The sequence below is a fragment of the Papio anubis genome, chromosome 13 (genome assembly GCF_008728515.1).
Source record: "Papio anubis isolate 15944 chromosome 13, Panubis1.0, whole genome shotgun sequence".
NCBI classification, from domain to species: Eukaryota; Metazoa; Chordata; class Mammalia; order Primates; family Cercopithecidae; genus Papio; species Papio anubis.
In genome coordinates, this window is record NC_044988.1 from 97611980 (window position 1) to 97679249 (window position 67270).

The 67270-nt window shown below is 54.6% G+C and overlaps 5 protein-coding genes and 1 pseudogene across 20 annotated transcripts in view; 3 read left to right on the top strand and 3 right to left on the bottom strand.

Annotated features, from left to right (window-relative positions):
* Positions 1-2070: 2070 nt before the first annotated feature.
* Positions 2071-10058, bottom strand: PTGES2 (prostaglandin E synthase 2). Of its 2 annotated transcripts, XM_009189097.2 has the most exons (8): positions 9036-9298; positions 6572-6769; positions 6108-6200; positions 5843-5901; positions 5056-5205; positions 4275-4475; positions 3703-3820; positions 2071-2649 (listed from the first exon to the last, which is right to left on the bottom strand). In XM_009189097.2, exons 5-8 carry the CDS (start codon positions 5166-5168, stop codon positions 2521-2523), a joined length of 561 nt encoding a protein of 186 aa, XP_009187361.1. In that variant the 5' UTR covers positions 5169-5205; positions 5843-5901; positions 6108-6200; positions 6572-6769; positions 9036-9298; the 3' UTR covers positions 2071-2520. The 2 variants fall into 2 exon arrangements, with proteins under 2 accessions (XP_009187361.1, XP_003911949.1); XM_003911900.4 differs by lacking the exon at positions 6108-6200 and having other exon boundaries at positions 9036-10058.
* LOC116270076 (putative uncharacterized protein FLJ37218) lies at positions 10035-11249 on the top strand. Its single transcript, XM_031654549.1, has one exon. The coding sequence runs from the start codon at positions 10035-10037 to the stop codon at positions 10443-10445; it is 411 nt and encodes a 136-aa protein (XP_031510409.1). The 3' UTR covers positions 10446-11249.
* Positions 11250-13427: 2178 nt separating this feature from the next.
* Positions 13428-13481, bottom strand: LOC116270143 (annotated as a pseudogene).
* A 14688-nt stretch (positions 13482-28169) lies between these two features.
* LCN2 (lipocalin 2) lies at positions 28170-32494 on the top strand. Of its 2 annotated transcripts, none has more exons than XM_009189096.3 (7): positions 28170-28389; positions 28981-29117; positions 30655-30734; positions 30923-31042; positions 31232-31333; positions 32141-32167; positions 32303-32494. In XM_009189096.3, exons 1-6 carry the CDS (start codon positions 28252-28254, stop codon positions 32158-32160), a joined length of 597 nt encoding a protein of 198 aa, XP_009187360.2. In that variant the 5' UTR covers positions 28170-28251; the 3' UTR covers positions 32161-32167; positions 32303-32494. The 2 variants fall into 2 exon arrangements, with proteins under 2 accessions (XP_009187360.2, XP_003911948.2); XM_003911899.4 differs by having other exon boundaries at positions 32351-32494.
* Positions 32495-39177: 6683 nt separating this feature from the next.
* C13H9orf16 (chromosome 13 C9orf16 homolog) lies at positions 39178-42999 on the top strand. The gene is made up of 2 exons (XM_003911898.3): positions 39178-39467; positions 42537-42999. The coding sequence occupies exons 1-2, from the start codon at positions 39389-39391 to the stop codon at positions 42707-42709; spliced, it is 252 nt and encodes an 83-aa protein (XP_003911947.1). The 5' UTR covers positions 39178-39388; the 3' UTR covers positions 42710-42999.
* The window catches only part of CIZ1 (CDKN1A interacting zinc finger protein 1), a 29873-nt gene continuing 3540 nt past the window's right edge, over positions 40938-67270 (bottom strand). For 4 of the 14 annotated variants that reach the window (XM_031654550.1, XM_031654552.1, XM_031654553.1 and 1 more), the window contains 14 exons: positions 65934-66005; positions 63604-63848; positions 59459-59552; positions 59155-59263; positions 57769-58463; positions 57419-57540; positions 56617-56814; positions 55386-55510; positions 49389-49476; positions 48777-48890; positions 48426-48572; positions 46137-46206; positions 45801-45922; positions 45105-45447 (listed from right to left, as the gene is read on the bottom strand). In XM_031654550.1, the coding sequence (XP_031510410.1) occupies positions 45238-45447; positions 45801-45922; positions 46137-46206; positions 48426-48572; positions 48777-48890; positions 49389-49476; positions 55386-55510; positions 56617-56814; positions 57419-57540; positions 57769-58463; positions 59155-59263; positions 59459-59552; positions 63604-63848; positions 65934-66005 (2411 nt within the window). In that variant the 3' untranslated portion in view covers positions 45105-45237. Of the gene's footprint in view, positions 42042-45104; positions 45448-45800; positions 45923-46136; positions 46207-48425; positions 48573-48776; positions 48891-48993; positions 49072-49388; positions 49477-55385; positions 55511-56616; positions 56815-57418; positions 57541-57768; positions 58464-59154; positions 59264-59458; positions 59553-63603; positions 63849-65933; positions 66006-67270 lie in introns of those variants that run through there. The other 10 variants (XM_031654556.1, XM_009189094.3, XM_031654551.1 and 7 more) reach the window with 8 other exon arrangements.

The window sequence follows — 67270 nt, forward strand, 5'->3', positions numbered from 1 at the left end:
ATCTCGAGATCGAGAAAGGTAAAAAGATCGGCGAAATCTCGAGATCGAAAAAGTCAAGAGATCGAAAATCTCGAGATCGAAAGTCGAGATCGAAAGTCTCGAGATCGAAAAGTCCGAGATCAGGATTCGAAGATCGAAAAAGTCTCGGGTCGAAGAATCCGGCAGGTCGAGATCGAAAAAGTCCGAATCAAGGATGGAGGGGTGCAGGGATAGAGAGAGGGTCCTCCCTCAGTGCCCCATGGTGTTCCTGGCCTAGTTCCTGCCCTGCTGAGGGAGACACCCTGGGTCCCTGGAGCAAAGGCCCCTCAGGACTTTAGGCCTGGCCAATGACGTGGAGATGCTGTTCTGGACACAGTGGTGGCTCTGGGTGCCCTGACACCTGCTGGCCTCTCAGAGGCGGCTGCTGTGACTAAGGCCACAGATGGGCACAGCCTCAGGCCTGGCTGCCTCCTCTCCCCTGCAGCCCAAGTACCTGGAGTTAACACTCACAGAGAGCACACAGTGGGGGCTGGCTGATGGACTGTGGTGCAGCCAGGTGGCAGGGCACTATGCAGCCATGAGAACAAGCCAGTGTGACACACATTGACAGGGAGACGCCCAGGATGGGGACGAGAACAGAGCCGGTGGCAGACCAGCCCCGTGGGAAAAACCGAGGTCACCAGCCGCACAGCCACCTGCTTCCAAATGTCACACTGGCTGCCTCAAGCGCTCACTTCTACCTTACTCAAATGTTCGCTTTTACAGGAAACTTGAGTTATTTTGTTTTTAAAATACTAATAAAGAAAACAAAACTTAAAAAGCTTCCTGGCTGGGCATGGGGGCTCACGCCTGTAATCCCAGCACTTTGGGAGGCTGAGGTGGGCAGTTCCCTTGAGCCCTAGAGTGCAAGGCCAGCCTGGGTAACACGGCAAAACCCAGGATCTACAAAATATAAAAAATTAGCTGGGCATGGCCGGGCGCGGTGGCTCACACCTGTAATCCCAGCACTTTGGGAGGCCGAGGTGGGCGGATCACAAGGTCAGGAGATCGAGACCACGGTGAAACCCCGTCTCTACTAGAAATACAAAAAATTAGCCAGGCGCGGTGGCGGGCGCCTGTAGTCCCAGCTACTCAGGAGGCTGAGGCAGGAGAACGGCGTGAACCCGGGAGGCGGAGCTTGCAATGAGCCGAGATCCGGCCACTGCACTCCAGCCTGGGGACAGAGCAAGACTCCGTCTCAAAAAAAAAAAAACAAAAAACAAAAAACAAACAAACAAAAAATTAGCTGGGCATGTTGGTGCGCACCTGTGGTTCCAGTTACTTGGAGGCTGAGGTGGGAGGATCACTTGAACCTGGGAGGTCGAAGTTGCAGTGAGCTATGACTGCGCCACTGCATCCCAGCCTGGGTGACAGAGCGAGACCCTGTCTCAAAAAAAAAAAGTTTCTCAAGAGGGTATGAGGACGCTGTCCAGTCCCCCCAATCGGAAGGACCCAGTGGGTGGAGTTGGGCTCACTGGCCTCTGGAGGGCCCCTGGCAGGCCAGCCCACCTCAGTTAAGGGAATTGGGGAGCCCCATCCTGGGTGCTCTGTGCAGGAAAGGGGGTCCCACCCGCAACCCACACTTACCCTGGAAGGCAGAGTCTCTATTCCCATAAAGCCTGGCCCAGCCTGGCACTGAAGCCCGGGGCAGCCACCTGAGAGGGCTTGGTCCTGTCTGGAGAGCAGGGTCTGAACAGCCTGGTGCCCTGGACCGGGTGCCCCTGCTCTGTGCACTGGACCTGCTCCTATCACTGAACTCCCCCACAAGGCAGGGACAGACGAAGAAACTGAGGCTTGAAGAGGGACCCCACTGCAGTGTCCCACCGTGGGTAGGCAGGCCCCGACCTGCACGCTGGCTGCTGGGCTCCATGGCCCGGCTGTGTGCCCTGAGTGGTATCCTGGGGACCATGGCATACAAAGTCTGCGGAGCCATACCATGCCTGCCACCTGGGAAGCACCAGGCTGGTGGTTAGTTACCACCAGGGCTGGCATAGCCCAAGCCTGATGCCTCCCTTGACCGCCAGCCCCACGCGGCACTCAGTCACGCACAGCTCCACGAGATGCCTGCCACGACAGGCGCCACAAACCTTTCCTTTATTGCAAACATGTCCCCATCCTGGGAGGCTTGGGAAGAGTGGGAACTAGGGGAACCCAGGGATGGGATTCCACCAAGAACGAACCGTCCTGCTGTCCTGTCGATGGCCCCCACCCACAGGATGTAGCCACGGGACAGCCACTGAGGCTCTGGGAGAGGGGCGGCAGAGCAGGGAGGCAGGGACACGGAGGGGTCGCCCCAGGGCAGGCGCAGGGCTGGAACTCGTCCCTAGCATCCCTGGGCCCCAACAGGTGCCCTGTGTTAGAAGCAAGAGGGCTGGTGGGGGTGGGTAGACAAGGGGCAGAATGATGCTGCCCCCGCCAGCATCGCCAGGCACTGGCCCAGGGACCCCAGGCCCTGGCAGCTGGCGTCTTCCTCTGCCTTTCCCCTGTTCTGGGCGGGGACATTCAGTGCGCTGGGGAGGCCTCGGTGATGGCCCTCTCCACCCGCAGGTACCAGGGCTGGATATGCGTGTGCTGCATCAGGTCATCGAAGGCATCCAACCCCTCCATCACGCGCAGCACTCCATACACTGCCTGGGGCATGAAACAGAAAGGCTGGTTTGACAGGCATCCAGACCTCCTTCACTCCCTGTCAGCTGTGTGCCCAGGTCCCATCCCCTCCCCGCTTGGAGCTCGTGACCTACTCAAGGGCCAAGAGCACAGGTGAGGGTTTGAACTTGGCGTGTGGGGTGGCTGCAGGTCTCGCCTGCTTCACGCCTGTACCCCCTTTTCTGGGCCACAGATCCCCACCAGCAAGTTTCCTTGGGATAAATGCCCTCCCCCCTTCTCAGGTCCTGAGACTGGGGAGAAGAGACCCCACCACCCAGTTTCAAGACCCAGGTCACCCAGGGGCAGGACAGTTTTAAAAATGAGCAGTGGGCCAGGCACGGTGGCTCACGCCTGTAGTCCCAGCACTTTGGGAGGTCGAAGTGGGTGGATCACCTGAGGTCGGAGTTCGAGACCAGCCTGGGCAACATATTGAAACCCTGTCTCTACTAAAAATGCAAAAATTAGCCAGGCATGGTGGCACAGGCCTGTAATCCCAGCTACTCGGGAGGCTGAGGCAGAAGAAGTGCTTGAACCTGGGAGGTGGAGGGTGCAGTGAGCTGAGATTGCACCACTGCACTCCATCCTGGGTGACAGCATAAGACTTGGTCTCAAAAACAAAAAAAAAAAGGAAAAACGGCAGCGAAGCCAGGCCAGTGAGACGCCATCTCACTGGGTTTTGCTGGGAGAAGCCTGGAGCACCGGACCCAGCCCGCCCGGGGCCGAAGCCCACGCCAGGGAGGGCCGTGTTGACGGCGACAGGTAGAGCCCGGGCCCTGTTACCACCACCCGGGCCTCTGGATCCAGCAGGGCCTGAAGCCAACCCGTTCCCTGAACTTGTCACTTATGTGAACCAAGGTGGTTCCTGGTCATCGGTTTCTCTCCTGGAGCCACTTCGAGGCGAGTTTCTGTCTGTGATGGCAGAGAGAGGCAGGCTCCTCTGGCAAGATGCAGGCACTGCCCGGGCTTTCCCTTACGAACCTCCCCCACTCTGAGGACAGAACCCTTGGTCCAGGCACCACCTGCCACCACCACACTCACCAAATCGGCGAGATTCGGCTTCTGGCCCCCCATGAAGGGCCGGTCCTTGCCCACAGCAGCCACCCACTTGTCGGCAGCCTCGTAGAGGTCCTCGCGCACGTTGTCCTGGAGACGGTGCCTGGGCGGGGAAGGGAAAAGCCCCTCAGGAGAGCCCCCACTCCCAGCCCAGCAGGGAAGAGGGGTCTCCTCTGGGGAGCAGGGGGGGAGGCGTGGAAGCCAGGGCAACACCCCAGGTGACAGCATCACATCTGCAGATGCCTCAGGGAGCATCTGTCCCAGATGGGGAGGCTGTGGCAAGGGCAAGAGACCAGGCCAGGGAGAAAGCCACAGAGAAGGTGCCAGTCAGGCCCCAGGCTTCCGGCTTCAAGGCCGGCCCTGCTGCCCCCGGGGAGGTGAGCAGGAGCTCTGGGTCCAAGTCCCAGCTTGGCCAAGGGACCCGTAATCCATAACGCTTTCCCACCTGCCCAGGCCTCAGCCTCCCGCTGGTCTCCTGAGGGGTGTGAAGGGATCACCAGTGCTCGTGGCACCGGAGGCTCAGGGACAGCAGGCCCCGGATGTGCACACACACTTGCCTGCTCTTGAGTCGCTTGCTGATGAGGTACATGGCCGCTGCACCCATGTACTTGGCCACGGCACCCTCCACAGCTCCGAACTTGCCCTCGCGGACAATGTAGTCAAAGGATGCCAGAGCCTCGGTGGGTGTGCGGTACACATTGGGGGAGATCAGGTGCACCAGCCAGTCGTCTGCCCACTGCCGCCACTTCATCTCCTCCCTGCAGGCACAGGAGGGACTTCCTAAGCCAGGACCTGGGCTGTGTTGGGAGCAGGCTGCGTTCTCTAGAACATACCCACTGCACGGGTGGGAAGCTGAAGCCTGAGCAGGAAGGTCTTTTTTTTTTTTTTTTTTTTTTTTTTGAGACGGAGTCTGGCTCTGTCGCCCAGGCTGGAGTGCAATGGCACGATCTCAGCTCACTGCATCCTCCGCCTCCTGGGTTCAAGTGATTCTCCTGCCTCAGCCTCCCTAGTAGCTGGGATTACAGGTGTGCACCTCCACACCTAGCTAATTTTTGTATTTTTAGTAGAGACGGGGTTTTGCCATGTTGGCCAGGCTGGTCTCGAACTCCTGACCTCAGGTGATCTGCCTGCCTCAGCCTCCCAACATGCTGGGATTACAGGAGTGAGCCAGCACGCGCAGCCACAGAAAGGTCTCTGCTGAAATCCGGCATGGCCCGGCCCCAGCCCCGCTGGTCTCCCACGCTGCTCCCTTCTCACGCCATCTTGCTCAGCTTGGTCCTACTCTACAGAAGACCCCTGAGGTCACCACCTTCCCCCGCCAGCCCCAGCCCCACTCACGTCCTGGCCTCCTTCCCGCTGTACACTTGCTGGGCCTCCTTCTCGTTTAGCATGAGCCAGTATTTATTGCCGAACTCGGTCACCTCCTTGCCCTGGTCGTTCACAGCCTTCATGGCTGGGTAGTAGGTGATGATCTCTTCCAGGGGCTGCCTTCGGAGAGAGCCACAGTCTCACCCCAACTCCTTCCCCGTCCTGTCCCGTGGCCGACCCACCCGGCTGCCCTAGCCCCAGAGTGGAGCCAGGACCGATAAACAAAGGCTCTCCGCACTCCTGCAGTAAGAGGGATGTGGAGGAGATGCCAGGGCTACCTCCCCAAGAGAGAGCTGTGGAGAGGACAAAGTGGAGGGCTTGGAGGAAGACGGCCACAGGCTGCTCTGAAAATCTTTTTTTTTTTGAGACGGAGTCTTGCTCTGTCACCCAGGCTGCAGTGCAGTGGCACGATCCTGGCTCACTGCAACCTCTGCCTCCCGGGTTCCAGTGATTCTCCTGCCTCAGCCTCCTGAGTAGCTGGGACTACAGGCACTCGCCACTATGCCTGGCTCATTTTTGTATTTTTAGTAGAGATGGGGTTTTGCCGTGTTGGCCAGGCTGGTCTGGAACTCCTGACCTCAGATGATCTGCCTGTGTTGGCCTCCCAAAGCGCTGAGATTACAGGTGTGAGCCACTGCGTACTCTGGAAATCTAAGCAGCAGCTCCACCTGCTCCCACAAGGGAACTCGGGCGAGGCCTCCCCGGAGGAAGAAGCCACCAAAAGCAATGGCCGCCTGGTCTCCGAGGGGCTCCTTACCCCGACACCAGGTAGGTCTTGAGGGCGCTGATGATGACAGAGGAGTCATTCAGTTGTTGCTGGAAGAGAAAACGGTGGTTTAATCAGAGATTACAACCCAGCCACTGGGAGTCCCCGGGGGCTCCTTAACACCACCACCTGAGGACATTGTTTATCCATTCCTGAGGACATGCCCAGAGTCCTCCCCACCCTGCCCTCAGGGCACCCATCCTAATGGGGAGGAAGGTGTGGGAAAGCCGTGGGGTCTAAGCCCCAGCCCACTCACCCATCTGGCCTCCCAGGTAGAGGGGTAGGGTGGGTTCTGGAAGCTACATACTAGACCCCAAGCACTGTGTCAGGCATTTCATATCTGCTGTCCCTGCAAGCCAGAATATGGCCCCTTGTTGACTCATGAAGCAAGCAAGCCCAGAGAGGATAAGTGACTTGCCCCAAGTCACACAACTAGTGAGTGGGTGAATCACACCTCAAACCCAGATCGCTCATTTCAGAATCTACGTTGTTCAGCTGTGGTGTTCTGCCTCTCTGAGACCCAAAGGTGTTTGGTTTTGGTAGGGAAGGAAAGAGCCTACATTTACTGAGCATCTACTGTATGCAGCTACTTCCCCCATAGTCCTTAGAGGCACAAAGATCCCAAGTTCCTTCCCAAGCTGCAGCGCCGGGCCAGGCGAGCGGGTGCTCCAGGACGATCCAGGATAGGAGGAAGGATGCATGGGGTTTCCTGGGGCTCACCGAGCTTTCTCCTTCCTGGGCCACCAGGATGGGCACCTTTCTGTACGAGGAGAACTTGATCTCAGCCCTGCGCACGGGGTTCACCTCCACCACCTGGTAGGGCAGGGCGTGGAAGTCGAGGAAGGCTCGGACCTTGCTGCAGAAGGGACACGTCTTGTACTGGTACAGGGTCAGCTGCAGGCGGCTGGACAGGGAGAGCTGTGGGCAGCAGATGGAAGGGGCTTCTAGACCTGGCACCCCCAGGTACAGACCCTGCTCCCAAGCAAGCATGTTTTCCAGAGGCGTCTTCTGAGACAACGCTAGAACATCGGGAAGAGGAACTAGGGATGGGAGGGAGTGGTAGGGGGAAGGGAGGCACCGGACGGCAGCCCTGGTTTAAGCCCCTGGCCAGCACGGTCCCCAGGCAGGAGTCCCACCCTTTGCTGTGAGGTTGTGTAGGAGGAATCTTCCAGTCTCTGTCCCATACTGGACAGACCTCTCTTTTCTCGCTCCAGTCCCAAGGGGACACCAGACAGCCCCAGGGTATACAGCCTGCTCCCACAGACACAGAACAACTGTTTCAACTTGGCTTTGCCCACTCCCACTCCTCTAACCCCAGGGACCTCTGGGGGCCAGAGCTGGCTACCACCCAGGCTGGTGTTTACCAGTGGGGTCTACCTCCAATCTCGTTCTTGTTTTTTTCTCTGGAGACAGAGTCTCACTCTGCCATGCAGGCTGGAGGGCAGTAGCTTGATCACAGCTCACTGCAGCCTTGAACTCCTGGGTTCATGCAATCCTCCAGCCTCAGTCTATCTCAAATCTCCGAAGGGGAGGGTGGTATCTGGGCTGTGGCCAGGAAAGCCCCCAGGGGAGCCTGCTGCACCTTCATGCCGGAAAGCCACAATCATAGACCACCTCCCTGTGTTCAGAGGGGAAGCTGGACCGTGGAGACAGGAAGGGAGACACGGGGTACTCCATGCCCCTTTCACCTACCTCTGTTCCCTCTGGTCCAGCAAAAAAGCATCTGTGGGCGGGTGGTGGGGGGTCAAGCAGAGAAGAGTTGGAAGGTGTGGGGTAGGTATAAAGTGTGGCAAGGCAGCTGGGCCACCACTTGGTGGGGGGACACCTTCCTGCCTCTTTCTGTTTCAGCCTGGAATCTAAGTCATCAGTTCCATAAAAGTGCCACCACTACTACTACTAAATAAATACACAGCCTTAGGATTTGGGGGCAGTGGGGAGAGAGGATGACGAACGTTTAGAAAGTGAAAAAGGCGCCGGGCGCGGTGGCTCAAGCCTGTAATCCCAGCACTTTGGGAGGCCGAGACGGGCGGATCACGAGGTCAGGAGATCGAGACTATCCTGGCTAACACGGTGAAACCCCGTCTCTACTAAAAACATCCAAAAAAACTAGCCGGGCGTGGTGGCGGGCACCTGTAGTCCCAGATACTCGGGAGGCTGAGGCAGGAGAATGGCGTGAACCCGGGAGGCGGAGCTTGCAGTGAGCTGAGATCCAGCCACTGCACTCCAGCCTGGGCGACAGAGCGAGACTCTGTCTAAAAAAAAAAAAAAAAAAAGAAAGTGAAAAAGGCTTTCCCTTTCCTGTGATCTCCCATCTCTTAGTCAAAAAAGTCTCCTTAAAACACAGTAGAGGCCGGGCTCCGTGGCTCACACCGTAATCCCAGCACTTTGGGAGCCCGAGGTGGGTGGCTCATTTGAGATCAGGAATTCGAGACCAGCTTGGCCAACATGATGAGATCCCGTCTCTACTAAAAACACAAAAATTAGCCGGGCGTGGTGGCAGGTGCCTGTAATCCCAGCTACTGGGGAGGCTGAGGCAGGAGAATCGCTTGAACCCAAGAGGCGGAGGTTGCGGTGAACCGAGATAGTGCCATTGCACTCCAGCGAGGGCAACAGAGCACTCCGTCTCCAAAAAAAAAAAAAAAGTCTTCTTAAAACATGGTAGAGGCTGGGGCGCAGTGGCTCACACCTGTAATCCCAGCACTTTCAGAGGCCAAGGTGGGCGGATCGCTTGAGACCGACCAGCCTGGGCAACATGGTGAAACCCTGTCTCTACAAAAAATACAAAAATTAGCAGGGCGCAGTAGGGTGAGCCTATAGTCCCAGCTACTCCGGAGGCTGAGGCAGGAGGATCCCTTGAACCCGGGAGGCGGAGGCTGCAGCGAGTCGCAATCGCACCACTGCACTCCAGCCTGGGCGATATTGAGAGACCCTGTCTCAAAATAAATAAATAAACAAAAAAACACGGTAGAAGAACGATTTTATGAGAACTCGAACAATTCCAGGTAGTAGGCATCAGGAGTGCCCCTATTTTACAGAAGAGAACACTGAGGGTTCGGAGACTTCAGACCAAGTCACTCGCCCAAGGTCACAAGCAGGCAGAGGCAACTCCTGACCCCACGGGTTCCCAGGAGTCCCGAGTTCGGGGCTGTTCAGCATCCCCATCCCCGGCCGGACCAGGCCTTACCTGCACGGCTGAGCGCTCCGCGTGGAGGTCCTGGGCGCGCAGGTGCCACCGCGCCGTGTGGTACAGTCCCAGGGCTCCCCCCAGGGCCAGCGCCGCTGCCCCTAGCAGCCGCGGGCTCCCCTTACGAGCGGCCGCCACGGGGCCCTGGCCGCCTGCCGCCCCCGCGAAGCCAGCACGGCTCTGCGTGGGGAGCAGCGGCTGGGGGCGGCCGCCCAGCCTCCAGGCCAAGGCGCACCCGCCAGTCCACAGCGCCCGCACCACCCGCGTAGCCGGGGCCATGTTCGCTCTGCCGGCGCCGCGGGCGGGCGCGCGAAACCAAGACGTCGAGGCGCCCTCGCTGCTTAAAGGGCCAGGACTCGGGCGCTCTGCGGGTTGCCCGGGGTGACGGCGACGCTAAGGGGACCCTCAGCGCTCTCGGGACTGGGCGTGTGCCCGGCGCCCAGGTTCGAAACACCCGCCAGAGCCGCAGAGGCACGCTCAGGAACGTTTGCAGACCGCTCTATGCTTCCGCTTCCAAAGGTCCCGGGGTGGTGACAGGCCGACTGCCGAGAGGCCCCCGCCTGCTCGCCCCGCTTGACCGCCTAAGGGGCGGCGTGGTAGTCTGTAATACGTGCCTGGCCACTTCTCCTGCAAGCGCCCATTCGAAACAAATCGAGCCCTTCGAGACGACAGGGGCTGCGGCTTCCAGCTACCGAAGACCCCACAAACGACCCGGCCCCAGTTGCGCGGTGATGCTGCGGTTCTCTCTGCCCTCCCGCCTCATTGTCTGCTTCCTACTGTGACCCGAACCATAAAATTTTCCTGAGCCCGAGGGGGCCTCGAAAACCACGTGTTTCTGATTTCGCCCACGCGGAGCGGCCGGCCCGCAGACCCCGAGGTTTCCAAGGACAGGATGGCAAAGTGGGGTGCTAGGCTGCCTGGTCCCTCTGCTGGTGTTCGCCCGCGCTAGTTGACGCCCGAAGCCTCCACCGCATAGGCGTCTCCGCGGACAGCCCCGGGATGGCCCCGCCCGGGGCCCGGGAGAGGGGCGGGACTCGTGAAGTGGGCGGGGCCCTGGGCGGGACTCGCAGAGTGGGGCGGGGGGCCGGGAGCGGGGCGGGGGAGGAGCTCCGAGTCCCGGCCCTGCTGCTCTGCAGTGTCCCACTCTTCTCGGCCCGCTTTCGCCCCGCATCTTCCATCTTCCTCCCAGTCCTTGCGGCGACCGAGCCCGCAGTGTCAGTCCCCAGCGGGGACTTGAGTATGCCGGTGAAGACGAGAGCGGAAGGCGAGGGCCACGGCTTCGGGAAAGCGGGTGATCCGAGGAGGCTGCTGGAGCGACCTTTGCTTTTCTGGGGGTGCCTTCCCGGGAAGGGGAATCGGGATGTCGGCTTGGAAGGGACTTTGGAGCCCACCTCGACCCGCCCCGAGTGAGTCTGGAGTTGTAGGTGCTGTCTGGAATGCAGGGCGAGCACCCGCGAGCGGGTCACCAGTCCCATGAGAGCTGCGGGTCCCCAGCCCCGTTTTACAGATGGGGAAACTGAGGCAGCTGCAGGGACATTCGCCCATATGGGTTTTGCTCCAGCCACTTCCATCAGCCACTTTACAGACCAGGAGTTCAAGGCCTGCTCGAGCTTAGAGTGTTTAGAAGTGGTTGAGGGTGAGCCCCCATGTTCTGTGCCCTACTCTATCCCTTATCAGTGCCTTCTCCCAGCGCCACTCTCACGCTCCTGCTTGCTAGACGGAATCCAGCTTCATCCTTCTCCTGCTTACATTAGTTGCTCCTGATCTTCCACACTCTTGATTTTCCGGATTCTAACTCCATCAAAATGTACATGATGTGTTCAGGCTCAGGGAAGACCGAGGCAATTGACGGGGGCGGGACCGAGTTTGGCCTGCTGGGCTTAGCAGCAGGAGGGGCTGGCCTGGGGCGGGGAGAGCGATGCTCTGCTGGGTCAGCATCCCCAGCCATCTGGCTTTGCTGGTGTGGCCTCGCAGCCTCACCAAATGTGAGCAGCTTACAGAGCAACCTGTTGCACGTGCTTAAGCTGCGGAGGTGACACAGGACATGGTGGCTTACGCCTGTAATCCCAGCATTTTGGGAGGATCACTTGAGGACAGAAGTTTGAGACCGCCCTAGGCAAGAGACCCTGCCTCTACAAAAAATAGAAAAATTAGCTGGGTGTGGTAGCAAATGTCTGTGGTCCCAGCTACTGGGAGGCTGAGGCGGGAGGACGGCTTGACGGTAGGAGTTGAAGACTGCAGTGAACTTGTGATCATAACACTGTACTCCAGCCTGGGCCACAGAGCAAGACCCTGTCTCACAAAAATAAGTCCAGGGGTGGGGTGTGGTGAGAGAACCATCAGCTTCCTTCTTACCTTCTCCAGTCTCAGTTTCCCCACCTATAAAATAGGAATAATGATTCCTGTCAGGATTAAATGGAAAAATGAGTGGGGAGAGGCTGGAAACTAGTGAAGCTGGTGCCTGGGAGGGCCTACCTGGGGGCTGCTCCACCCCAGCACGAGAGGATTCATCTCTTGCCAAATATAGAAAGGAAATTCAGTGACCAACCCCTCAGCCAAAATATTTAACAAAGTTCTCCTTTTTTTTTTGAGACAGAGTCTCACTCTGTCGCCCAGGCTGGAGTGCAGCAGCGCAATCTCGGCTCACTGCAACCTCCGCCTCCCAGGTTCAAGTGATTCTCCTGTCTCAGCCTCCCGAGTAGCTGGGACTACAGGCGTGCACCACCACAGCCAGCTAATTTTTGTATTTTTAGTAGAGACAGGGTTTCACCATGTTGGCCAGGCTGGTCTCAAACTCCTGACTTCAAATGACCTGCCTGCCTTGGCCTCCCAAAATGCTGGGATTGCAGGCATGAGCCACCGTGCCCAGCCCAAAGTTCTTTTTCTTTTGTCTAGGCCATGACACTGCTTGGCTTGCTGTGCAGTGTTCCTTCTGCTTTACTGCCCTTGGTCCCTGCACTGCCTCTTCCTTGATTCCCTCCACCAGAGACCTCCAGTCTGTGGGCAGCAGTGAGCACAGCCCTGCTGAATGCCCAGGGGAACCTCAGGGCTGAGCAGCCAGCTGTGGCAGAGCTAGATGGAGCTCTAGGCCCAAGTCTGAGCAAATCTCAGAGGCTCATATGGGAGTGGGGGCACTGAGCCGGCCTGGGCTGTGAGGCCCCTGTTCCTACCAGTCTCAGCCCCAGCCTGTCTCTGATCAGTCCCAACCCCATCCTCTATCCCAGCCTTGCCACGTCTCACCCCTTCCCTCTGCCTCTGCCTCCCTGTGCTTGTGGTCTCCTCCCTGACCTTGCCCTGATCCTAGTCCAGCCCTTCCTCATCTGAGGGCTGAGCAAGTGGGCACAGTCTTCTTCCCTTGCAGCCTGGTGGACGGGCAAAGTGTCCCATCCTAGGCGTGGCTGTTGCTGTGGTTTGAATGTATGTGTTCATATGTAGGAACTCAAGACTCAGCATAGTCGTATTAACAGATGAGGCTTTTAGGAGGCGATTAAGTCATGAGGGCTCTGCCCTCCTGAATGGGATTAGTGTCTTACGAAAGGGCTTAAAAGAACTAGCTAGGTCCTTTTTGCCCTTCCATCTCTCCTGCCATGTGAGGACACCTAGACAGCACCATCTGTGAGAAACAGGCCCGTACCAGACCCCGAACCCGCTGGTGACTAGATCTTGGACTTCCCATCCTCCAGAGCTGTGAGCAATAGATTTCTTTTCCTTTCATTTCCTTTTCTTTCTTTTTTTAATGTTTATTTTTATTTGAAACGAAGTCTTACTTCTTCGCCCAGGATGGAGTACAGTAGTGCAATCTCGATCTCAGCTCGCTGTAACCTCGGCCTCTGAGTACAAGCAATTCTTCTACCTCAGACTCCCCAGTAGCTGGGATTACAGGGACGCACCACCACACCTGGCTCATTTTTTTTTTTTCTTTTTCTGAGACAGAGTCTCTCTCTGTCACCCAGACTGGAGTACAGTGGTGCGATCTCGGCTTACTGCAACATCTGCCTCCTGGGTTCAAGCAAATCTCTGCCTCAGCTTCCTGAGTAGCTGGGATTACAGGTGCCTGCCACCACGCCAGGCTGGTTTTTTTGTATTTTTAGTAGAGACAGGGTTTCGCCATCTTGGCCAGGCTGGTCTTGAACCCCTGACCTCGTGATCCACCCTCCTCGGCCTCCCAAAGCGCTGGAAATACAGGTGTGAGCCATGTGCCCGGCCATGCCTGGCTCATTTTTGTATTTTTTGGTAGAGACAGGGTTTCACCATTTCAGCCAAGCTGGTCTCGAACTCCTGACCTCAAGTGATCCGCCCACCTTGGCCTCCCAAAGTGTTGGGATTACAGGTATGAGGCATCGTGCCCAGCCCTTTTCTTTTTTCTTTTCTTTTCTTTCTTTTCTTTCTTTTTGGGGTTAAAACTGGAAAACCTGCTGGACAAATTCTAAAAGAGCTGTAACACTTCTATTATTTTATAAATTACCCAGCCTGTGATATTTGTTATGGCAACGGGAACACACTAAGGCAACCATACTCTTCCCTGGCCAGGTGGCCAGGACCCAGGGGTCTCACACACAGGAGAGAAGGGAACCTCCATCCAGGCAGAACCCAGATCCTGCCAGCCTACAAGCCCCATTCTGGGCCATAACTTCTGTGACCTGCACTTGGTGTCTGAACCAGTGGCCAGTCTCATGGACATGTGCCCCTCTGCAGCTGTGTGACCTTAGTGTCCCTGGGTTTCCTTCAGCCTCTCTGGACACACTTCCCTATCTCCCTTGCCCTTGCCTCTTCTGCAGCCTGCCTCTTTTTTTTTTTTTTTTGAGACGGAGTCTCGCTCTGTCGTCCAGACTGGAGTGCAGTGGCCGGATCTCAGCTCACTGCAAGCTCCGCCTCCCGGGTTCACGCCATTCTCCTGCCTCAGCCTCCTGAGTAGCTGGGACTATAGGCGCCCGCCACCTCGCCCAGCTAGTTTTTTGTATTTTTTAGTAGAGACGGGGTTTCACCGTGTTAGCCAGGATGGTCTCGATCTCCTGACCTCATGATCCGCCCGTCTCGGCCTCCCAAAGTGCTGGGATTACAGGCGTGAGCCACCGCGCCCAGCCTGCAGCCTGCCTCTTAAGAATTAGGTTCCAAGCCGGGCATCGTGGCTCACGCCTATAATCCCAGCACTTTGGGAGGCTAAAGCGGGCGAATCACCTGAGGTCAGGAGTTCGAGACTAGCCTGGCCAACGTGGTGAAACCCATCTCTACTAAAAATACAAAAATTAGCTGGGCATGGTGGCACGCACCTGTAATCCCAGCTACTTGGGAGGCTGAGGCAGGAGAATCGCTTGAACCCGGGAGGCAGATGTTGCAGTGAGCCAAGATCATGCCACTGCACTCCAGCCTGGGTGACAGAGACTTTATCTCAAAAAAAAAAAAAAAAAAAAAAGGATTTTCAGGGCCAGATGCAGTGGCTCATGCCTGTAATCCTAGCACTTTGGGAGGCTGAGGTGGGAGAATTGCTTGAGCCCAGGAGGTCGAGGCTGCAGTGAGCTAAGATCATGCCACTGTACTCCAGTCTGGGCAACAGAGTGAGACTCAGTCTCTTAAAAAAAAAAAAAAAGAAAAGAAAAAGCCGGGCACGGTGGCTTACGCCTGTAATCCCAGCACTTTTGGAGGCCGAGGTGGGCGAATCACCTGAGGTCGAGAGTTCGAGACCAGCCTGACCAACATGGAGAAACCCCGTCTCTACTAAAAATACAAAATTAGTCAGGCGTGGTGGTGCATGCCTGTAATCTCAGCTACTCGGGAGGCTGAGACAGGTCACTTGAACCCGGGAGGCAGAGGTTGCAGTGAGCCGTGATCGCACCATTACACTCCAGCCCAGACAACAAGAGCAAAACTCTGTCTCAAAAAAAAAAAAAAAGTTAAGTCCTGTCCCCTCTGGGCATGGTACACATACCTTTGGTCACCTCTTCCCTCCCCTGGTTTCTGTCACACGTGTCGTGAAGGTTCGAGCCCGTGGCTTTAGCTCAGCCCTATCCAGACTTCAGGGCTGAGTTTACACCTGCCTCTGGGATAACTAGCTGGCATGCCCCCCAGGGACCCCCACCGTGGAGACACAGCCACCCAACCTGCCATCTTTCTCACCTGCCCTGCCTCGGCAGCCAGTGGGGAACCCAGGAGTCCTGCCAGCCTCTGCCCACTCCACAAGTCCCCGGCCCCGCTCTACCACTTCTGCTGACCCGATAATTACCCATCTCTCACACTCGGGGTCTCTCCCTGAGTGTCCTACCGCCCCTCGTCACATCCAGAACCTACTGAAGGGATGAATTGCGAAATTACTATGCTGAGTGAAAGAAACCAGGCAATAAAGAGTATTTACTATATAGCCCCAAATAGAGAGGTGATGCGGACTCATCTACGGTGACAGGAAACGGGTTACGGGCTGCAGAGAGCAGTGGAGAACTGGAGGGAAGGATTATCAAGGGAGGGAGGACTCTGGGCGGTGAGGGATATGCTCACCATCTGGATTGTGGTGGTGGTTTTGTGGGCATTTATGTATGTTACCACTTACCAAATTGCTCAAAAACCACAATGGGCCGGGTGTAGTGGCTCATGCCTGTAATCCCAGCACCTTGGGAGACCGAGGAAGGCGGATTACCTGACATCAGGAATTCGAGACCCACCTGGCCAACATGGTGAAACCCCTTCTCTACTAAAAATACAAAAATTAGGCCGGGCGCGGTGGCTCAAGCCTGTAATCCCAGCACTTTGGGAGGCCGAGACGGGCGGATCACGAGGTCAGGAGATCGAGACCATCCTGGCTAACACGGTGAAACCCCGTCTCTACTAAAAATACAAAAAACTAGCCGGGCGAGGTGGCGGGCGCCTGTAGTCCCAGCTACTCGGGAGGCTGAGGCGGGAGAATGGCGTGAACCCAGGAGGCGGAGCTTGCAGTGAGCCGAGATCGCGCCACCACACTCCAGCCTGGGCGACAGAGCGAGACTCTGTCTCAAAAAAAAAAAAATAATAATAATAATAAATAATAAAATAATAAAAATACAAAAATTAGCCAGGCATGGTGGCAGGCGCCTGTAATCTTAGCTACTTGGGAGGCTGAGGCACGAGAATTGCTTGAACCCAGGAGGCAGAGGTTGCAGGGAGCCGAGATCTTGCCACTGCACTCCAGCCTGGCGACAGAGTGAGATTCCATCCCCTCCACCTCCCCCCGCCAAAAAAAAACACACAGTGAAAGAAGTGTGTCAGAAGGTCTCAGGAACTCCCAGTGACCAAAGCTGAAACAATTTGAGCAACAAAATAAGGTGGGATTGGATTATAACCCAAGGTATAAAATAAACATCCACAAGTCGGCCAGAAGACAAAATTACAAAACATTTCTTTTCTTTTCTTTTTGTTTTTTGAGACAGGGTCTCGTTCTGTCACCCAGACTACAGTGCAGTGGCCCAATCATGGCTCGATGCGGCCTCACCCTCTCGGGCTTAAGCAATCCTCCCACCTCAGCCTCCCAAGTAGTTGGAACTACAGATGCCCGCCACCACCCCTGGCTAATTTTTTATTTTTTGTGTGTGGAGGCTCTGATCTCTTTCTTAGCTGCCTGCCCAGGCTGGTCTTGAACTCCTGAGCTCAAAGTGTTTTGCCTTGGCCTCCCAAAGTGCAGAAGGTTACATGACGGGGCAAGATTTAAAGATGTTTTTGAGATGAGTCTCATCTCTATCACCAAACTTCTGAGTGTAACCCAGGGCTCTCAGCTCACCTGCACTCCACCTCCCGAGTCACGCCGTCTCCCTGCCTCAGCACCTCGAGTAACTGAGACTGCAAGCGCCCGCCACCCTGCCATTAATTTTGTGTACAACTGAAACCAAGGCAACAGGGTTTCACCCGTGTTCGCTCCAGAATATCTCGATCTCCTGACCTCGTAATCCGCCGACAACCTCCCAATCACTGAGAACCCACAACAGCTCACAGCATCTGGTCACGTCTTTTTGAGGCAGGAGTCTCAGCTCTGTAGCCATGAGCTGCAGTGCAGTGGCAGAGATCTCAGCTCTGCAGCTCATGCTCCCGGTTCGCGCCATTCTCGGCCTCAGCCTCCCGAGTAGCTGGGACTGCAAAACGCCACCTCACCGGCTGATTTTTGTATTTCTTAATAGAGCAGGGTTTCACCCTGTTAGCCAGATGGTCTCGTCTCTGACCTCGTGATCATGCGTCTGGGCACTCCCAAAGTGCTGGGATTACAGGCAGGCCACCCAGCATGACTAAAGGTCTTAATTGGATTCTGCCTTACTCTAAAATCAGATGATATCTCATTCTATAAAATAGAATGAGTGTTCCCGTGAGCTGGGCAGAAATTTTATAGACAGAAAAGGGCTGAAGAAAGAAGGGTCAGAGAACAAAGAGCAGATTGATCATTTCAAAGTTACTTTCCTTGTAAAGGTTAAATAAAGCAAAAAGGACTTCCTTATCATACTGGCTAAAACTGGCTTATGCAGGGATCTGGCTTTTATCTGATCTGTCACTCTCCTGATTTCTGGAAGGGAGGGTCAGATAAACAACTTAGTTTTGGCTGGTGACCTGGAGCTGCAGCATCAGGGACTCCATTTTGGATTGGTCTATCTGTCCTGGTGCAGGAGCTCAGTCCAAACCAATGGGCTCCTGTACGTTTTATCGAACAAGTCTGCACTTATATAGCTAAGTGATTGAATAAGTAAATGGGGGACAAAAGACAAATCTGTGCAGAGGAATTCCAAATAATCTCGGGACCAAGTGTGGTGGCTCAGGCCACTGCACTCTAACCTGGGCGACAGAGCAAGGCTCTGTCTCAAAAAAAAAAAAAAAAAGACAAAAAATTAGCTAGGCGTGGTGGTGCACGCCTGTAGTCCCAGCTACTCTGGAGGCTGAGGCAGGAGAATCACTTGAACCCGGGAGGTGGAGGTTGCAGTGAGCCGAGATCGCAACACTGCACTCCAGCCTGGGAGACAGAGCAAAACTACATCTCAAATAAATAGATAGACTGGGCGCTGTGGCTCACGCCTGTAATCCCAACACTTTGGTAGGCTGAGGCAGGTGGATCATGAGATCAAGAGATCGAGACCATCCTGGCCAATATGATGAAACCCCGTCTCTACTAAAAATACAAAAATTGGCCTGGCACGGTGACTCACACCTGTAATCCCAGCACTTTGGGAAGCCAAGGTGGGCAGATCACCTGAGGTCAGAAGTTCCAAACCAGCCTGGCCAACGTGGTGAAACCCCATCTCTACTAAAAATACAAAAATTAGCCGGGCGTGGAGGCAGGCGCCTGTAATCCTGGCTACTCAGGAGGCTGAGGCAGGAGAATTACTTGAACCCGGGAGGCGGAGGTTGCAGTGAGCCGAGATCACACCACTGCTGTCCAGCCTGGGCAACAGGGCAAGACTCTGTCTCAAAAAAATTAAAAAGAGAGTAAGTAAATAAAAAATCAAAGAAGAATTTCAAATAATTTCTGTAGGTACTCAGCCCTGCAAGGAGGTGGAGCAAAACTCCTTACTTCTTAGGTGTGGGCTGTGTATAGGGACGTCCTTCAAAGAGTAGAGTATGGTAAGGGGGAGAAGAGTGACTGTCTGGTGGAGAAACCTGACCAATGCCCCTCAGTCAGGTGATCAAGGCCAACATCTGTGGTGATGTCATGATGATGTCAGTACCCTTGAATAGGATGTGATGCAAAAATGGCATTTATTTTTAATTTTTTATTTTTCGAGACAGAGTCTCGCACTGTTGCCCTCCCAGGCTGGGGTGCAGTGGCGTGATCTTGGCTCACTGCAACCTCTGCCTCCTGGTTCAAGCAATTATCTTCCCTCGGCCTCCTGAGTAGCTGGGATCACAGGCACATGCCACCATGCCTGGCTAATTTTTGTATTTTTAGTAGAGATGGGGTTGCATCATGTTGGCCAGGCTGGTCTCGAACTCCTAACCTCAGGTGATTCACCCACCTCTACCTCCCAAAGTGCTGGGATTACAGGCGTAATGCACTGCACCCAGCCTGGCAATTTATTTTTTTATTTGTATTGCCTAGGATGGAGTACAGTGGCGAGATCATGGCTCACTGCAGCCTCTACCTCTGGGGTTCAAGTGATTCTCCTGCCTCAGCCTCCCGAGTAGCTGGGACTACAGGTGCATACCACTACGTCCAGCTAATTTTTTTTTTTTTTTTTTTTTTTTTTTTGTAGAGATGGGATTTTGCCATGTTTCTCAGGCTGGTCTCAAACTCCTGGCTTCAAGCAATACTCCTGCCTTGGCCTCCCAAAGTGCTGGGATTGCAGATGTGAGTCACGGCACTCAGCCTAGTGTTGTCTTTATGGGAAGATTTGTTAACATCTGATTCAATTTCTGTTAACGGTCAGAGGATAACTCATGTTTTTTTTCTTCTTGAATCTCTTTTGTAATTTATAATTTTCTGGGAAATTTTCCATTTCCTTATAGCATTCTCTCGTTATCTTTTTAATATCTCTAGAACTCTATAGTTCTGTTCATTTTTTATTTCTATGGTTGTTTATTTGTGCCTTATATCTTTTTGTCATGAGAAATTTTTCCAAATTTCTATTCAATTAGTCTTTTCTAAGAGTCAAGTTTTGTCTTTGATATTCCCATAAAATAGGAAAATCTTTCTCTCTTCTTGATTTCTTCTCCTGATTGTTTTCTTTCTTTCCTTCTTTTTTTTTTTTTTCTGAGACAGAGTCTCGCTCTGTCGCCCAGGCTGGAGTACAGTGGCGCGATCTCGGCTCACTGCAAGCTCTGCCTCCCGGGTTCACGCCATTGTCCTGCCTCAGCCTCCTGAGTAGCTGGGACTACAAGCGCCTGCCACCACGCCCGGCTAATTTTTTGTATTTTTAGTACAGACAGGGTTTCACTGTGTTAGCCAGGATGGTCTCCATCTCCTGACCTTGTGATCCGCCCCCCTCAGCCTCCCAAAGTGCTGGGATTACAGGCGTGAGCCACCGCGCCCGGCCTCTTCCCTTCTTTTAAAACATATTTTATTTTATTATTATTCGAGACAGGGTCTTGCTGTGTCACCCAGGCTGCAGTGCAGTGGCATGATCTTGGCTCACAGCAACCTCTGCTTCCTGGGTTCAAGCGATTCTCTTGCCTCAGCCTCCTGGGTAGCTAGGATTACAGGTGCGCACCACGACGCCTGGCCAATTTTTGTATTTTTAGTAGAGATGGGGTTTCACCATGTTAGCCTTGCTGGTCTTGGAACTCCTGACCTAGGTGATCCACCTGCCTTGGCCTCCCAGAGTGTTGGGATTACAGGTGTGAGCCACCGTGCCCGGCCTGAGTCTGTTTCTTACTGGATCCTGTTGTCTGGTAGACGGAGGTCTTCAAAGTTCCCAGACTCCTGTTCAGCCAGGATTGCTTTCGAATGGATCTTCCCCAAGGTTCGCTCAGGCCACAGAAAGACCAGACACCTCTGCCGGCCCTTGGGGAGTGGTAGACCTTGGGCAGCCTCCTCTCCACTGACCAGCAAGAGCAGATCCAGCCCATCCCTTGCCTTTAGACTTTTCTTGGCGGTAGTTGGACCCCAGTCCACAAGCTCCAAGGCTGGCAATCAGCTCCTCTTCTGTGGTTCTCTGAAATGGCCCTCCTTGGGCAGGAGGCAGAGAATCGGTTCCTTCCTAGTGCCTGCTCCTAGTGAGGATAATTAGTTGGAGAGAGACTCTGGTCAGGAAGGAACCACCTTTGAGGCCTTTGCATAGGAGGCAAGGCCCTCTGGGTGGCTTGTAACACTCATAGCACATTTAGTAGGGGGGACACACTGGTGTGCACTTTGGTGCCTGTACGTACCCTGAGCTACACAGGAAGGGGATGAGGCAGGGTGGGGGGAGGCAGAAAGAGGAGGAGACAGGCTGGGTGCGGTGGCTCATGCCTATAGTCCCAGCACTTTGGGAGGTGGAGGCAAGAGGATCACTTAAGGTCAGGGATTGGAGACCAGCCTGGCCAAAATGGTGCAACACCCATCTCTTCCAAAAACACAAAAATTAGCCAGGCGTGGTGGAACGCACCTGTAATCCCAGCTACTCAGGAAGGCTGAGGCACGAAAATTGCTTGAACCTGGGGCGGAAGTTGCAGTGAGCTGAGATCACGCCATTGCACTCCAGCCTGGGAGACACAGCTAGACTCAGTCTCAAAAAAAAAAAAAAAAAAAAGGAAGAGAGACACTGGGAGAAGGGCCAGGCTCCCACCGCCAGCTCCAGCACCTGCCTGGGACACAGCTGAGCCCTGAAGCTCCTCAGCCCTGGGCTGGGGGCTCTCTGAGCAGCCCAGCTGCAGCTCTCTACACAGGCGAGGCTGCCCACGACCTGGGTCCCCTCCTGAGAGGGGTCCAAGTCCCTTTGTGAAGTGGTCTGGAGTGCAGGTGGCCCAGGACAAGAGAAACCCAGGGTGTGGGGAGAAGGGGTCTGTGGGGTCAAGGGGACTATGCTGGCTGGAAAATGGCCCCCCAAAATATATCCATGTAAATGAATAATGTAAATATAACTTTATGTAGAAAGAAAATTTCAGAGGCTGAACGTGGTGGCTCATACCTGTAATCCCAGCACTTTGGGAGGCTGAGGTGGGCGGATCACTTAAGGCCAGGAGTTCAAGACCAGCCTGGCCAACATGGTGAAAGTGCATCTCTACTAAAAATACAAAAAAAAATTTTTTTTTTTGAGACGGAGTCTCGCACTCTCGCCCAGGCTGGAGTGCAGTGGCGCGATCTTGGCTCACTGCAAGCTTCGCCCCCCAGGTTCACGCCATTCTCCTGCCTCAGCCTCCCGAGTAGCTGGGACTACAGGTGCCTGCCACCACACCTGGCTAATTTTTTTTTTTTTTTGTATTTTTAGTAGAGACGGGGTTTCACCATGTTAGCTAGGATGGTCTCGATCTCCTGACCTCGTGATCCACCGGCCTCGGCCTCCCAAAGTGCTGGGATTACAGGCTTGAGCCACTGCGCCCAGCCAAAAAAAACACAAAAATTAGCCAAGCATGGTGGCACACACCTGTAGTCCCAGCTGCTTGGGAGGCTGAGGTGGGAGAATCGCTTGAACCGGGAAGCAGAGGTTGCAGTGAGGCGAGATCGCGCCATTGCGGCCTGGCTGACAGTGAGACAATGTCTCAAAAAAAAAAAAAAAAAGTATTTGCAAATGTGATTAGGGATCTTATTCTTTATTTTTATTTTTTAATTTTCATAATGGTTAATACCCTAATGCCTGTTCTTTTCTTGGTGCACATTTGTTGCAGTACCTACTGCCTGATTTTTAAGGTGAATGAATGAAATACGTTAATTACTCAAAGGCAATGACACTTAAGCTCTTTTTTGTTGGTGGTGGTGGTGTGGCCCAGATGTTTTTTCTTTCCTGAAGAGCAACACTGTTCTTATTCCTTTTCTTTTCTTTTTCTCTTTTTTTTTTTTTTTTTGAGACAGGGTCTCACTGTGTCGCTCAGGCTGGAGTGCAGTGGTGTGATAACAGCTCACTGCAAGTTTGTGGTAATTTGCTGTAGTAATTTGATGATTTGGGAACTTCTCGGCTTCTCTAGATTGCAGAAGATGCTAACAATAGGAAATTCGCTGTTAAGAAAGCGAACTCTTGAGAAAAAGCCAAGGGTGTGGCCTGTGGATGTGTGGAAGAGGTGGCCAAGCCGGGGGCCCCAGAGGTTTGGGAAGGAAGGGACCTGAATCAAGGGAACCCAGCAGTGTGGGAGGAGGTAGCTGAGGACAGGGGACCCAAGCGTGTCAGGAGGAGGTGGGACCCAGCGGTGTGGGGAGGTGGCCCAGGACAGGGGGACCTCGGATTGTAGGCAGAACCTGGAGAACCACGAGACACTTCAGTTGGGGCAGACCCAGGCTGAGCTCCCAGGGAGGGGCACTTGGGACTGCGGTGACCTGGGAGAGGCCAGTGCCCACCCAAGGCCTGAGAGAGTCTGGGCCCAGGGAGGGGCACCCAGACCTGTGCCCTGCAGCCTTGGGCCTGCCCATCATGGCAACGCAGAGGGCTCCCCTCCTGACAGGTGATTCTGAGAGTCATGGGAGTGGGCAGGAAGTGGTCCTCCCTCCGGATCAAGATCTGGGCCACCAAGCTTTGTACCCAGAAACTCACACTTCCCCCCTCGACCTCTGACCTGGACCCTCTGAGAATCGGGCTGAGAAGGACAGTGGCCAGGTGAAGGCCAAGGTCTCTGGGTGTTCTCGGGCGTCTCCTGCTACTCTGCCACTGGCACTGCCCTCCCTGCCTCTCACTCCACTCTGCACTGGTCCAAGTTGGCCCCTCCTTTTGAATGTGAACACATTCTCCCTTTGGAGCCAGACCTGGTCCTCACTGCCTGTCACAGCCTTGTTCATGTCCCCTTCCCCCAGAGGGGGAGCCCCAGCCACAGAACCCACCCCCTCAGCTGAAAAAAACACATGTTGCCAAGGAGAAGTTGGGGCCCGGTCTGCGATCTCCCCCCACCACTGGGATGAGGGGAGGGCATGAGAGGCTGCAGCCTGTTCCATCCTCAGCCCCCGCAGGGCACCAGAGGGGCCCCAGGCAGGAGGCTGTGCATTGTTCTGGAACCAGGGATGTGTTCAAGGACATTTGGTCTCACTTGACCCTTCCGGAACCTACTCCCCTGCCCCCTGGGCTGGGCACGCTCCTGGCCTGTCCTGGGCTCTCGGGAGAACCAGCTTTCAGGAGAGCCAGACTGGTCCTCTCACCCAGCCACCTCTGATGGTGCCAGTGGAGGCCCAGCCAAGGACCTGGAGAGCAGGGAGGGCGCGAGCATGTGGGGTAGCGCAGGGGTGGCCGCAGTGAAAACGCCCCTTTCCTGGGGTGCTGGGGGCTGCAGTCCAGGCAGGAGGGGTGCAGAGCTGAGAGGAGCATTGGTCTTGAGCAGCGCCAGGGCCATGTGGGACAGAGGCCTATGACAGAAGGACTGCGGCCCAGCTCCACAGGAGCCTGGCATCCACCTACCACTGCCTGCTGCTGCCTGTGTCCACCCTAGACCCTGCTCAGAGCCTTGACGTCCACTTCGCTGCCACCTGTGATCACTGTGGGCCCTCTCGCCCGCATGGGAGTCCAGGCTGCGGAGTAAGAGGCAGAGCACCCATCTAAGCGGCATGCCTGGGCCAGGCACCTAGGGATGGAACCAGCAAGGGCCCTGGGCCCAGACCTCAGGCAGCAGGGCCTGCTTCCCCTTGTCTGGTGGACCCCAGGGGTTCACCATAGGGAGGAATCCAGTGGGTGTACTTGGCGGAGGGTTGGGAGGGGTTTTCCACAGGCAGGCAGGATCCCTGGCAGGTAGAAGGGGCAGGAGGGCCTCAAGGCCCCTTGGCGAGCCTTGGCCAAGACGGGGGTTGGAAAACTGTTTCTGGAAACAAGAGACACAGCCCAAGGCCCTGGCAGGGCAAACACCTCACACTAAACAGCTCCTCCCGTTCCTGGGTGTTTGAGAGTCGGGTGCCCAGCCTGGACCTGCGGTGACCAAGGAGGGCCAATCTGCAGACACCAAGACTTCCTGCATCTGTGACTGGGCCTCCTGGGGGCATCTTGACTGTAGACTCCTTCCAGTGGTGGTCCCTGGCTCCTAGAAGCCTACCCAGTCACCTTCCGCCCAGCCTTCAAACACGTCAGAGGGTTAACCATTCATGGCCACGCTGAACACTGCTCACAAGATCCGGAAACAAGAACAGGGGGTCAGACTGGATTCCTGAGATGCAAGAACCGCCAGGAAGCGTCTTCCTGCCTTCATGCGTGGATGAGACCCGGGCCTCTCCACGGGAGGACAGGCTGCTGCAGCCTCCAGGGAGCACCCGCGCTTGGCCATGGAGAGTGGGGAGAGCTGCCTGCTAGAGACGGCAGAGTGCTTCCGGCCTCTGGCCACCGAAAACCCAGGCAGGGACCTGTCTTTAAGCTCCTGCAGTTGCTAAGCCGACCTGCACAGCAGGACTTGGGAGCCCAGCCCAGCTCCTCTCAGGAGGGGCTTGGCCCCAAAGCTTCTGCGTGGCTCGTTGAGGGCTCACTAGAGACACCTGCAGCTCCTTGAGAGAAAGCAGGACCAGTCCAGCGGCCACGGTGGAAACCACAGGAGGGGCCGAGGGGAGGCGGGTGGGTGCCTGGCATGCCATGCACGGTACCACACGTGTCATGGAGACTGTCCCAAGAGCCCCGGGGCCCAGGGACTCCCCCAAGCACTGAGCAGTGTGAACCCTTGTGTACCCTCCTTGGCCAGGGCCCAATGAATGGGGCCCAGTGAGAAGGGGGTGGGTGAGGAATGGGCCCCCAGTGTCCTGTCGACCCTGGAGCCCTTGGAGTCAGTTAAGTCTGAATGGGAGTTCTACACCACGGTCCTTACCCAACCTTCCTAGTGCTGAGTCCTGAAGCTTGTGTGGTGGGTATGTGTAGAGCTGACCTCCTCCCTACAGCCCTGCTGGGCTCTGAAGAGAGCCAAGGCCAGTGGGTAGGAGACAGGCCTGGAGCTGGTGCAGAGAGGAATGAGCCCTGCATGGGTTTGATCAGAAACTCAGCGTCGCGTAGGGACACTCTGGGGCCCGGTGCTGTCCGTGCATGACCTGACAGAAGCGCAGAGCCGCTCTCTCTATGGAGGAGCGCCTGATGGGGGTGGGAGCTAGGCAGAGATCTGCATGCATGCCGAGGAGCCAGGCTTCAAGCCGGGCTGGGGGACCCCCGAGCAGGGCCATCTTCCCTTCTGCACCTGGCTCTGGTGTCTTCCCGCTGCGGACCCAGTGCCCTGCTCACCCACCACGTTCATACGCTGGAGTCCTGGGTCCTCAGAGATCCGTGACACTGCCCCGTCCCCAACTTCAAATTCTCTGGGGCTCCACCCACTGGTCTCCCCTACATGAGGCAGTCACCATAGACTAGAGGGTGCTTTTGAGAGTCAGGTCACTCTATTGTCCAGGCTGGAGTGCAGTGGTGTGATCTTGGCTCACTGCAGACTGGGCCTCCAGGGTCCAAGTGATCCTCCCACCTCAGCCTCCCGGATTCAACCCATTCTCCTGCTTCAGCCTCCCGAGTAGTCGGGATCATAGGCATGCATCACCCCACCTGGCTAATTTTTGTATTTTTAGTACAGACGGGGTTTTGCCATGTTGGCCAGGCTGGTCCCTGAGGATATTTTTCCCCCCTCCCCCTCCCGAGATGGAGTTTCCTTCTGTCACCCAGGCTGGAGTGCAATTGTGCAATCTCAGCTCACTGCAACCTCCACCTCCCAGGTTCAAGCAATTCTCCTGCCTCAGCCTCCCAAGTAGCTGGGATTACAGGCATGTGCCACCATACCCAAATAATTTTTGTATTTTTAGTAGAGACGGAGTTTCACCATGTTGGTCAGGCTGGTCTTGAACACCTGACCTCAGGTAATCCACCTGCCTCAGTCTCCCAAAGTACTGGGATTACAAATGTGAGCCACTGTGCCCAGCTGAGGATACTTTTTTTTTTTTTCAGACAGAATCTCGTCTGTCCCAGGCTAGAGAGCAAAGGCATGATCTCGGCTCACTGCAACCTCCGCCTCCCGGGTTCAAGCAATTCTTCTGCCTCAGCCTCCCGGGTAGCTGGGATTACAGGTGCCCGCCACCACGACCAGCTAATTTTTGGATTTTTAGTAGAGATGGAGTTTCACCATGTTGGCCAGACTGGTCTCGAACTCCTGACATCGTGATCCACCCGCCTCGGCCTCCCAAAGTGCTGGGATTACAGGCGTGAGCCACCACACCCGGCCTGGCTGAGGATACTTTTAAGGTCAAAGAGAGTAGCAGAGGTGGAGTTCCTGGGAACAGGGTCATGAGGGGAAGAGGGGGTTCGGAGGGAGAGAGTAGCCACTGGCTACCTCGAGAGAGGGAAGGCTTTGGTGCAACATCGTTCGCCTGCAGTTTTGCTCATCTTTGCTTCCTGCCCTTTCATCACCCAACCGGGCAGGCAGGACAGGGCCTGAGGAGGCAGGGATCCAGTGGGGGCCTCTCTAGACTAACCCCAGCTCAGGACTCCCAGGGCCCCTTCCCTGAGGCCCCGCTGCCCCGGAGCCCAGCTTGGGGATCCCAAGTAGCACGTAGGCAGAGCCAGTGAGGTCCCCGTTAATCCTATTGAAAGCTCTAAAAGCAGCGAACTCTCAGTCCAGCCCCAGGTCAAGCATCCAGGACGGCCTCAGCCCTCGTGGCTGAGATGGGTGCGCCATCTCTGCGGACACTGTGCAGGGCGTACAATTCATCACTGCCTCCCAAGGATGCCAGCCAGGCCCCCATTGAGATAACTGCTTCCCTACTGGACAAGGCTGGGACCAGCCATCTCGGCTCCGGAACCCCTGGCCTGGGCTGCTGGGTTCAATGGACAAAGACTGTGATTAGAGTCAGAGGAATGGTCTCAGTGGCCTCAACAATAAGGCCAGATCCTTGCACTCTCAATGACCCAAAGCAACAAGTATCCAGAGCAGCAGTGTGGTGCCTTCACACCCCCAGCCATCAGCCCGACTCACCCAGGACAGGGACTGTAGCCTCAGCACTCAACCCGTGTGCCCTGTGTGGGGCCTCTTCCCACGGCACTCACAGGAGAGGCGGGGGTCTCTGGGGTCCGCTGGGGTCCCCTCCTGCAAATGGGGCAAGGAGCTGTCTCGAGGCCTCTGGAGCACACGCAGGTCCTGGCATGGGGCTCCTGGGAGGGCCATGATTCTGGGCTCCATGAGCTCAGAGCAGACGCCTTCTTTTTCCTTGTCCACTGTCAGCCACCCCACCCTTCTCTGGCCCTTAAAAGAACCAGGAAACAGCACGTGACCTGTGGGAAGGAGGCATTCATTCTTTCCTTTCTGTGGGCATGGGGAGGGGACCACAGGGTACATACCCCACCCTGGGCTCCAGTTGAGCAGGGGAGTCAGAGATGACAGTTCTTCCAGCTCACAGGCCAGCGGCCCACACACAGGGCAATCAGAAGAACGGAAGGGCACAAGGAGTGCGCAGAGGGAGTCGTGGTCCCTGCCAGAGGTGCCGCACTCCGGGAATGTCCCTCACTCGCCCCATCCCTCTGTCTTGCCCAATCCTGACCAGGGGCAGAAATCTTGCCAAGTGTTTCCGCATGAGTTGCTGGCAATTGCCTCATCTTCCTGGTCTTGGCAAAGGATGAATCCGCCCACGCTAGAGCCCATAAATAGGGCCACCCAGGTGAGCCTCTCACTCGCCTCCACTCCTGCCAGGCCCAGTAGCCACCACAGCGCCTGCTTCCTCAGCCCTGAAATCATGCCCCTAGGTCTCCTGTGGCTGGGCCTAGCCCTGTTGGGGGCCCTGCATGCCCAGGCCCAGGACTCCAGCTCAGACCTGATCCCGGCCCCACCTCTGAGCAAGGTCCCTCTGCAGCAGAACTTCCAGGACAACCAGGTAAGGGGCCAAGAGGGGCACCTGCAGGCGGGGCCCGGGGAAGAGTGGGAGCAGAGGGGAGGAGAGGTGAAGAGACTCAGGAGGAGCATTGGGCAGGACTCCAGGTTTCCAGGACGCCAGGAGTTCAGGGTCCAGGTTTCAGCTCACTCTGTGCCACCAGGGTCCCTGATGGAAACCATGCCCCTTCCCCCCATCCCCACCCCCATCCCAGCCTGAACAGACTTCCCCAGGTCCACGTCCCCTCTCCCATAACCCCCATTGTCCAAGGAAGGTGGGAACACTTTTAGTCCCCCCCGCACAAATGAGGAAACTGAGGCTCAGGAAGGCCCACCAGCCATGTGCCTCCTCCTGTAAGGAGATCACCCTCCTCCCTGCCAGACTCAGAACCGCCTCTTCCCCCAGGCCTCCCTTCTAGGCTGATGGCCTCCTGCTCCTGCCCCTTCACCAGTGCAGGTCCAGCCTGGGCCCTGCTGCCCAGCTAGAGGGGCTCGTGGTTCCAGGCTGGGCTGCTCAGAGGTGCCACAGGGACAGAGCTGGAGGGGTGGCTCCTAGGGCCATTCCTGGGCTGTGCCTATCATCAGTCCCCTGCAGTTCCAGGGGAAGTGGTATGTGGTAGGCCTGTCAGGGAATGCAGTTGGCAGAAAAGACGAAGCCCCGCTAAAGATGTATGCCACCATCTATGAGCTGAAAGAAGACAAGAGCTACAACGTCACCTCCATCCTGTTCAGGTGAGGGCTGACATCTCCTAGGGGTGTGAGAGGCAGACTGATATCACAGGCAAGGGATGGCCAAAGCTGAGGGATCCTGTCGTTCACCTCACTGTTCTGCCCGGAATTCATCTGTGTTCATCCTTCCTGCGTTCCTTAGGGCAACGTTTATAGCGCAGACACACAGACAGTGGTAGGGATGGACACGCACAGTCATTAGAAAACAAGACGGAGAGAGGAGGGGTGCCGGGAGTGGGAGGAGGGGACACCGGATCCAGCCTGGAACCCCACCCAGGGCCTTCATGGAGGGCTTCCAGGAAGGTGGTCTTAAAAGAGCCAACCTGCTTCAAAAGGAAGTGAGGGGTGTTCCCGGCAGGGGCCAGAGTCAGAAAGAGCCCGGCTTCAGGAAGGAGCAAGCCATCACAGGGTCGCCCTGAGCAGAGCTGCTGAGCAGCCTGGCGGGGCAGGCAGCCACAACGTAGCACAGTCCTCAGGCCCTGCCCCGGCGGATCTGCTGCAGAGTGGCTTAGAGTTGGCTGCAGGGTGGGGAGACTTGGTGGGGTGCAGCTTGGGAGGTCGGGAGACCAGCGAAAGTGAAGCAGGGCCATCACAGGTGGGAGAGAACAGGTGCAGGGTGAAGGGGCAGGGAGCCAGGGATCAGCCGTTCCCAGTGGGTTTGTTTTTTTTTTTTTTTTTTTTTTTTTGAGACGGAGTTTCACTCTTGTTGCCCAGGCTGGAGTGCAATGGACGGTCTCGGCTCACCACAACCTCCACCTCAAGTGATTCTCCTGCCTCAGCCTCCCTAGTAGCTGGGATTATAAGCCTGTGCCACTATGCCTGGCTAATTTTGTATTTTTAGTAGAGACAGGGTTTCTCCATGTTGGCCAGGCTGGTCTTGAACTCCCGACCTCAGGTGATCCGCCTGCCTCGGTCTCCCAAAGTGCTGGGATTACAGGCGTGAGCCACCACACCCGGCCTCCCCAGTGGGTTTCTGACTGGCAGCTGAGTGGATTGGGATTAGGGCATTTGTGGAGCAAGGAGCAGAATACAGACAGGTTGGGGAGCTCAGCCCTGGGGTGTCAGGGGATGGGAAGTGGGAGGACTCAAGGATGAGGTCAGGTTTAACCCGAGAGGTAGAGGAACAGTTGGCGTGGAGCAGACTGGAAGTACCAAGGTGGATCCCCAGGAGAGGGTATAGGAAGAGAAGCAGCAAGCTGAGCGCAGGGGAGAAATGCAGGGTTGCTGTGTGTGTGGGGGAAAACCACCCAGGGAGGCAGCCAAAGGAAAGGACATGGGGTGCTGGAGGGTCTGAGCAGGGTCCAGGGGCCCCAGGCAGCAGACCGGGACGGACAGCCTGGGATCAGCTCAGGGGGAAGGCCCAGGCCCATCTCAGCTGGGTGGGGTAGGGCCCCTCCAGGTAGTTGGGGATGAGCCATCACAGGTTGGGCCGGACTGAGAGCATCAGAACCCTGCTGCTGCCCTGGCCCCACCTTGTCCGGCACAGGAGGCCCAAGCCTGGGTTGTCTCCCCTCTCACCCACCCATCTCTCCCTCCCAAGGAAAGAGAAGTGTGACTACTGGATCAGAACTTTTGTTCCAGGTTCCCAGCCTGGCGAGTTCACACTGGGCAACATTCAGAGTGAGTCCTGAGTGAGGTGGGGCACTGAGCTGGGGCTCTGGGGAGCTGGGCGGGGGCACAGACCTTCCTGCCCCTCTACACGGATGTGTTGTATGGGGAGAAGCCCGAGCTGATGGGCTGGGGAGGGAGGGGGCAGCTCCCTCCTCCCATCCAGGGCAGGGCTGACCCCTCACCATCCATGCCTGCAGATCACCCTGGATTAACGAGTTACGTCGTTCGAGTGGTGAGCACCAACTACAAACAGTATGCCATGGTGTTCTTCAAGAAAGTTTCTCAAAACAAGGAGTACTTCAAGATCACCCTCTACGGTGGGTCCTCTCCCATCCCCTCGGGGACTGGCTCCTGATCACACTTAGCTGGAGGGGAGGCCGGTCCCCACCTGCAGGAAGAGGTCATTCCATAGACCCTCCATGAGGAAGGGATCTGAGGCCTCATCCGCTCATTCAACGATATTTATGTGGTGTCTACCGGCCACTCACTGGCCATCTTGGTCACAGGGAGAACCAAGGAGCTGACTTCGGAACTAAAGGAGAACTTCATCCGCTTCTCCAAATCTCTGGGCCTCCCTGAAAACCACATCGTCTTCTCTGTCCCAATTGGTAATGGCCAGTCTGGATGAGGGGACGGGGACATGGGAACTGTTCAGGCGGGATGCTTCCCTGCCAGGGAGGAGGGAGAGGAGAGACTCAGTCCTCAGCTTCAGTCGCTGGAGCAGTGGACGGTCCAGGAGCTCCTTGGAAGCCACTCTGGGTCCAGGAAGACTGTGCCCCACCCCAGGGTCTATGGGACTCCCAGGGACCCGGGCCCCAAGTGCTCTTTCCTGGCAGTTTAGCCAGGGTCTGCCCAGATGAGGATTTCAGGCCCAGGCCGGAGTATCCATTTCTCAGTCTCACTGGCCTGACACCTCCGGCCACCCTCCCAGGCCCCCTTGTTCTGGGCCATCTTCCCCCACCCTCCCAGGCCTCATCACCCTGGGTTTTGCTGTCCTGGCTGTCCTCCCTCCCCTGGGGACTTGCTCACTACTGACTTGGGAGCTGTCCTTGACTCCAGGGAGCCTGGCTTGGGCAGGAGGCTCCAGTCAGGCCATTCAGAGAGCCACTGGCCTCCTCCAGACTGAGAGGCTGCCTGGACTAGTAAACAGGCGGGAGACCTGGGTGCCCGAGCAGCCTGGGAGCTGGGCCTCATTCAGGGCTCTCCCTCCCCAGGCCTTTCTCCCATATCCCCTGCCCCGCCATCTGCCCCTCTGTTGCCCCATCCCTGAAAGGAACCCCCACATCTTCTGCAGCTGGGCCAGGTGGGGCAGGGGCTGCCCAGGGACAGTGCAGAGGACCTGGCAGTCAGGGATCACACACACACACACACACACACACAGAGCTGCCTGTTCTGATGGACTTTCTCCCCAACAGACCAGTGTATCGATGGCTGAGTGCACAGTGAGTGTGTCTGGGCAGCTGGGAGGGGGCTTGTGGGAGGCCAGGGTGCAGTGGGCTGGGGGTCTTGGGCCTGCCTTTGTTCTTCCCCCTGCCACCAGCACTGCTGCTATCTTTATTCTGCTGTCCCCATCTCAGGTGCCTCCCATCCCCCCACCCATCACCCTCATATCCACCTCTGTCCAGGGTGCTGCCAGCTGCCTCACCAGCCCGGACACCATTGAGGGAGCTGGGAGATGCTCCCCACCGTGCCACCCACCCAGCTGCTCCCCAGGCCACCCCGCTGATGGAGCCCCACCTTGTCTGCTAAATAAACATATGCCCCCAGGCCTCTGAGTCCACACTCTTTGACCCCTGGGCTTTTGAGGAAGGGGAGGGGCAGGGGGCTCCCACTGGCATCACTCCCAGGGTCTGCACCCCCAGGATGGAGCCCAGCGAACCCAGCCTGGGTGTTAGGGCTGCAGAGTGAAGACACAAGCCTCCACCGTCATCACCAGCAGCTTTGTGGCTGACTGCCCTGAGTCCTTCCCACGTGGTGTAACACCGCACTCCCTCCTGTTATGACATGGAGCCCAGCCCCAGAGCAGCGGCAGTTCTCACATTCCCCTGCCTAGGAGGGTGCCCAGTCCATCGCAGACACGCTGGGCCACACCCCATCAGAGTGTGGCAGGGGCATGCGCAGCTGGAGGCCGTTTCAGGCAGAGAGGGTCGGCTCGGCGGGGGTGGTCCCTGCCCCTCTGCCGCCCACTGTGGGCCCCATGGGTGAGGAGCCATGTCCATGCTAACCCCGTTTCAGAGCGCTGCCCTTTACCCCACACCTCCCCGCCTGATGACATCCAGGCCACGTTGGGGGTGCACTCTGAAGCCAGGGACAGGGCCAGGGGGAAGTGAGGAGGGGCTATGCCGCCAAGAATCCAGTTCCCCAGGACTCAGAGGGCTCCAGGCCTGCACTCATCACTTGGCTGCCCGTGTCAGGCCTGACAAGCCCTTGGTCCCCCACTGGCCACAGAGGCAACCTCTGCAGGTTCACGTCACACACAGGCACTCCCTCCCCAGCCCCTTTTCCAGGTGCAAGGACAGAGGCCAGAGTGGGTGGGGTTCTGCGGAAACCCCAGGGACAGACACACCACCCCGTTCACCCTCGGCTGGGCTAAGGAGAGATGTTGGTACTGTGAGCCAGCTCCAGCCTCGGACCCCAAGGAGCAGGACAGGCCTGAGACCCAGGCCCACCAAATGTTGCCAAAGCCTCGGAAGTCTGGTCCAGACTCCCGGAAGTGGCCAGCTTGGGGCAGCCCGGGCTTTGAGAGAGGGATGGGACTGTTCCCAAGCCCAGAGAGGCTCTGGGCTGAGAAAGGCACTCAAGGACTGCTAGCTGGCCAAGGGAGTGGACATCGCACCCAGCACGCCTGGCCCTTGGGCTCCAAATGGAGCAGCAGATCCAGTTTCCTAGCCTGGCCCAAGCAAGGCAGCTTCTTGTCGCCCCTGGGCCTGCTGAGCCTTTCAGGATCAAAAACTCTTAGGGCCTAGAAGGGCTTTGTGTTTCCTTCCGGGTGGCCAGAGGTTTGAGTTTCCTATTGCCACTACTGAAAGAGGCAGGATGGCCAGGCGCGGTGGTTCACACCTGTAATCCCAGCACTTTGGGAAGCCGAGGCGGGTGGATCACCAGGTCAGGAGATCGAGACCAGCCTGGCCAACATGGTGAAACCCCGCCTCTACTAAAAATACAAAAAAATTAGCTGGGCGTCGCAGCGCGCGCCTATAGTCCCAGCTGCTTGGGAGGCTGAGGCAGGAGAATCGCTTGAACCCAGCAGGCAGAGGTTGCAGTGAGCTGAGATTGCGCCATTGCACTCCAGCCTGGGCAACAGAGCGAGCGAGACTACGTCTCAAAAAAAAAAAAAAAAGGCAGGCAGACAAATATCTTGGCAGATAGGGGCAAGTCCCCAGTGAAACCCCACCTCCAAGCCAAAGACAGTTTAAAGCCTGAAAGCTATGCTACAACTCAAATCCATGGACCAGATTAAGACCCTGTCATCCTACTTGGCATGCTTTCCTCTGATTGATCCCCACCCTTCACCTATTTTACATTTTTACATATACCTCCCCATCCCTAATCTTTTTTTTTTTTGAGACGGAGTCTTACTCTGTCGCCCAGGCTCAAGTGCAGTGGCATGATCTCAGCTCACTGAAAGCTCCCCCTCCTGGGTTCACACCATTCTCCTGCCTCAGCTTCCCAAATAGCTGGGACTACAGGCGCCCGCGACCACGCCTGGCTAATTTTTTGTATTTTTAGTAGAGACAGGGTTTGCACTGTGTTAGCCAGGATGGTCTCGATCTCCTGACCTCATGATCTGCCCACTTCAACCTCCCAAAGTGCTGGGATTACAGGCGTGAGCCACTGCGCCTGGCCTGTTTTTTTTTTTTTTTTTTTTTTTTTTAAAAGACACGGAGTCTTGCACTATCACCCGGGCTGGATGGAGTGAAGTAGCAAAATCTTGGCTCACTGCAACCTCCACTTCCCGGGTTCAAGAGATTCTCCTGCCTCAGACTCCCAAGTAGCTAGGATTACAGGTGCCCACCACCATGCCCAGCTAATTTTTTGTTTTTGTATTTTTAGTAGAGACAGGGTTTCACCATGTTGGCCAGGCTGGTCTCAAACTCCTGACCTTGTGATTTGCCCGCCTCAGCCTCCCAAAGTGCCTAACTGGTTTTTTATACTGTCATGCCCACCTTTGAGTGGTGCCTTTGTTTTAGCCTTTTTTGCATACTCACAAGCCAGTCAGCATGCATTCCCCATTCTGAGTCCAGAAAAGCCCAGGACCCAGCCACACTGAGGGAGAGACTGCCCAACTTGGGGTGCGGGACCACCCTCACATCCCCTCTTTGCTGAGAGCTGTTCCATCACTCAACAAAATGATTCTCTGTCCTCCTCACCATTTGATTGGATACAGCATATCCTCATTCTTCTTGGACTCGGGACAAGAGCTTGGGACCCACCAAGTGAGGGTACAAAGAAAGCTGTAACAGTGGTGGGGTTGAGCCAGCTCTGGAGCCACAGGAAAGAGCGGATAACAGGGCTGACATCTGCCTGGGCAAGGGTGTCACTGGCTGGGGGTTTCCAGCTGGTAGAATGACCAAGAAAAATCCTGTGTCACTATCACAAATCACCACAAACTGTGGATTTAAAACAACACCTATATATTCGCTTTCAGTTCTGGAGGTCAGAAGTTTGAAACCAGTTTCACTGGGCAGAAATGAGTGTCCACAGAGCTGTGCTCCCTCCAGAGGCTCTCAGGGAAGCTGCTCCCTGCCTTTTCCAGCTTCTCATGCTGTCTTCCTTGCACCCTTTAGCCTCTGGCTCCTTCCTCCTTCAAAGGCAGCAGAGCATCAGCAAATCTCTTTCTCTGCTGAGGGCCTCACTCTCAGTCAAGGAGGGCAGGTTAGGCTGGGCACCACGGCTCACATCTGTCATCTGAGCATGTGGGGAGGCTGAGGTGGGAGGATCACTTGAGCCCAGGAGTTTGAGATCAGCCTGGGCAAGATGGTGAAACCCTCGCTCTATAAAAATAAAAATACTAGCTGGGTGTGGTGGTGGTGCACCTGTAGTCTCAGCTAATCCAGAGGCTGAGGTGGGGAGTTTGAGGCTGCAGGGAACTATGATTGTACCATTGCACTACAGCCTGGGCCACACAGCAAGACCCTGTCTCTTAAAAAAAAAAAAAAAATTAAGCTTTAAAAAGGAGGTGAGCCTGACCTGGATGAGAGGCCATTCCCCAAAATTCTTTGGGTGCTGGTTCAGTGTCCTTCTTGCTCTTGCTCAATCTACTTCAGGGAGGAGAAGGCAGGGCTGACCATGTGCAAGTCGGTGGAGACCCTCACAGCAGCCTTCAGACTCCACCATGCCCCTGCCTTCCTCAGGTAGAACAGTGAGGGTGGCTTCTGGGACAAGAGAGGATTCCACCCCATTGTCACTGTCTGGGATACACGCTTGGGCCTGATCTGGCATTGAGGATGGCCTGCCCACAGGGACAGCCAGTGTGAGACCAGGTCCAGGCTGCTGCAGCCATGAGACCTCCATGCACTATAGCTACTGGAGTCCCAGTAGGTGACCCCTCTGCCTAGAACGTGGGCCTAATTCTCAGCTGGACCCCTGGTCAGGATCATAGCGCTGGATCCAACCCAGGGGTGACACTTGCCAGCTGGGTGACTGTGGGCAAGCCGCCCTCGCCTAGCTGGGAAGTGGAGTGTGGGATGACAGCAGCTGGGCCGATTATCATGAAGCCTTTCTTGATGAGCAGTCTGTGAAGCACTCTGCCCACGGCCCTCCACCCTCCACTGCAGCACCCACAGGAGGGGGCGGCAAACCTTTCCTTTATTGGAGAATGTGACACACAGTCCTGGGTGGATTTGAGGTGAGCTTGAACTAAGGGTAGCCTCACCCCTGTCCTGCTCCTGTCCCAGTTAAGGGGCTCTTCCTAAAATGAACTATTCCTACTTCTCTTTATTTAAAAAAAAAATTAAATCTAGCCAGGCATGGTGGTTTACACCTATAACTTTGTGAGGCTGAGGCGGGTGGATCACCTGAGGTCAGGAGCTCGAGACCAGCCTGGCCAACATGGTGAAACTAAAAATACAAAAATTAGCCAGGCATGGTGGCACACACCTGTAATCCCAGCTACTTGGGAGGCTGAGGCAGGAAAATTGCTTGAACCCAGGATGCAGAGGTTGCAGTGAGCCGACATCGCACCACTGCACTCTAGCCTGGGCGACAGAGGGAGACTCTATCTCCAAAAAAAAAAAAAAAAAATTAAACTTTAATTTAATCCCAGCACTTTGGGAGGCCGAGGCGGGCGGATCACGAGGTCAAGAGATCGAGACCATCCTGGCCAACATTGTGAAACCCCATCTCTACTAAAAGTACAAAAATTAGCTGGGCGTGGCGGTGCGCATCTGTAGTCCCAGCTACTCTGGAGGCTGAGGCAGGAGAATTGCTTGAACCTGGGAGGTGGAGGTTGCAGTGACCCAAGATCATTGTACTCCAGCCTGGCGACAGGGCAAGACTCCGTCTCAAAAACAAAAACAAAAAAGGTAGATCCAGGACGGGCACGGTGGCTCACACCTGTAATCCCAGCACCTTGGGAAGCCGAGGCAGGTGGATCACCTGAAGTCAGGAATTTGAGACCAGCAGGGGCAACATGGTGAAACCCCAACTCTACTAAAAATTAAAAAAAAATCAGTCGGGTGTGGTGGCATGCACCTGTAATCCCAGCTACTCAGGAGGCTGAGGCACAAGAATTGCTTGAACCCGGGGAGGAGAAGTTGCAGTGAGCTGAGATCACGCCACTGCACTCCAGCCTGGGCAACAGAGCGAGACTCTGTCTCAAAACAAACAAACAACAAACAAACAAAGGTAGGTCTGCTCCAGGCCAAACTTTCTTTTTTTTTTTTTTGAGACGGAGTTTCTCTTTGTTGTCCAAGCTGGAGTGCAGTGGTGCAATCTCAGCTCACTGCGACCTCTGCCTCCCGGGTTCAAGTGATTCTCCTGCCTCAGCCTCCTGAGTAGCTGGGATTACAGGTGCACGCCACCACACCCGGTTTATTTTTGTATTTTTAGTAGAAATGGGGTTTCGCCATGTTGGTCAGGCTGGTCTCAAACTCCTGACCTCGTGATCCGCCTGCCTCAGCCTCCCAAAGTGCTGAGATTACAGGCATGAGCCACTGCACCCGGCCTCACATTTAATTTTTTTTATTTTTATTTTTTGAGATGAAGTATCACCCTGTCACCCAGGCTGGAGTGCAAGGGCACGATCTCTGGTCACTGCAACTTCTGCCTCCCGGTTCAAGTGATTCTCCTGCCTCAGCCTCCTGAGTAGCTGCAACTATAGGGGTGTGCCAACCAAACCTGGCTAATTAAACTTTTTAAAAATTAATTAATTATTATTTTTAAAGACGGAGTCTCACTCTGTCACCCAGGCTATAGTGCAGTGGTGCAGTCATAGCTCACTGCAGCCTCGAACTCCTGGGCCCAAGTGATCCTCCTGCCTTAGCCTCCCAAGCAGCTGCGACTAAGGTGCATGCCACCAGGTCTGGCTAATTTTTTTTGTACTTTCTGTAGAGACGGGGGGCTGAGTCTCACTATGTTTCCCAGGCTGGTCTCCAACTCCTAGGCTCAAGCAATCCTCTCATCTCGGCCTCCCAAAGCGCTGGGATTACAGGTGGGAGCCATCCCGCCCAATGTCCCTGTTTCTCTTGTCCAGAGCTGGAGTCCAGCCTGATTCCCACCCACAGGTTCTAACCAATGAGCCCTAAGAGAAGCGCTGGAGACCAGGAAGGCCCAGATCCAGGGGTAGGGGTGTTGGGTCCTCTCCATTGGGGTGCAGGCAGAGAGACGAGGAGGAAGGAGACCCTTCGTGACTCTCAGCGAGGCTGTGAAGAGGAATGTCCTGAAGCCACAGGAGGTATGGAAACCCCGTTTCCAAGCCTGGGCCCAGTAGCTCATGCCGGTAACCCCAGCATTTTGGGAGGCCGAGGCGGGTGGATGGCTCGAGCTCAGGAGTTCGAGAGCAGCCTGGGCAACATGGCGAAACCCCCGTCTCCAAAAAATACAATAGCCAGCGTGGTGCACCCGCCTGTAGTCCAGCTACTCTGGAGGCTGAGGTGGGAGGATCGCTTCAGGCTGGGAGACAGAGGTTGCAGTGAGCCGAGATCACCCCACTGCATTCCAGCCTGGAAGACAGAGCCAGACCCTATCTCAAAAAATAACAAGGAAACCCGTTTTCGATTTCGCCCAGGCGGAGGGGTCGAAGCAGCAGATGGGCTTGGAAGGTCTCCCGCCCCTCCTCCTGGACCTCCCTACTCCTGGGCTTTTCCAGGGGTAGCACCGTGGTGGCCCCGCCCAGCGCCCAGGAGACGGGTGAAGCCCCCGGCGGAATGGGCGGAGTTCGACTGTGAGGCAGGTGGAGGTGGGACTCCGGCGGTGGGGGCGGAGTCTGGACGTGGGGCGGGGGCGGAGTTCCGGCTGGGGGGGCGGGGCGGGGCGGAGCGAGATCTGCGGGATTCCGGCTTCAGGGGTGGGGCCCCGGCCTCTGGGCGGAGATCTGCTGCCGCGTTCCACCCTTCCGGCCCGGTGTTCTATCCACCGCCTCCACCTTCCATCCGGCGCCGGCTTTCGGCGCGACGGTCGCCGCGTTCCATCGTCGCGCGGCCCTTCGGGCGCCCGAGCCCGCAATGTCGGGCCCCAACGGGGACCTGGGGATGCCGGTGGAGGCGGGAGCGGAAGGCGAGGAGGATGGCTTCGGGGAAGCAGGTGACCCGAGGGGGCTGCTGGAGCAACCTTGCTTTTTCAGGGCTGCCCTCCCGGGAAGGGGAATCGGGATGGGGTCTTGGAAGGGAACAAAGAACCCACCCCATTCCGCCCCGAGTGGGTCCGGAGTTGTAGGTGCTGTCTCGGATGCAGGGCGAGCACCCGCGAGCCGGTCGCCAGCTCCGTGAGAGCTGCGGGTCACCAGTCCCCTTTTACAGATGGGGAAATTGAGGCAGCTTCGGGGACACTCGCCCTTGTGGGCCTTGCTCCACCACTTCCTTCAGTCCTGGGGGGAGACCGAGGCACCTGAGGGAGGCAGGGTTGAGCTTGGCCGGCTTGGCTTAGCGGAGAGGCCGGGCTGGGGCGTGGGGTTGGGGGGGCGCGGGGGCGTCGCTCTGCCGAGTCAGCATCCCCAGCCACTTGGCTTTGCTGGTGTAGCCTCGCAGCCTTGCCAAATGTCAGCAGCTTACAGAGCAGCCTTTTGCGTGCTTACAAGTGCAGGGGTGGGGTGTGGAGAGAGAACCATCAGCTCCCTTCTCACATTCTTCAGCCTCAGTTTCCCCCTCTATAAAATAGGAATAATGATTAGTGTCTTCTGCACCGGGATGTGTCAGCATTAAATGCAAAAAATAAATGGAAAATGCTTAGCAGGTTCTAGCATGCAAGAGTTCAGTAAATGGTTATTGTCATTATTCTCTTTGGTAAAGATTGGCATGTTAACATACACTGAGGATTTAGTAAATGTGGTGTAAGTATGGCGCATGCTCTTTGTTTTGTTTGGGGTAACAGCTTTATTGAGCTATACAACTTACCCATTTAAACTGTACAGTTCAGTGGGCTTTTGTGTATTCCCAGGGCTGTGCATCCATCACCACAATAGTTTTAGGTAGGTTTGCATTGGGCAATGCTGTTGGGAGCATCAGGAAGAGCTTCCCAGGTCACATTGAGTGGATGCTGGCAGATAGGACTTAGAACAGTGGTGTCCCAGGCAGAAGCAAAGGCTTGGAACTGGGAAGTACCCTTGACACAGATAAAGCCTGGCCTAGAGGGGTGTGGGGCACCTGCCTCCCCAATTCCTCCTCCCAGCCTGTATCCCAGGACACAGAATTCAAAATATTGATAATAATGATCATCCACTAAGTACTTGCTGTGGCCAGATCCCGTCTGAACTCTTTTTTTTTTTTGAGTTGGAGTCTTGCTCTGTTGCCCAGGCTGGAGTACAGTGCGTGATCCTGGCTCACTGCAACCTCTGCCTTCCGGGTTCGAGCGATTTTCATGCCTCAGCCTCCCAAGCAGCTGGGACTATAGGTGACTACCACGCCTGGCGGTTATCTTTTTGTTTTTTTTAGTAGAGACGGGGTTTCACCGTGTTAGCCAGGATGGTCTCGATCTCTTGACCTCGTGATCCGCCCGTTTTGGCCTCCCAAAGTGCTGGGATTACAGGATTTTTATATATTTTTAGTAGAGACAGTGTTTCACCATGTTGGCCAGGCTGGTCTCGAACTCCTGACCTCCGGTAATCCACCCTCCTTGGCTTCCCAAAGTGCTGGGATTACAGGCGTGAGCTACCACGCTGGCCACTGTCTGAACTCTTGATATGTTTGAATCCTCACAACCACCCAGTTATTTTCCCTTTTTTCCAGAAAGGTACAACAACTTGCTGGGGTAAAGCAGAGCTGGAATTCAAACCCAAGTGCCCCTGACCTCCAAGTCCAATCCTGAGTTTCGACTGTTACCAACCTGGAGGATCCTGGGCAGGTTCCTTCGGAGGCCTTGGTTTCCCTAGCTATATACCACGAGGGGCTTGGACTTTAAGTTGCAGCCAGTTTCCCAGGACTCTGTCCTCTGTGAGGGTGGCTGGGAACGGGTGCCCTTTCCCAGAACAGAGGCACAAGTGCACCCATAACCCAGATAGGCTCCTCCAGCTCCTCCACTGGCTGCTTCCCCCTTGGTCTCAAGCTGGCAGCTGAGTGTATCTGAGTCATGGGCTGGCTCAGAACTGGGTCCCGCAGTGGGCACAGGCCCAGACCTTGAGTCCTCAGGGACACTGTGTTGCTGAGCAAGGCAGCTCTGGAGTGGCCGTGGAGGGGAGGGAGTGATGGTTTCTAGTGGAGACCAGGGAAGACTTCTTGGAGGAGGCATTCTGAGCTGGTCCTTGAAGGGCTGTTGTGGTTGAGGCATTCTAGGTTGCAGGGATAGTTGAGCAATGGCGGAGAGGCTGGCAAGTCAGAGGCTTCATTCATTCACTCACTCAGTCATTCAACAAATGCTTATTGCAAAACTGTGAGGGTACCAGGGAGCCAGCAGCGAACACAGGACCATTCACCTTTCATGGGGAAACAGAACAGCACTCAGATAAGCACAGCAGTCAATCCTGGAGAGGGTCGTGGAGGGCTGAGGAGGGCTAGGGGCTCAGCATAGAGGCCTGATCCAGTCTGGGGTACTGGGTGGGCTCCCGGTGGTGACATCCATACTGAGACTTGAAGGATGAGTGGGACTCATCCAGGAGGAGAGGAGGGAAGGAAGATGGGAGGACCCAGCACATTCCAGGCAGAGACAGCAGCATGTTCAAAGGGCCTGAGGTAGGTAAAGGCAGATGTGAGAGAGGAAAGGAAGAGGCAGGGAGGCAGGGCTAGCTAGGAGGCAGGGGCTGGGAGACTCCACTGGGTGTTTTACCCTGGGGGAGCCAGAGAAGGGCTGGCGAACAGGGCCCATGTGGGGACAGAGGCCTTGAATGCCCAACTCAGGAATGTGGGCTCTGACCACTAAGCAGCTGCTGCAGAAAGTGCAGAGACTTGGCACCTGGCAGGACTTCCCATGTAGGACACTGGCTTGCCACCCTGTGACCACCCTAACCCTAGAAAAAAGGATGCAGTACTCAGGTGTCATTCATTCAAAGCCATTCCGCTTTTGGTATCCACCCATTTTCCAGACGGTGACACTGAGGCTCAGGAAGGAGTGGGGACTTGCACAAAGCCCTTTGGGAAGCAGGCTGGGAAACGGTGGAGGGAGGGTGGCCATTAGCCCCAAGGAGACACAGGATCTGGGCTCTGTCTTTCGCCTTCCTCCCAGAATACGCTGCCATCAACTCCATGCTGGACCAGATCAACTCCTGTCTGGACCACCTGGAGGAGAAGAACGACCACCTCCACGCCCGCCTCCAGGAGCTGCTGGAGTCCAACCGGCAGACACGCCTGGAGTTCCAACAGCAGCTCGGGGAGGCCCCCAGTGATGCCAGCCCCTAGGCTCCGAGAGCCCCCAACCGGGACCCAACCCTGCCTCCCTGGGCTAGGCTCTGGCCTGGGTACTCACCTCCTGGCTTAGACACCTTCTCAAGGGCTGGTCTTCAGGGTCCCCTGGTGGGTCTGCCTACCTGGACCACCCTTCCTGCCTGGGCCAGCCCCCACTGCCTGGCATCCCTTCCTGGGGCCAAGAGTGGGCCTGCAACCCACCCACTTGCCTGCCCACCCAACTCCTGGGCACTCCCCACTCTGCCCAGGCTTTGAGTGTCCACATTAAATGGGTCTCCCACACCGCTGTGCCTCTCTCCTCTGTATCCCAGGACGAGAACCCCAGGAGCTGCTGGAGGTGAACAGGGCCATCTAGGTGTTCAGGTGTTGATCATGTACTGGCGGCTCAGAGGCCAGGTGGTGGGGCTGGGGTTCTTGGTCACCTGTACTTCTGGACACAGAAGGTGCAGGTGAGGGCAGGGCTTCCTCCCTACCTGGTACATTCCTGGCTAGCAGCTGCGTCCTAGCCCAGAAGCCCAGTTGAGGCTGCTGGACAGGCTATGGGACCTTGTGTGATGCTCTCAGCCTCTCTGGATACTAAGGCCTTTTGCCAAGACAGCCAACACCAAGACATGCTATGCAGCCTCCGCATTGCCCTCCTACTCCTGGCCTGTCTCCCCAGTAACAGGGTTGGTCTGGTCATTTATCTCTCTGCGTCTTTCTAATGAGGAAATAGCAGAAGTAAAGGGCCAACTCAGCCCGAGCCCCATCCACCCATGATTCATCTTAGGGCCGCCTGACCAGGAGGGCGGGGTGCCTGCTAGTGAACCAAGAAGAGAACCAGAGGGCCTGAGCAGCAAGGACCCCACTCCCCACTAGCTGCCAAAGGGTGCAGCTGGAGAGACAGGCCAGCACGGGTCAGAGAGGTCAGGCCCAGGTCAAATCCCAGCCACTTAGCAACTGCGTGGCCTTCAGCCAAAGGAACTTCCCCAGGTCTGATATGTTATTAAGAGGGAAACTTGGCCAGGCACAGTGGCTCACACCTATAATGCCAGCAGTTTGGAATGCCACGGTGGGCGGATTGCTCGAGCCCAGGAATTTGAGACCAGCCTGGGCAACATGGCGAAACACCATCTCTACCAAGAACATAAGAAAAATTACCCAGGCGTGATGGTGCATGCCTGTGGTCCCAGCTACTCGGGAAGTTGAGTTGGGAGGATGGCTTAAGCCTGGGAGGCAGAGGTTGCAGTGAGCTGAGATGGGCACCACTGTACGCCAGTTTGAGCAACAGAGCCAGACCCTGCCTCAAAAGGATAAAAATGAGCCAGATGTGGGAGGCCAAGACAGGCGGATCATTTAAGGTCAGGAGTTCAAGACCAGTCTCACCAACATGGCGAAACCCGGTCTATACTAAAAATACAAAAAATTAGTTGAGCATGGTGGCATGCACCTGTAATCCTAGCTACTCAGGAGGCTGAGGTAGGAGAATCACTTGAACCTGGGAGGTGGAGGTTTCAGTGAGCCGAGATTGGGTCATTGCACTCCACCATGAGAGACATAGTGAGACTCCATCTCAAAAAATAAATTTAAATTAATTTTTTTTTTTTTTTTTTTTTGAGATGGAGTCGCCCAGGCTGGAGTGCAATGGCACGATCTCGGCTCACCGCAACCTCTGCCTCCCAGGTTGAAGCGATTCTCCTGCTTCACTGTCTCAGCCTCCCGAGTAGCTGGGATTACAGGTGCCCGCCACCATGCCTGGCTAATTGTATTTTCAGTAGAGATGGGGTTTCTCCATGTTAGCAAGGCTGGTCTCAAACTCCTGACCTCAGGTGATCTGCCCACCTCAGCCTCCCAAAGTGCTGGGATTACCGGCATAAACCACCGCACCTGGCTCAAAAATTAATTAATTAATTAATTAATTTTTTTTTTGAGATGGAGTCTCACTCTTTTGCCCAAGCTGGAGTGCAGTGGCACCATCTCGGCTCACTGCAGCGTCCGCTTCCTGGGTTCAAGCAATTCTCTCTGCCTCAGCCTCCCAAGTAGCTGGGATTACAGGTGCCCGCCACAACGCCCAGCTAATTTTTGTATTTTTTAGTGGAGATAGGGTTTCGCCATGTTGGCCAGGCTGGTCTTGAACTCCTGACCTCAAGTGATCCACCCGCCTTGGCCTCCCAAAGTGCTGGGATTACAGGCATGAGCCACTGCACCCGGCCTAAAACTTTTTTTAAAAGAGGGAAACCAAAGTTCAGACAAGTGAAGTGCCTTGTGATCCAGAGTCCCTGGTTCCCAGGGAGCCTGTCTGGCCTTCCGGTTCTGCCACCACATGGCCCAGAGAGGCTGGGTGCTGGCTGAGAGCTGGCTGGGGTGCCCCCCTTCCCCTCTCCACCCAGACAGAAGTACTGGTGGGAACTGCACAGCCAAACTACTTTGTTTTATTGGATTTTGAGTAAAAACACGAACCATGTCAAAGTTTCCAGGCAGACTCCTAAAAAGCATTAGCAGATTTGGACCCAGGCAGGCCGGGGGACAGGGAGGTCCCTCTGTCAGGTTTTAAGGCGGGTGGAGCGCCGAGGTAGTGGGGGTTGGGAGGGTCGAGCCGTCACCTTGCTGGGTGTTTTGTCCTGTGTGTTGGGCTGGGAGGGTGGGCGGCCGTTGGAGGTGAACAGGGCTGTCAAAGCGTTCCGGGCGTTGATTGCGCACCGGCGGCTCACAGGTCGGGTGGTGGGGCTGGGGTTCTTGGCCGCCTTGTATTTCTGGATACAGAAGGTGCAGGTAAGGTCAGGGTCTCCTCCCTACATGGTATGCTCCTGGCCAGCAGCTACTTCCCCAGCTCTGGCTGAGACAGTATTAGTGTGCTCTGTGACCCTGCGTGATGCACTCAGCCTCTCTGGGCCAAGACTCTGGAGCTAACAGCCTCGCACTCAGCATCCCCTTGAACAATAAGAGCCCAACCCCACCCCAGCTCTAATTTTCTCCCTGTTGGTACAGGGGTGGTGTCTTGGGGTTGAGGCCCAGCACAAGAAGGGGTGGCCACTAGCTACCTGGATCAGCTTGGATACAACTGAGTCTGTGGCCAGGGGAGGACAGGGCAGGATGTCCAGCTCACCTGCAGGTTCTCAAAGTGGCCCAAGGACTTGCAGTGGGAGAGCTGTGCCCCTGAGTTGCTGTGATAGAACTTGTGGCAGATGCGGCAGACGTAGCCCATCACGGGTACCAGGAAGTCCACACCTGTAGGACAGGATGGCAGGGTCTGCACTCGCATCCCTGTACCAGCGAGGTGTCCCTCCCTCTCTAGGGGCCCATGTGCTCCCCGACCCTCTAGGCAGGAGTGGAAGAGAAGGCTTCCCAGCCAGAATGCCATGGCCGGAATCTGGGAGGGTCACGTGGAGGCTGGGCCTAAGGGCTGAAGCTCCTGCGGGTGGGCTCAGGGCTGGGGCCTTACCATATGCAGTATTGGGGCTGTAGGTCTCCGAGCCCTTCCACTCCTCTCTGGATATATCTCTGGACCTCATCTGAAAACATGCAAGCATGAGCCTCGGATCTGGCTTCCCCTAGACACCTCCCAGATGCAGGTCAGGGGCCTGGAGCCCACCAATGCCCTTGGACACACAGAATCCCCTTGATTTCCAGGAGGTAGTGGGTGGTGGTCTCTGAGTCTTTGCACATGGTGATCCTGCCTTCCAGAGTGCTCTTCCCAATCTATACTTTCTAGACTCTGTTCAACTAGCCTCCTCCTCCAGGAAGTCCTCCTGCTCCTACAGGGGCCATAATCCATGCCAGGTGTGCCCAAGATATCATGTGTCATCTGACTGAATCCTCATAACAACCCTATATGGCTACACCCATTTTACTAAGAAGAAACTGAGGCCCAGGGACATTAACTCACTTGTCTAGGGTTGCACAGCTGGTTTGCGGAGGAGCTGGGCGGGGAACCCTGTAGGTCTAAGCCATAGTTCACACTCAACCATGAGCCCCCTGCTAGCTCCCTAAGGTCCTATCCAATACTGCAGTGACCTTGGTCCTAGGGGGTGGGTTCAGGGGATCAAAGACTGTGCATTTCACCTGCTGGATGTCAGCCCCTTCCGGATGAGGTCATCTGACTCTGGCCATGTCAGCCCTAGCAGGCCTAGCAGTGCCCTCCACCACTCACCAGGCAAACAAATGTGGCTTCCAAGAAGGACAACCACTCCCGTTTGCTAAGCCCTTCCTAGGACCAAGCCGTGGGCCCTGGGTTTCCCTTATTGTCCAAGTTCAGATTGTTATTTCTGAGCAGAGGCAACTGAGGCTCAGAGAGGCCAAGTGGCTTGCCTGAGATGTTGTTGCTACTGAGCAAGGAAGATGGGCCTCATACTGCCCTGCCTAGGACTGCAGGCCACCCCCACAACGCTTCCTCCCCAGCCCCTTCATACCCCACTGTGACTGCCACAGCCTATAAGTAGCCCCAGCTGGCCCCTGGACTGTAACTGGGGCAGCCTCGGTGAGGGCAAGGACGAGGCCTTGGCCCTCATGGGTCCCTGCGTCCAGCACCAGGGCCTGACCCAGAAGACGCGCTCTGGAAACGTGTTAAACTGCAAAGAATCTGGCTGGGCACGGTGGCTCACGCCTGTAATCCCATCACTTTGGGAGGCCAAGGTGGGTGGATCACCTGAGGTCACGAGTTCAAGACCAGCCTGGCCAACATGGTGAAACCCTGTCTCTACTAAAAATACAAAAATTAGCCAGGCATGGTGGCGGGTGCCTGTGATCCCAGCTACTTGGGAGGCTGAGGCATGAGAATCATGTGAACCCAGGAGGTGGAGGTTGCAGTGAGCCAAGATCACACCATTGCACTCCAGCCTGGGTGACAGAGCAAGACTCCGTCTCAAAAAAATAAATAAAAATAAAAACTGCAAAGTTTCCAAGCTCCTCCAGCTCCTCATTGATGGGAGACAGGGTAGCTGCGGCATTGGAAACGTGGACTCTGAAGGTTTCACTTCGTGCCATCCAACCTGATGAGATTCAGCCAGGATAGTGCTTGGTACACACGCCTGGAACATAGTAAGTGCTCAAAAAGATGTCTGTTGCTGGCCGGGCGCGGTGGCTCACACTGTAATCCCAGCACTTTGGGAGGCCAAGGCAGGTGAATCACAAGGTCAGGAGTTCAAGACCAGCCTGGCCAACATGGTGAAACCCCGTCTCTACTGAAAATACAAAAATAATTAGCTGGGCAAGTGACAGGCACCTGTAATCCCAGGTACTCGGGAGGCCGAGGCAGGAGAATCGCTTGAACCTGGGAGGCAGAGGTTGCAGTGAGCTGAGATCGTACCATTGCACTCCAGCCCAGGCGACAGAGTGAGACTCTGTCTCAAAAATAAATTAATAAATTAATTAATTAATTAATTAAAAGATGTCTGCTGCTATCAGCCTCACCATTATCATCACTATCATCTGACTTTTCCTTTGCACGCTACATAGTTTCCCACCTTGGTGCCTTTACTGATGCTGTTCCCTTTCCCTTCCTCCACACAGGTCCAAATTTCAGTCAGGCTTTGCATATTTTAACTGCCACTCTCTAGTCATCATGCATAATTACATAGTCATGCAGAAGGCAGTTGACAGTAATAATCAGTTGTGGCATGCATTAGTGCCCACAGATGCCAGCCCAGTGTCTGGCCTCCGGGAGGTGGGATGAGGTCTGTTCTGGGCTGGGAATCCAGCACGGAGCCGGCCTCCCACACCCTCCCCCGAGCACCTGCTTGCAGAGTTCCTCCTCAACCTCGATCTCTTCTTCATCCTCATCATCCTCTTCCTCTTCATCACCCTCAAAGCAACCCACAGCGTCCACTGTAATGAAGTGGTCCTCATCTTGGCCAGCAATCTCCTTCTCAAGTGACTTCAGCTGCCCAGGGAGCAGGCAAGGGGCTCAGGTCAGCTCTGAACAGCCAAGGGGCCATGCCCTACCCACCCCACCCCTCCCCTGAGAGTCTCGATCCCTCCAGACCTGCTGTGAGTTTGGGCTGGGAAAAACCTCAGCTTGCTGCATGGCCTTGGCCAAGGCTCTGTACCTCTCTGGGCCCATGTCCTCTGAGGGAGCTCGGGTTACCTCCTTGGCTTTGTCCTTATGACCCTGGGACTTCACGTGCTCCACAAACTTGCGAGGGGTTTTGAAGTAGCGGTTGCAAACGGTGCAGAATGGTCGCAAGGATTGTTTGGCGATCTGGAAAAAGGCAGGCCGACCAAGCAGTGTCCCCAGGTGCAAGCCCCCTGACTAGCACCCAGGCAGGGCCCGGCAAGAGCTCACCTCCCCTGGGCAGGCCCACCATATCTGTAACAAGCTGGGCTGTGCTCCACCCCTGCACTGGAACGTGGGCAAACACATCTCTTCGTGGTGTGGGTGGCTGAGAGATGCGATGGCAGATGGCAACACAGAGACAGGACAGACACAGAGAGAAGACGAGAGAGAGGGCAGCTGCCCAAATAACCCGTGAGCCCCATGGCTGAATGGCAGGGTGAGATGGTGCCTGGCCTACACTGGACAGATGGGGAACCTGAAGCCCGAAGAAGAAACAAGACTGACTCATCCAGAACTGCATTGTGGGTTATGCGGGTACAGGGACAAAGAAGAACGTTTACTTTCCTCCTGGGGCTCTGTGTTGCCTGGCCTCCGCTTGGAGACAGCAGTGCGGGTGCCTCTGCAGCGTGCAGGCCCTCCTACCTTGTGGTCCTGTGTCCTGCGGTGTTGGATCAGGTCCCCCACGTAGTAGAGCTGGCAGGTGTTACACCAGCGCCTTGGTGGAGGCTCCCTGAATGACAACAGCCAAAGCAAGTACAATGTGAAGCCAGAAAGACAGCAGCTGTCTGAGAGTGCTCCATAAGTGTAATGCCATTCCAATAGCAATTCACACAGGATCTCTTAGGGAAGCTTAACCGGTTCTGGGCCGGGCGCGGTGGCTCAAGCCTGTAATCCCAGCACTTTGGGAGGCCGAGGCGGGCGGATCACGAGGTCAGGAGATCGAGACCATCCTGGCTAACACGGTGAAACCCCGTCTCTACTAAAAATACAAAAAACTAGCTGGGTGAGGTGGCGGGCGCCTGTAGTCCCAGCTACTCGGGAGGCTGAGGCAGGAGAATGGCGTTAACCCGGGAGGCGGAGCTTGCAGTGAGCTGAGATCGCGCCACTGCACTCCAGCCTGGACGACAGAGTGAGACTCCGTCTCAAAAAAATAAATAAATAAAATAAAAATAAAAATAAAAAAACACACACCGGTTCTGAGGTTCATCTAGATGAGTACTTAAGCAGAAATAACCCAGGAAACTTTAGGGGGAAGGGGAATGAAGCACTGGGGATGCCAACCTTTAAAATGAAAACCACAAGCTACAATAGATAAAACTGTGTAGTGTGATGTACATCCTGACAGTGTATCAATGGGAAAGAATGGAAAGTCCTAACCAGGTTCAAATATTGGTAAGAATTCAGCTTTGCCAGCCTGGGCAACATGGCGAAACCCCTTCTCTAGCAAAAATACAAAAAATTAGCCAGGCATGGTGGCTTATGCACCTGTGGTCCCAGATACTCAGGAGGCTGGGGTGGGACAATTGCTTCAGCCTGGGAAGCAGAAGTTGCAGTGAACTAAGATAGTGCCACTGCACTCCAACCTGGGTGACAGAGTGAGACCCTCATCTCAAAAAACAGAATTCAGCTTCTGATAAATTGGTATTGAAAAGCATAGATTATACAACAAGTTATGTCAGAACAATTTGTTGTCTACTTGGAGAAGAAAGGCCTTCTGCTTCCACCTTCCACCTTACTTGAAAATGAATTCTAGCTGAACTACCAGAGAGTCGGGCATAAAAATAAAAACCAAACACTTTAAAAAAGGGAGGCCAGGCACAATGGCTCACACCTGTAAACCCAGTCCTCAAGGCAGGAGGACTGCTTGCGCCCAGGAGTTTGAGACCAACCTGAGCAACATAGCAAGACCCCATCTCTATGAAACATAAAAAACATTAGCTGGATTTGGTGGCACATGCCTATAGTCCTAGCTACTCAGAAGCTGAGGTGGGAGGATTGCTTGAGCCCAGGAGGTGGAGGCTGCAGTGAACCATGACTGTGCCATTGCACTCTAGCTGGGGCAACACAAGACACCGGGTTCCAAAATAAATAACAAATAAATAAAAGGCCAGGGCACAGTACTACCATGCCCATAATCCCAGCACTTTGGGGAGGCTGAGGCAGGAGGATCGCCATCTGTGTCCAAGACCAGCCTAGCAACATAAAGGAGATCTTGTCTCTACACATAAAACAGCACGGTGGTGGAGACGGAGGTTGCAGTGAGCCAAGATCGCCACCGCACTCCAGTCTGGGCAACAGCAAAGACTCTGTCTCAAAAAAAAAAAAGATGCTGTGGTTGTCATCTCAGCATTTTTGATTTGCGCGGTGACGCAGTTGGGAGATCGAGACATCCTGGTTAACATGTGGTGACCTCACAGCGTTCGCCGGTGGCGGCGCCAGTCCCATACCGAGGCCGAGGCGGAGAATGGCGGAGCTGATTCGCCACCGCACTCCAGCCTGGCTTACAGAGCCGCAGACTCGTCTAAAAGTATCTGAATCAGTGGTAATATGACTCTCTATAAAAATATGCAAGTATACAATTTTTCATAAATTTTAGTACATAACCCCCCTGGGTCCACTGAGAAAGCACTGTAAGAGCTCTACTGGGGAGGGCTGCTTAGAGACAGAAAGTGTTCTGCTATCATGTAGCATGAATCTGATTTTTTTTTTAATTTAATTTTTATTTTTTTTATTTTTTTTTTTTTATTTTTATTTTTATTTTTTTGAGACGGTCTCCCAGGCTAGAGTGCAGTGGCTATCTCGCTCACTGCAGTTCACTGGTTCACGCATTCTCCCTACCAGCCTCCCAGTTGATTCAGCGCCATCATACCGCTGTTTTTGTATTTTTAGTAGAGACGGGTTTCACCATGTTAGCCAGGATAGTCTCGATATCCTGACCTTGTGATCCACCCGCCTCGGCCTCCCAAAGTGCTGGGATTACAGGCTTGAGCCACCGCGCCCGGCCATGAATCTGATTTTTATTTTTAAAGATTGTATAAATCCAGAAAGGATCACAAGAAGAACTAGGTCAAAATGTAAGCAGTGTTTATCTCTGGGTAATGGGATTATGGGTGATTTTTATCTTCTTGTGTGTCTGTGTCCTTGTATTTTCAAAACATTATATAATGAGCGAATTATTTTTATAATCAGAAAAAAAATTTTTTTAGTCAAAAAAGGCACATCAGCCACACAGTGAGAGTACCAGGTTTTAGGTTTTAGGATTTAGGGACACTTACTGTCCTCAGTAAAATCTTCTTAATACTGCTGCAAGCAACAAAATCACTTTAAAGCAGCTTGCACTGCTGTGGAATATTCCTTTTAAACACAGTTTTGTAAAGTTTGCTTTTTTTTTTTTTTAAAGAGATGGAGTCTCGCACTGTCATCCAGGCTGGAGTGCAGTGGCATGATCAAGGCTCACTGCAGCCTCCACCTCCTGGGCTCAAGCAGTTCTCCCACCTCAGCCTCCTAAGTAGCTGGGACTACAAGTGCATGCCACCAGGCCTGGCTAATTTTTTATAGTTTGTAGAGGCACAGGTCTCAGGATGGGCTGGTCTTGGACTCCTAAACTCAAGCAATACCCCCACCTCAGCCTCCCAAAGTGCTGGGATTATAGGTGTGAGCCACCATGCCAGTCTGGCTCTATTTTTTTAATGTGCATTTTGATCTCTGTGAGAGAAAAACACAATAAATGAAGAAAGGGGGTGGGGAGAGAACATGGTCATCAAACAGGTGGACACCTTGTGCCAGTGTCATGTCTGAGGCTGCCCAGAAATGGCCAAAGGCCGCACATGGTGGCTCACACCTGTAATCCCAGCACTTTGGGAGGCCAAGGCAGGCAGATCACGAGGTCAGGAGATCAAGATCATCCTGGCTAACATGGAGAAACCCCATCTCTACTAAAAATACAAAAAATTCGCCGGGCATGGTGGTGGGTGCCTGTAGTCCCAGCTACTCGGGAGGCTAAGGCAGGAGAATGGCATGAACTCAGGAGGCGGAGTTTGCAGTGAGCCGAGATCGCACCACTGCACTCCAGCCTGAGCAACAGAGCAAGACTCCGTCTCAAAAAAAAAAAAAAAAAAAGGCCAAGATTGGGGGATCACATGAGGCCAGCAGTTCGAGACCAGCCTGGGGCAATGTGGTGAAACCCCCACTCTACTAAAAATACAAAAATTAGCCAGGCATGGTGGCATGCCTGTAATCCCAGCTACTTGGGAGGCTGAGGCACGAGAATTGCTTGAACCCGGAAGCAGAGGTTGCAGTGAGCCATGATCATGCCACTACACTCTAGCCTGGGTGACACAGTGTGACTGTCTCAAGAAAAAAAAAAGAAAAGAAATGGCAAGGGCTTATTTCACAGCACCTGCCCTATGGGCTTTGAGGAGGAAAGAGACGGGCACCCCCCCAGCTAGGGTATTGGGATCCAGCCTTCAGCCCCATTCCTGGGAACACCCCCCCTGCCTTCTATGGGGAAATGTATTTCCATGTGATTTGGGTAGAGCTGGCCTGCCTAGGCCTAGCCAGTCAGAACGCCCCATCCCTGGCCAGGGGATTGCTTCAGAAACGTGCACATGACCACAACCAAATTAACCAGCATTTCCCCTAGAAACTGTTCTGCTACTGCAGACACAGGTGACTGCCCTTCCTTGGAGGTCACTGTGCAGGGAGGCTGGGGCTGTGGGTACCTGGTGCCCACTGTAGTAAGAGATGGAGCCTCTCTAAGAAATGGTATCCCCTGGGTCCTGCTGTATATCTTGCCTTCCCACTTACCTAAGCCAGAAACGTTGCTCCTTTTTGCTCAAGCTAATTTCTGTCTTACAGAAATTAGAATTTTTGTCACTTACAACCGCAAAGAACCGCCACTGATGCAGGAGGACAGTATTGATGTCTTTGTGTTGGGGACCAAGGTGAGGTGTCGTAGGTAGGGACTGGAGGGACTTTTTACATTTTTGTTGTTGTTTTTGAGATGGAATCTCACTCTGTCACCCAGGTTGGAGTGCAGTGGTGTGATCTCAGCTCACTGCAACCTCCGCCCCCGGGTTCAAGCAATTCTGCCTCAGCCTCCCAAGTAGCTGGGATCACAGGCACGCACCACCATACCCAGCCAACTCTGTATTTTTAGTAGAGAAGGGGGTTCCACCATGTTGGCCAGGCTGGTCTTGAACTCCTGACCTCAGGTGATCTGCCCACGTCAGCTTCCCAGAGTGCTAGAATTACAAGCCTGAGCCACTGCACCTGACCATAATGTTCTTCATGGCCTCGGGGCCAAGTAGGATTCAAGAGAAGACTTCATGGAGAGAGATCATTGGGAGAGGGTTTGATAAATCCCCGACACCTGAAGTTTGTTAACAGCTTGTGCTAAGTATGTCTTTTTAGTTTCCTTCTGTGTCACAAGATCTATTTTTATACAAACAACTTCATTCTGCAGATGCAATTTTGAATCCTGTTTTACTCTGACATTGCATCACCTTTCCACATTATTATAAATTCCCCAGTTATCCTATTTGTTCATTGTTCCATGAGCTGGGCGGGCTTTTTCACCATCTAACCAATCCCCTACTTTTGAGTATTTTAGATCATTTCCCGTTAGCTTTTTTTTTACCATGATACTAATAGCAAAGAACGTCTTGGTGAGTCATCATTCTCCTGTGTTTATGATTATTTCACCCAAGTAGAAAACCACTCAAGGAAACTCTTCTCAACGTGAGAAACAGCTAACAGAGACACAGGCTGCAGGCAAGTGGAGGTCACCAAGAGCCCTTCCTGTCCCCTCAGCCCCACCTGGAAGCTTCCAATCGTGACCTCTGTAAAATCAGGACAGAGCCCGTGACCACTGACTCAAGGGACCGTCCAGCCTATGAAAGTGTTTGATTTGCCCTCCATAGGGTTTGTTTTGTTTCAATTCTGAACTAGCTGTTAACATTTTGAAATTGGGAGATTTCACATACAAACCTGGATTTCTGGATTCTTCTTAAAACTAAGAGATCTGGAGCTGAGAAGCAGCTGTCTCATGAGACAGAGCCTGTGTCCCAGCTGTTGCCCTAGCTAACATGGTCCTGCTGCTGAGATGACACGTCCCAGCCCTTGCACACCTTTACAACTGCCCACAGAGTCCTGAAAGCACCTCTGGCTGCCCGCCAGGCCTTCCCGCCCCAGTCTAGTTCCAGATCCCAGGAGGGCTGAAGTTTCTGATTAAACAGGCCCCCATGACAATGAAAGGGGGAGACACAGGGAAGCCCTAACCTCCAACCACAAAAGAACCTGATCCTCAGCCTTGTCACCCCACAGCGGGGTCAGCACACGTGCCGCAGGGGTCAGGGGTCTGTGCCACAACCTGTCCTCTCCCACAGGGATGGTCACACTGTCTCTGTCTAGAGGGAATCTTAAGAGACTGTCATGAATTCCTGTACTATATCCCTCACCAAGCCATGTTACAGGCAGGGAAAACTGAGGTTCAAGGTCACACAGTTAACAGTGTGAGGAGGCCTGGCTGGCGGCGGCAATGCTTAACCCAAAGGTGTAGACCCTGCAGACGGCAGATTCAGGCCCTGGCTGACGAGACCGCCTCCCCGCAACGCAGAGCTTCCACGATCCCCGACTCACTCATCCTCTGTCTCCAGGACATCCCGGGGCACGGGCAGCAGGGACAGGAGGCAGGCTTGGCTCATGTGCTGGATCTCCCCTAGCCGCTGCTGGTGCTGAGGCTCCGACATGTGGTTCTGGAACTCCTGCAGCAGGAGGGAGTGAGGGATGGGCCTGGGGTGTGAGCCCGGAACAGTGGGCAAGGCTGGGGCCTCGGGAGGCAGATCCCAACCTCTTCACTGTGAGCCCATTTCTCTCACCACACATTTCTCTCTTGTGTAGGCTGGAGCAGGCACGATAAACTGAGACACAGGGCACACGCCAGCCCAAGCTTCTGCCCCTCCCAGAGAATGTGTGAGTGCCTCAAAGACAAGGAGCAGCCTGGTTAGCATCCAGGTCTCCAAGGCTGTGCCAGGTGAGGCACAGAGTAACACAGCTCACAGCACAAGAGTAGTAATAATACAAGTACAATGCGATCATGATTACTGCTACACTCACTTTGGGCCAGGCCTGCGCTCAGGACTCCAATGTCACGTTGGTGACTCCCCAGAACCACCCAGTGAGGTAGATTCTAAACGTTTCTTTCTTTCTTTCTTTTTTTTTTTTTTTTGAGACAGAGTCTTGCTCTGTCACCCAGGCTGGAGTACAGTGGCATGATCTCAGCTCACTGCAACCTCTGCCTCCTAGATTCTCCTGCCTCAGCCTCCTGAGTAGCTAGGATTACAGACGCACGCCACTACATATTTTTAGTAGAGATGGGGTTTCACCATGTTGGTCAGGCTGGTCTCAAACTCCTGACCTCGTGATCCGCCCACCTCGGCCTTCCAAAGTGCTGGGATTACAGGCGTGAGCCACCGTGCCGGACCCTAAACTTTCCTTTGTCTGATGCAAGAGGAAATAGGCACGGGGTGGAATTCGCTTTCCAAGGTCCCCCAGCTACTCAGAGCCGATACGAACCAGGTCTGCCTGACTCTAAAAACCTGCTTGAGCCCAAGAGGTAGAGGCTGCAGTGAGCTGAGATGATGCCACTGCATTCCAACCTGGGAGACAGAGTAAGACCCTGTCTCGAAACAAAAAACAAAAAAACAAAACCACCAAAACCTGCATTCTTGGCTGGTCAGGAAATGTTTCCCAAGCAAATGCATGGCTGCTGGAGGCAGGGCCCAGTGCAGCCTGAGGCAGCCTTGGGAGGGCAGGCTGCGCACTCCACGCAAGCCCCACCCCTCCCCGCCCTTATCTCCTGTATCAGTACCTGCTGGCTGGAGCAGCTGGCCTTGCAGATGTAGCAGAAGAACTGGAGGGCCTGCTTTGAGGGAGTGCTGGTAGCTGCAGGGGTGGAGGAGGCAGAGTCACTGGGGCGGGGCACAGGTGTCAGGGGTACAGTGCTAAAGGCCCGGCTGTCACTGCTCTGCAGAATGGTGACCTTCAGGGAGCCCCCAGCGCCCCATACCTGCATGGGGAGTAGAAACTGAGCTTCTACCAACTGTGTACTTACAGTGGCCCAGCCCAGCATTCGACATCTACCAACATTGTCTCATCAGATCTTCCTGACGATGGGGAAACTGAGGCTCTGAGCTGTTAGGTGACCACCCCAGCTTACACAGCTAGAAAGCACTGCAGTCAGGATGCGTACCCAGGTCGGCCTAAAGTACCACCCGTCCCACCCCTTGTATGACAGATGGGGAAACAGACTCATAGAAGGGAAAGAGTTTGCCCACAGTTATGCAGAGCTGGGACCCAAACCCCACAGAGAGGCTTCCACTCTGTGCTCTCTCCATGAGGGCAACATTACCCATGCAAGACTGGGCATCTTGCTTGGGGATGGGCAGGCTGGAAGGGATGGATGTGAAGACAGCACAACAGCAAGAAGGTCCCATGCAGACCACTGTCAAGCCCAGCCTGGTCTGTCCCCCCATCCTAGGCAGAGGGCTGTCATCCCATTTCACAGCGGGGGAAACACAAGGAGGCCCTGAGGTGGCCTGGGGCAGAAAGAGGCCATCCCACCCTGCTGGGCTCTGTGGCCCTCACACTGCCACATCAGGGCCTCTACCCACCCCTGGCATCTCTCTCGCTCTGTTTTCACATTCTCCCACATCTAGGCCACTGGCCGACTCCTTCTGGATCTCTTCCATGCTGACTTGGGTGCCCACAGGCTCCGGCAAGGTCTTTTCCATGCCTGAAATGACAGATGTGCTCTGTTTCCCAGAGTGCATCTCCCACCCCAGGCCCAAGAGCTGCTTTCTCCGTCTGCAGCCAGAACCTTGAGGCCCCCAGCATGGATGACCCTGGACCTGGGTTCCGGGCCTAGCCATCAGTCCCAGGCAGCACCCAGTCAGGGGAGGAATGAAGGGTCTGGGCAGAGCTGTCCCGTCACCAGACCAGCTGGAAGCCAGTGCTCACTTACCTCCACCAGCTTCTACTGCATCAGGTGGCATCTCCAACCCGCAGACATGAACCACAACCGGTGTTTGCTCTGGAGCCAGCACCGACACCTGTGGCTGGGTCTGAGGCTGCTCATGGGTTTGCTCTGGTGGCTGTACTGGCACCTGCGCTGGAGGCTGCTCCTGTGGCTGGACCCTTGGCTGTGCTTGTGTGTGGACCTGTGGATACGTCTGTGTCTGGGCCTGCTTCTGCAGCTGCAGGTGCACCTGCCTTGGGGGCTGTGAACGTGCCTGGGGCTGCAGCCGCTTCTGCAGCTCTGCCTCCTGCTGCAGCTGCACCTGCCTTGGGGCCTGTGAATGTGCCTGTGGCTGTACCTGTGGCTGCATCTGCTTCTGTGGCTCTGCCTCCTGCTGCAGCTGTGGCTGCACCTGCTTCTGTTGCAGCACTAAGTGCTCGGGAGAGGTCTGTGTTTGTGCCTGCTTCTGCAGCTTTGGCTGCACCTGGGCGTCTGTGGGTGGTATCCGTGGCTGAGTCTGTGACTGCACCTGGGCCTGGATCTGCAGGACCCGTGGCTGGAATCGTGGCAGCACTTGGGCTTCCAGGGGCTCAGGCAGCAGGTCTGGTGTCTGTGTCTGTTTTGGTACTGTCATTCGGGCCTGTGGCTGGGCCTTCGCCTGTAGCTGCCCTGGAGGTTCCTTCTCTGTGGGTTCTTCTGAGCTAGGAAGGATCAAAAGAAAATCCCAGTCATGTCTTCAAAGAGGCCCCAGGGGCTCCCAAGGAAGGCCAAAACTAGGCCAAGCATGGTGGCTCCCATCTGTAATCCCAGCGTTTTGGGAGGCTGAGGCAGGTGGATCATTTGAGGTCAGGAGTTCGAGACCAGCCTAGCCAATGTGGTGAAACCTGGGATTACAGGTATGAGCCACCATGCCCAGCCCAAGACTGTTTCTTTTTTGTTTTTGTTGTTGTTGTTATTTGTTTTTTTTTTTTTTTTTTTCTGAGATGGAGTTTAGCTCTTGTTGCCCAGGCTGGAGTACAATGGCACGATCTTGGTTTATTGCAACCTCCGCCTCCTGGGTTCAAGCAATTCTCCTGCCTCAGCCTCCTGAGTAGCTGGGATTACAGGTATGCACCACCACACCCGGCTAATTTTGTATTTTTAGTAGAGAAGGGGTTTCTCCATGTTGGTCAGGCTGGTCTCAAACTCCCGACTGCAGGTGATCCACCCACCTCAGCCTCCCAAAGTGCCGGGATTACAGGTGTGAGCTACCGCATGCAGCCCAAGACTCAGTTTCTAATGCTGGCTCTACCACTTACAGGCTGGGGAACCCCCTCTGCCACTGCCACTGCCACTGCCACCCCTGCCTTTGCAGGGCACCCAGGCCCAGGTCAGGTCTTCAGCATCAGTTACCTCCTCAACCTCTTGGCTGGCGGCTCGGACACCTCGCAAGGCTCAGGCTCAGGTGCTGCAGTGCATTTTTCCTTCGCGATGTCCTCTGGGCAGGGTGGTAAATCTTGGTCTGGAATGGAGGCATGAGCGAGGGAACTCAGATGTTGGGGAGAGCATCTCTGACCTCCATGAGATAGGGCCTGGGCTTCCCACCTTCCCACCAAGAACCCCAGCCTCCCACACTTGCCTCTATCACCTGCTGACCCGCCCACCGGCCCCGCCCCATCCATGTCCCTCTGAAGGGCCAGCAGCCTCCCTCCCTCACCTTCTGGTGTGTCCATCCCGGGTTCTGCGGCTTCCTCAGACCCCTCTGGGGGGTCTGACTTGTCTTCCACAGGCATTGTCTGAGAAGAAGAATCCTGCTTCCTTTCAGAAATTACGTTGACATCCGATACCCACCCCTATCAGTACCCCCTTGCCCAAGGGCAGCTGCCCCCATCCTCCAGGGGATGATAGGCCCCAAGGACCTCTGGTGGGCCTGGCCCCAGAGCTGCCGAGTGGATGATCTTAGTAAAAATGTCCCGGCAGTGGTGTCTAGGAGACTCTACCTAGTTGTCTGTTAAATAAACCCAGGTTTGGAGGACACGAAGCCTTCTCCTGGCCACGATGCTACCTCCTGACCTGACTTCCAACCCAGTTTTCCACGAAGTAGCCAGTGGGGTCCTTCTTTTTTTTTTTTTTTTTTTTTTTTTGAGACAGAGTTTCACTCTTGTGGCCCAGGCTGGAATGCAATAGCACAATCCTGCAACCTCCGCCTCCTGGGTTCAAGCGATTCTCCTGCCTTAGCCTCCCAAGTAGCTGGGATTACAGGCACGTACCACCACATCTGCCTAATTTTTGTATTTTTAGTAGAGTTGGGGATTCACCATGTTGGCCAGGCTGGTCTCAAACTCCTGACCTCAGATGATCTGCCCGCCTCGGCCTCCCAAAGTGCTGGGATTACAGGCATGAGCCACCGCACCTGGCCCAATGGGGTCCTTCTAAAATGCAAACCTGATCACGTCTCTTCTTTCAGGCTTAAAGCCCTCCCATGGCTTCCCGCAGCCCTGGTGCATGCCCTACGCCAAGCCTGAAAACCCTCTGCACACCCACCCCTTCCCTGCACAACCTGGCCTCTGCACACTCCCTGCCCCGGCCATGCCCTGGCAACCAGCCCTCTCTGCTTATCTCCCTTGGCCTTCTCTCTGGTCAAGCCCCAGGCCCGTCCCTGACCCCAGGCTTTCACTTAGAGCCTCTCGCAGGAAGCCCTCCTGACTCCAGAATGGGTTCAGAACCCACTTCCTTTTCGTGGCATTTCTGTATTCTTTTTTTTCTTCTTCTTCTTTCATAGAGTCACTGTGTTTCCCAGGCTGGTCTCGAACTCCTGGGCTCAAGTGATCCTCCTGCCTTGGCCTTCCATAGTGCTAGCACGAGTTGTCACACCCGGCCTCCACAGTCTTAATTAATTGGTTGGAGCATTATTTGCATTAATATCTCTCACCGCCCTCCCCATTCCTGTCCAAGACCTCAGGGAGGGCCAGGCCAGATACGTCATCTGCACCAGGGAGTCCCCTGCAGGGACTTCCAGATGTCTGCTAAATGAACACACAGCTCTCTCTGGCCAGTTCCAGGGCACCCCAGGAGGCCACCAGAAGCCTGCAGCCTCCCTCCCTCCCTCCTTCCCTCCTGCTAAGCCCAAGGAATGAGCACTGAGCAGGGAATGGCAGTCTGGACATATCAGGATTCTGCCCTTCAGAAACTACCCAGCTGTCACCCTGCACGACACAGGCACCAGCCTGAGAGTCAGGAGGCCTGGGCTCTGGGTCCACCTCGACAGCTGTGAGACTCAGGACCAACCCCACCCCAATCTCTGAGCCTGGGTTTTTCCATACGTGAAAAAATGAGGGCAGGACAGGTTAGACACTAGACCAGATCTGTGATAAGGTTGGAGGCGGGGCCACTCGCTGGAGGAAAAGGCATCACCTCCAGAAGTGGCGTTGCCCCTGCCCTGGAATGCACCCAGGAGCAGTGTGTGAGGGAGGAGCTGCGGGGACCTTCAGGGACAGGACAGTCTAGGGAGGAGGTGAGCCCTTTGCAGATCTCCTGCTTATGCCAGGAAAAAGGTAAACACCTCTCAAACACATAAGGAGCCAGGGGGCTGCGGGCTGGAAACTATAGCCCCGGCAACAGCACATAGCTTAGGATTTTATAGCATTGTTCTACCCCAGTTACATTTCCTATTGTTTGTTTGTTTCTTTGTTTGTCTGAGACGGAGTCTCACTCTGTTGCCCAGGCTGCAGTGCATGATCTCGGCTGACTGCAGCCTCTGTCTTCCAGGTTCAAGCGATTCTCCTACCTCAGCCTTCCTGAGTAGCTGGGATTACAGGCACCCGCCACTAGGGCCCAGCTAATTTTTGTGTTTTTAGTAGAGACGGGGTTTCACCATGTTGGCCAGGCTGGTCTCGAACTCCTGACCTCAAACGATCTGCCCTCCTCAGCCTCCCAAAGTGTTGGGATTACAGGCGTGAGCCACTGCACCCAGCAATTTCTTATACTTCTGTGAATGGCAATTAACTTAGATAGTTTTTAGAGGCCGGGCGCGGTGGCTCAAGCCTGTAATCCCAGCACTTTGGGAGGCCGAGACGGGCGGATCACGAGGTCAGGAGATCGAGACCATCCTGGCTAACACGGTGAAACCCCGTCTCTACTAAAAATACAAAAAAATAGTCGGGCGCGGTGGCGGGCGCCTGTAGTCCCAACTACTCGGGAGGCTGAGACAGGAGAATGGCGTGAACCCGGGAGGCGGAGCTTGCAGTGAGCTGAGATCCGGCCACTGCACTCCAGCCTGGGCAGCAGAGCGAGACTCCGTCTCAAAAAAAAAAAAAAAAAAAAAAAAAAAAAAAGATAGTTTTTAGAATGTCAGGTTACGATATGTTTCCTTTCAAAACAAATGTAACAGAAAGGAAGTTCACTCGTTTCAAAGCCATGCTCTCCCACACAGTCGCCCCACAGCCTCGGGAGAGCAGTTGAAACTGGCCGGGCTGAATTGAGAGGTCAGTATCAGAAACACACCAAATTGTGAAGATTTCGTAGTTTTTAAAAAAGGAATGTAAAAAGTCTTATTTTTTATATTGATGACAGGTCGAAATAATAGTTTCACATGGGATTGGGTTAAATAAGTTAGTAATATTAATTTAGCCCATTTCTTTTTACTTTATAAGGTGGATACCAGAAAATTTTAAATTACATATATGGCTTGTATTTTATTTCTACTGAGCAGTGCTGAATTATTATTATTTTTTTTTTTTCTTTTGAAACAGGGTCTCACTTTGTCACCCAGGTTGGAGTACAGCAGTATGATCGTAATTCACTGCAGCCTCTAACTCCTGGCCTCAAGCAAACCTCCCACCTCAGCCTCCCAAGTCGCTGGCATTACAGGCATGCACCATCATGCCCCGATAATTTTATTTTTAATTATTAATTTTTTGAGACAGAGTTTCACTCTTGTTCACCAGGCTGGAGTGCAGTGGTACAATCTTGGCTCACTGCAACCTCCACCTCCTGGGTTCAAGCAATTCTTCTGCCTCCGCCTCCTGAGTAGTCAGGATTACAGGCGTGCACCACCATGCCCGGCGACATTTTTGTATTTTTAGTATAGAAGGGGTTTCGCCATATTAGCCAGGCTGGTTTCAAACCTCTGACCTCAGGTGATCCACCCACCACGTCCTCCTAGAGTGCTGGGATTATAGGCATGAGACCCCAGGCCCAGCCACACTGATAATTTTAAAAGAAACATTAAGCTGGGCACAGTGGCTCACGCCTGTAATCCCAGCACTTCGGGAGGCTGAGGTGGGAGGATCACCTGAGGTCAGGAGTTTGAGACCAGCCTGACCAACATGGAGAAACCCCATCTCTACTAAAAACACAAAATTAGCCGGGCGTGGTGGCGCATGCCTGTAATCCCAGCTACTCGGGTGGCACATGCCTGTAATCCCAGCTACTCGGGAGGCTGAGGCAGGAGAATCGCTTGAACCCGGAAACGGAAGTTTCAGTGAGCCAAGATCCCACCATTGTACTTCAGCCTGGGCAACAAGAGCGAAACTTTATCTCAAAAAGAGAAGCATTAAGTAAATGGTAGCATTTGTGCATGGCAAAAATCCCTTCAGTGATACAAGAATCTTTGAAGTTTGGGAAACACTAAACAAGTCCATTCCTGCCCCCTCATTTTACAGATGAGGAAACTGAGGCATAAAGGGAGTGTGACCTGTTCGAAGGCCCAGGCTGAGCCAGAGAGAGGAAACTGAGGCATAAAGGGGGTGTGACCTGTTCGAAGGCCCAGGCTGAGCCAGAGCGGGTGGCACTGGGGCTGACACCCAGGGTCCCCTCCCGCCCACTCCCATCCCCACCTGACCCACCCCAGCCATCACTCACCTTTCGATTGGGGGTGGTAGAGGAGGAGGTCCGGGCCTGTTTCTGGGGGTTCCGTCCTGAAAGGTTGAACTGGGAGGGGTTCATGGGGACCCCAACAGGAGGAGGTCCCAGCAAGGACTGGCGAGTGGCCTGGGGAAAGAACTGTTGCAAATTTGGAGTGGCCAGTTGGGGGGGTGTGAGGCTGGGGGTTGTCAGGCTGGGGGCTGCGAGGCCTGGGGATGCCATGCCGTAGCCTCGGAGGTTACCTGCAGGCAAGAAGTGAGGAGAAGAGGGGTCACACTGTGGTCAGGTAGCAGAAGGGAGGGTCAGGTGTCAGTGCCCCAGAGCATCATGGGAACATCCCAGATAATTGAAAGAGACCTTCCCACCCAAGGGCAGCTGAAGGGAAGAGACTAGAGCTCAGGCTCAGTCTCACCTTGGGCAACTGGTGGTGAAGGAGGCTTTCTGCCCCAGCTAGGGGTGGGGGTGCTGCCTTTAGCATTCCCCAAAACCCTGCTCACCCTCAGGCAAGCTTTAGAGTCTGCCATAGAGTAGCTGAGAGACTTAGCACAGCCCATAGGGAGAATCAGCAGGAGGGCTGGTCCCTGGGATAACAGGACACCCACCCCTACCCCCACCAGCTACCCTTTATCAGCAGCAACTATGAGCCAGGCACTGTGCTAAGCCCGTTCCTCACACTGCCTCAGTCCCTCGGCCCAGCAGGTATCAGGGTGGGTGTTACTTCTCCCGATGACAAAACAGAGACAGAGGTGCAGCTTGCCCAGGGTCTCTATGAGGGGCACCGCCATCCACCTACTGCCCCAGCCAGGATTCTGGGGTCTTCCTCATTCCTCCCTCTCTCTGCCCTATCCCATGCAAGCCATCCCCAGATCCTATCAACTCTGTCTCCTATGCCTCTTCCCAATCTGACTTTCCTGCTCCATCCCCACTCCCACTCCCTGCCTCCTCCCAAAACCGCTTGATCCTTTGCTTGAATTCCAGCCACAGCTTTTGCACAGGATGGCGGCAGTCAGTCATCTTTCTCAAACCATATTCTAAGTTCATCTCTCCCTTCTGCCCAAACACTTCCATAGCTCCCTGCTGCTGGGCAGCAAAGCCCATTCCTCACTGCATGGTCTGGCCCTTCCCACCTTTCCAGTCTCCTTTCTTGCCATTCTCCCCACATGTCCCCACTATATTGCAGTCACATGTCCCTGTGCAGTCCTTCAGACATCCTGCCTCAGGGCCTTTGAATGTGCTGTTCCCTCTGCCTGGGCTGTTATACCCGCTGACTCCCATTCACCCTTCAGACCTCCCTATAGGTGTCTCTCCTCCAAGAGACCTTCGCAGACTGTGTCCCCAAAGGCCCCAGCTTCCAGTTCTAGGACGAGCTACATACTTTCCTTGCCTGCTTTTTTTGTTTTGTTTTGTTTTTGAGAGGGATTCTTGCTCTATTGTCCAGTCTGGAGTGCAGTGGTGCAATCTTGGCTCACTGCAACCTCCACCTCCCAGGTTCATGTGATTCTCCTGCCTCAGCCTCCCAAGTAGCTGGGACTATAGACACCCACCACCATGCCTGGCTAATTTTTGGATTTTTAGTAGAGACAGGATTTCACCATGTTGGCCGGCTGGTCTCAAACTCCTGACCTCACGGTGATCCGCCCACCTCCGCCTCCCAAAGTGCCGGGATTACAGATGTGAGTCACCACATCCAACTCCTTGTCTGCTTTCTGCTTCACATCATCTAACTCAGCTCTGCACCTCAGGGGAGGCCCAGAGCTTGGGAAGTATTTAAGGGATGAAAGGCAGTTGGAACTCTTGCCCCAGTGCTGGGATGGGAAGCACAGTGGTTAAAGCTTAAAGCATGGGTCAGCTGTGCTGTGAGTGCCGGGTTCAAATCCAGACTCTACAGTACGAGCTCTGTGACCTTGAACAAATCAGTTCCCCCTGCTTAGCCTGATTTCCCTGATCTGTAAAATGGGGATAATAATTGCACCTGCCTCACAATGTTTTATGAGGATTCAGTGAAATATACAAATGTGCCTGGTACATAGTAAATGTTCAATTAACATTAACTTGAAACAAATACATATATACATATATGCAGAGAGCCAACCAGCTCTTAAAAACCGTAAGACAAAAGATGAAACAACCTAAAAGAAAAATGAACAAAGGACATGGACAAGTCACAAAAAGAAACAAAATGTTCAACAGACAAATATAAAATGTTCAACTGCACTAGCACTCCAAGAAATGTCAATTAAAACATTCATGACATAGCTTCTTTTTGCCAACCAACTTAATTATATGTATATATACGTTTATATATATATATAAAAAGCATATAATACCCAGTGTTGCCGTGGGCATGGTGAGACCGGCAGTGTCATACGTGGCTGGTGGCATTGCAAACTGGTCCAGTCCTTTAGGAAAGCAATTTGGCAATACTTATCAAGAGCCATAAAACATCCATCCCCCCTGACTCAGTGAGAAAATACTCTCAAACATCATATTCATCCCAGGGTTACTTAAAACAGAAAAAAAAAAAAACCAAAACAAAAAAACCCAAAACAAAACAAAACAAAAAATAAAAAAAAGCAAAAGAAAGAAAAAAGCAAAAAAAAAAAAAAAAGGAAAGAGCCAAACAGCTAAGAAGGTTTAGATAAACAAAGGCATAGCCCTCTGGTGCAATATTAAACAGTTATTAAAAATAATCTTAACACAGATGATGAAATCCTATGGTAAACGATCAAGCCATTCTATTCAGTGAAAAAGAAACAAGGTACAGCCTGGGACTTATATCAATCGCCATCATCAGATACAAATCCCCAAGTCTGTGCCTAGAAGAAAAATGGGATGAAACAGACAAATATGCTGACTGGTGGTTTTCTTCAGGTGGTGAGTGAGTCAACAGATGACACTGCGGGTTTTCCTATCCCCACTTTTAACCTTTTTTCCCCACTTTATTTTTATTTTATTTTATTTATTTTGAGACGGGAGTTCGCTTCGTTTACCAGCCGGAGGTACAGGCTGATTCAGCTCGGGCCTGGAGTTCGGGCGACGCCTGCGCTCAGCCGCCCCGAGTAGCTGACTGGCGCTGTGCCACGCCGCCGGTTAGTTTTTTTTGTTTAGAGATTGTTCAGCTTTCAGGATGAACGGATTCTGACGCCAGGCGTTCAGTGCTGGCGCTGAGCCACCACCGCCCCTTTTTCCCCACTTTGAAGAGTGTGATTTTGGTCGGGCGTGCTCAGCTCGTAATCCCAGCACTTTGGGAGCCCAGACGGGCGGATCACGGCGGTCAGGAGTTCGAGACCATCCTGGCTAACACGGGTGAAACCCCGCCTCTCTACTAAAAAAAAAAATACAAAAAAAACTAGCCGGCGAGGTGGTGGGCTCGTAGTCCCAGCTACCGAGGCTGAGGCAGGAGAATGGTGGCATAAAACCCTCGAGGCGGAGCTTGCAGTGATTGAGATCCGGCCACTGCACTCCAGCTCATGCCACAGCGAGACTGGCCTCAAAAAAAAAAAAAAAAAAAAAAAAAGAGTGTGATTTTATTCTGTGTTTGTTTTTGAGAAAGGGTCTTGCTATGTTGCCCAGGCTGATCTTGAACTCCTGGCCTCAAACAAACCTCCTGCCTTGGCCTCCCAAAGAGTTGGGATTACAGGCATGTGCCACTGCACCTGGCCAA

What these genes read in the sequence shown, in the direction of transcription:
- LOC116270076 (XM_031654549.1), top strand. Translation starts at nt 10,035, where the DNA reads ATGGCCCCGCCCGGGGCCCGGGAGAGGGGCGGGACTCGTGAAGTGGGC.
- C13H9orf16 (XM_003911898.3), top strand. Translation starts at nt 39,389, where the DNA reads ATGTCGGGCCCCAACGGGGACCTGGGGATGCCGGTGGAGGCGGGAGCG. An exon ending in GGATGGCTTCGGGGAAGCAG is followed by an intron (nt 39,468 to 42,536) that starts GTGACCCGAGGG and finishes CCTTCCTCCCAG; the next exon opens with AATACGCTGCCATCAACTCC.
- LCN2 (XM_009189096.3), top strand. Translation starts at nt 28,252, where the DNA reads ATGCCCCTAGGTCTCCTGTGGCTGGGCCTAGCCCTGTTGGGGGCCCTG. An exon ending in GTCACCTCCATCCTGTTCAG is followed by an intron (nt 29,118 to 30,654) that starts GTGAGGGCTGAC and finishes CTCCCTCCCAAG; the next exon opens with GAAAGAGAAGTGTGACTACT. An exon ending in CACACTGGGCAACATTCAGA is followed by an intron (nt 30,735 to 30,922) that starts GTGAGTCCTGAG and finishes CCATGCCTGCAG; the next exon opens with ATCACCCTGGATTAACGAGT.
- PTGES2 (XM_003911900.4), bottom strand. Translation starts at nt 9,314, where the DNA reads ATGGCCCCGGCTACGCGGGTGGTGCGGGCGCTGTGGACTGGCGGGTGC. An exon ending in CGGAGCGCTCAGCCGTGCAG is followed by an intron (nt 6,770 to 9,035) that starts GTAAGGCCTGGT and finishes TGCTGCCCACAG; the next exon opens with CTCTCCCTGTCCAGCCGCCT. An exon ending in AGCAAGCGACTCAAGAGCAG is followed by an intron (nt 3,821 to 4,274) that starts GCAAGTGTGTGT and finishes TTCCCCGCCCAG; the next exon opens with GCACCGTCTCCAGGACAACG.